This window comes from Megascapheus bottae, chromosome 19 (assembly GCF_031878675.1).
Source record: "Megascapheus bottae isolate mThoBot1 chromosome 19, mThoBot2.hap1, whole genome shotgun sequence".
Lineage (NCBI taxonomy): Eukaryota > Metazoa > Chordata > Mammalia > Rodentia > Geomyidae > Megascapheus > Megascapheus bottae.
Window position 1 is genome coordinate 3037864 of NC_143527.1, and position 60948 is coordinate 3098811.

Consider the following 60948-nt stretch of genomic DNA (forward strand, 5'->3'; position numbering starts at 1 on the left):
GTTTTCCTCTCTCTCACGGTTGATTTGCTCAGTGTCTTCCACTATATACTTATTCACCTCTCGCAGCAATTCCTCATGCTGTCCTTTAATATGTAGAAATAAATTCTGTTCAGAATCAAAGGGCTCTGTACACTTGACACATTTAAAGGTGGCCCCTCCCTCTGGAAGCTCTTCTACACTGGCCTGCTCATTTCTCATATGACCAGCACTAGCCAAATGCTGATGAAGGTTACTTTCTGTATAGAATGATTTTCCACACAGTAAACAATGAAAATGTTTCTCTTTCGTAGGATGCTTCATGGCTATGTGAACATTCAGTCCACTCAGTCCATCTGCTAGGAAGCCACAATCGTCACAGCGGATTCGTGTGGACTCGCCATAGGAACTGCCTTCAACTTTCTTCTTTTTCAGGCCTGGAGCACAGTCTTTCAAGGACAACTCAGTAACTCTCACTCCCATGGCCATCAAAGACTCTTCTGGTTGGTCTACCAGTTCAGCATCTTCGGGGTTCTTTATTCTAATTATGGAGGAGTCAAATCGGCCAAAACTGTACATGGCCTGGCCTTTATCATCAATACTGATTATAGTTTCATAAACATCACTACTCACAACTGTGCTTTCAGATGCTGGGCCATCCTCTTCCAAAATAATTTCAGTTCCAGGTGAATCCATAAGAATTTCCTTATTTGGCAGGATGGGATTCTCCTGGAGCTCTTTCAAATCCTCTGGGTTTCGTGCACATTCAGTGGTGCTCTGACCACCACTCTCCAGGTTTGTCTGCTCTCTGTGTATCTCCATCATCATAGAGGAAGTACTCTCAGTTGGATGCTTTCCACCCAGGACTCCAGGACACAGGTGTTGGCCTTCACTATCCCCTGCAGCACCTTCACTGCTCTCACGACGCACACATGGCTTATCAATGCTATCCAAAACACCCTGGTTTATCTTTGCAGCCTCACAGTTTAGAGCAGAGCTCCCTGAGTTTTCATTCTGAAGCCTCTTTGGGGACCCATAACTAGAGGAAATACTAACAGACACCATTTCCTCTGGTTTCATAACTTGATCCTTGGCAGAGGGCTGTTGGAACGTCTCACTAAAGGAATGGGCTTCACCAAAACTGGATTCTTCCTCAATTTCTACTGTGTCAGAAGCACATAGAACTTTAGACACATCTAAATTTGTATTGTCTTCCAAAACAGAATCGGAAGCGTGTCTGGGCTTGAGAGTATTAGATGATTGGTCAGGGGTTATCTGAAACTCCCTGGGACTGTGTGGATGCTCTTCTTCAGATGCAACCCTGCGTTTGGCCATGTCTGCAGAACCTGCTTCTCCACTAGAAGAGCTGAGGTAGGACTGCCTTTTCATTTTATGCTTCTCCGTCGCTGCATGTCTAGTCATCTCTCGACGAGTCACAGCATAGTAATCACAGGCCATGCAATAGAACTCAAACTCTTTTGTATGTTTCCGTTTCACATGCAACTCTAGAGAAGCAGGTGAGTGTGCACTGAACTCACAGTGCAGACATTTATTTTCACTTGTACCTGCAGCATCTTTCTGGGCACATGTATCTCCTTGCTGAAGAAGGACCTCTGGCTCTAGAGATACCTGTTCCTTTTTACCAGAGACAGCACTGTGAACTTCGCTACCTACAGCCTGAAGCACATTCTCAACTTCTACTTCAGTTGGATTTACATGAGCTACCACTGGCTTTTCTAAAACGGCGATATCTGACTCAGTTGATTTGTTAGCTTGTTCATCAGACATAGTCACAGCTGAGGGAGTATTCTTAATACAGGCTTCAATATTACTACCTTCAGGGACAACAATGATATCTGAACTTTGTTTGCCATTTGCTTCTATTTCTACACGTCCTTTATGTTTCTTGGTAGCACAGTGACGCTCCATGTCTCCCTTAGTTACAGTATAATACTTACAAACTTTACATAGATAACTATATTGGTGACTGTGTTTGCGTCTAATGTGAACAGTCAAATTTGTAATACTTGAGGCCAAAAGTCCACAGTGTGAACACGTTCGTGATACATTGCCTTTGGGTCTTCCTCTCCTTGGAGCAGTGGGCAAAGCCAATGCATCATCACTGGTGAAGACACCAGGCTGAGATGGCTCCTTGGGCATTAGTATGCTCTTCTCAAGACAGGACTGCTCCTGGAACTGCGCACTTATGTGGCTTTCAATCTTTCCATTTCCAGAAATGTTAAAATCTTCTTTCTTGTCATTTGTGCCTATACACACCCTTTCAATACACTCTTCAAAGCTTAAGCCAATGTTATTTTTCTTAGCATTTTCAAGATGCTTGCTTCTTTTAATGTGTTTCTCCATTCCTTCTTTGCTCAATGAATAAAGATTACATGCTTTACAAAGGAAATGATAGTCTTGGCCATGCCGAAGCTTTATGTGTCTTGTGAGAACAGTGGAAGATCTTGTCTTATAAAAACACTTCTTACATTGAAACTGAGGCTTACTTGAATGCCTTAGTTCACTTCCATGGCTCACCCTGGATTTCATTGGCTCTTCCTGGGCTGTTCTCGCAGGTGCATTCATAGACCCTTTTAGGTTTTCTGATTCTGAAGTACGTACAGGTAAGGTCTGTAAAACACACTCATTGGTCAACAATGGAGAAGTCTTCACTTGAACCAATAAACTGACATGCTTTGCAGTTGCCTTGTGTTCTTCCACGTCTTTCTCAGAGAAGAACAGATTACAAGCAGTACAAAGAAAATCCATATCATGCTTTTCCTTCATGTGGTCTCTAAGGTTTAGTTCACTGGAGGAAATGAAGGAACAACACTGACAAGTGAGGACAGAAGCAGTTTGCTGATGCAGGGTTTCATGTGAATGCTCCTCCAAGTCTCCCCGTGATATACTGGGTAAGTCACAAGCTTGATGAGAGTGTTCTACCTCTTCTGCATGGCACATTTTCACATGGATTTCCAAATCGCTCACATTTGCAGCTGCCTGGCCACAAAGAGTACAAGTACATGACTTCTGGTGGTCAGAAGCTGGTTTCTCTGCTGGGGAGTTCAGAGGCACAGAACGCAGCAGGAAGGAACCTGCCTTATCCTGTGTTGATTCCAGAAGGTCTGAGGAAGTCATACACAAACTCTGGACACTGTTGTTCATTTCTGCATGCTTCAGCACTGGTTCTGCATCATTTGTTTTGATCTGTGTTCTAAAGTGTTTCGTATATACTCTCTGTGCTTCATTTGTGCCTCTTTTACTAATTCCTAAAAGATTAAACCTTTTCTTTGCCTGGCCCTTCAAGGCAAAAGTACCACTTCTTCGGCGAAATCCACTACCCAACGTTAGAATACTCCGCTCAGGTCTTGGCCTTGAGGTGGTACCTGTACCATGTGCTGTCCTCATGGTACCTAGAGTAGATTCTGATTTGCCCACAGGACCCTCTAGAGTTACTAAACCTCCTAGCTTTTTGCTCTCATTTTCAGAATGTTGAGCTATACTGAGGGATATAACATTTTCAACTACCTTTGCTTTTTCTGATGATGTATTTCTGGGTGGCTCCATTTCAACAAGGACCTCAGTGTTACTACCACTGTGTTGAGAAACATTCTCTCCACAAGCTGTAAATTCATTCCCACTATATTGTAATCCTTTTGAAGCCACATTCTTTGCTATTGTTTTAGAAGCCCTTGGTCTTGTTTGAGTATTCTTTGTTATCATGCCACAAGTTCTCTTAGGAAAAGGTTGTTTGGTTAAGATCTGCACAAATCCTCCACGAGCAGCAAGATTCTGACGTCGAAGATGTGTTTTGCTGAGATAGTGTGCATTTAACAAGTTTTCTTCCCCACATTGAAAGCCACAAAGATCGCAAGAGAAGACATTCTGAGCTGCATGCACATTCCGCATGTGTGCCTGGCACGCTGGGCTGCTCTCTGCTTTGTGGCCACAGTTGCAGGAGGCATGCTCCTTAGCCTGCTGCATGTGGCATTCAGCATGCTTCTCCAAATCAGAGCAAGATGGAAACAAATGGCCACATTCACTGCACTTAAACACTGTGTCTATGTTTCTAAAAGTACAACTGACACTTGTGTCCTCTGGAGGGAAAGAAGTGTCTCTTTTTGGGTCAAGAGAAACCATTTCGTGACCAGACCTTCTTGCCATGTCTCTTTTCAGAGAGAGGGCATCCATGGTGCTCATACCACAAGAGGAGGTAGAGGCAGGGGGAAGAGTTGTGCCTCCCTCCGGCCAGTCCTTTGGGAAGGGCTCCTTCCCCACCTCTTCCGATGGGATGTCCGCTTCTGTGGCTGAGCTCGCAGGAGTGCTGAATCCACTGGTGCCCTGCCCACTGGAGTCCAGGCAGTCTGTCTCCTCCACCCTCATCCGTTTAGAAGCATGTTCATTTCTTCCTTCCTGCACAATGGTACCTCCAACATCCAGTGAGTCAGAAAAACCTCGTTTGCTTGTGATATTCTCAGAGGAAATGGCTGTCACATTGGATACAAGTCCACGACTGCTTCCACAGGACAAAAGGCTTCTCAACTCCTCTGCCTCCTTGTTTCCACATATATCCTCATCATCTGCAGGTTTAATCTCAGAATCCATCATGGATAAAGTTCAGGTGATGCTTCTTGTGTCAAAAATGGCTTAATTGGCTCTCATGTCTGTAAAATAAATAGTATGGTATTAAGTCTTTGCACATGGAATAAAATCATTATTAGTCTAAAACTAGTTGAAAACTGTGTCATAAAATTAGTCCACAAACTGGGTGTGGTAGCTCACACCTATAATCCTAGCTATTCAGGAGACTGAGAACTGAGGATCACATTACAAAGCCAGCCTGGGCACTAAAGACACTGAGACTCTTATCTCCAACTAACCACTGGAAAACCAGAAGTGGCACTGTGGCTCCAGGGGTAGGGCTGTAGCCTTGAGCTGAACAGCTCAGGGACAGTGCCCAGGCCCAGAGTCCAAGCCCCACAACCAATCAAAAGGGAAAAAAAAAAAACTACAGTCAACAAAATCTTTATATTTGAAAGAATCTGATCACACACACCAAGTTCTTTTCAAAAAGTATACAATAAAATTTGTGTCAACACCCATTGTGTTATCCCATTGTTGACTATACTACGGTATATTTTAGAGTAAAAGCAATAGTCAACCATTTCTACTTTTATTTTTTTAAATCATGTCTCAAAAGACTCCAGATTAGCCGGGACCTAGTGGTAGGATGCTTGCCTAGCATGCACGAATACCTGGGTTCGATTCCTCAGTACCACATACATAGAAAAGCCAGAAGTGATGCTGTGGTACAAATGGTAGAGTGATGGCCATGAGGAAAGACCAAAGACAGTGCTTGGGCCCTGAGATCAAGCCCCAGGAGTAGAAAAAAAAAGTCTCCAGACTAGTACATTTCAGTTGATCGCTTTTTTGTTTAAAGCAGCAAAAAGTCCTCTTTCAAATTACATTTCTGTGAATTCCCACTCTACACAACAAATGAAAATAAAACGCATATACTACAAATATGAAAACCAAAAGAAGAAGACCTCAAATGGTCAGGATATAGAGAAACAAAACCCTCATACACTGCCACTGAGATGCACACTAGTGGAACCAATGTGGAAATACTGGCCAGTTCATCAAACAGTTGAACACACAGAACACAGGACCCAGGACATCCACTTCAAGGAATGCATGCTCACACAACAACTGGCACACAAATGTTTATAGTAGTATTATTCACAATAGCCCAATGGTGAAAATAACCCAAATGTCCATCTCCAGATGAATTATTACATAAAATGTACTATATGCATATAATAGAATATTATTCAGCCACAAAAAGTATACTAACAGTATACTTCTTAAATATTTTGCAAGTAAAAGACCACATATAAAACCATTTTATGTGAAATGTCTAGAATAAAGACATCTACAGTGACAGAAAAATCAGTGGTTCCTTAGGTGATAGCTAAAGAGTGCAGGGGTTTATTTTTTTGTCCCTAATCTTAGAGCTTGAACTCAGGGCCTGGACACTGTCCTTGAGCTTTGTTTGCTCAAAGCTAGTACTTTACCACCTTAGCCATAGTTCCACTTCCATCTTTTTGGTGGTTAATTGCCCAGAGTGTCTTCCAACCATGATCCTCAGGTTACAGCCTCTTGTGTAGCTAAGCTTACAAGATGAAGCACTCGTAACTGGCTTTTCCTACCAGGGTTTCTTTTTTGAAGTGATAAAAGTGTTTTCAAAATTACTTCCATACCTGGGAATGCTCCTCCAAAGCCCGTACTCCTGGGATTTGCATTAAACACCCACCCTCACCCTTGGGAGTTGAACTAGGCTTCAGATAGCTCACACAGTTCTCTTTTTGCCTAGTAAAATTAATCAATCTTCCTTTTCTTTCCAAACACAGCTTTCATTATTTGTGACTTGGCACTACGTCCAGTGAACCAGATTTCTAGTATCAAACTGACTGCTTGGAGAAGGTGCGTAAGCCACAAAACAGAAAGGAGGATCTGAGCTGAAGGGCACATGAAGAAGGCGATACAGAAGAAAGAAGCCCAGAAATCTGAAGAGGATACTCTCCTTCCTGCCAACTCCAGAGCTCTGCACCTTCCCAGAAAGATATCATCTGGCCTCCAAAGCCAGTCCCATGCATTCCCCAATCTCCAACGCCAGTAACCACAGTTTCAAACCCTCCCCAACAGATCTAGAAATTCATATGAATAAAATCATGCAGCAAGCTTTATGTGAGGGAGGGTCTGCCTTCATTTTGTCCAGCATGATGTTGTGCTACATGGAGCAGCAGTATGCTCCCTTTCACTTCTAATTGCATTATCTCACAACTCTGTGCATGGAAAGCTGGGCCATTTCCTTTTGTTTGGATTATAATAAAAATGCTATGACCATTCTCGCGCACTTCTCTTATGGAAGCACACAGCAACAGTACCACGGGGTGCTTAGTCTGGCTCTATTTTCTGGACGACCAGCAGCACTGCTGACCCCTGAGTGGGCCTTGTTAGTGAGCTGTCTGCTCCCTTCTTAACTCAGTTGTTCAATCTTCTTACTGAGTTGCAAGAACTATTTATGGATTCTCGACATAAATCCTCTGTCAGATATATGTTCTACAAATATCTTTTCTCTTTTTATTTTATCAATGGTATTGTTGATAAACAAGTGTTAAATTTTGATGAAATCAATGCTCTTCTGTAATGAGCTTATGTGCTTAGTTATCTTCTCTCTCCTTATGCTATAATGTAAACCGTGGTTTAGTTTATCTACCCATACATTTCCCAATAGTCTAGAATAATTCTAAGCACTTATAACGCATTAAGATGAATGAATGTGGGGCCGGGAGTTTGGCCTAGTGAGTGCTTGCCTAGCATGCACGAAGACCCAGGTTCGATTCCTCGGTACTACATACCTAGAAAAAAGCCAGAAGTGGTGCTGAGGCTCAAGTGGTAGAGCTCTAGCCTTGAGAAAGTCCAAGGACAGTGCTCAGGCCCTGAGCTCAAGCCCAGGACTGGCAAAAAAAAAAAAAAAAGATGAATGAATGTTTCTTTGTGAAAGAAGAAATGAAAACCATCTGATCCACATGTCATGCAGACCAAGAAAGGAGCACAGAGAGGCTGTGCGTTAGTGGGGAATACACTGAATGGCGGGCATACAGGGAGTCATGGTCTTCTGGTAACTTTATCGGATGTTTGTATATGTACATGTGTGATGTATAGAGAAGTTTTGTTTAGAAGCATGTTAACACAGCCTGAACAGCACGAACTCCCTGACTTTCGACCCAGGGCAACTACAGTTTCTGCAAATATGCTGTAGAACATAGACCACCTTCGCTAAGAGTATGTGCACTTGTGAAAAACCACACACACACACACACACACACTAATTTAACACAAGCATTCTGTTGAAGGAACCTGACATATATTTTCAGAGACAAAAGAAAAACAATTGCATCAATGAAGGTAGCAAAATAATAAGACTCTTTATTATCTTCTATATAATGACTCCAAAATTTCTAAAACAAAAGGAAAAATGTTTTGATATTTATTTCCCAGTTGATTTTTAAATTAATGAAATAATTCAGCATTTTCTTACATCAAGAAAAAAAAAAACACTAAGCATTCTACAAACAGGTATGGAATTTTCACCATATGAAAGAAAATAACTATACAATGATATAAATGCATTTATCTGCTGGAATAATATTCTCTCAGGAACTACCTGACATATACTCCAGGGAGCTCCATTACAAAAGGCATGTGTGATACAAACAAAGACAGACAGCTGTATAAAGGAGCAGAAATCGAACATCAAAGTAGAGCAATCAGACCAGTTGTTTTACTGAATGAAACGTACTCTTCTTTTGCTGAGGGAGTTGGGAGAAAGGAGGCAGGATGAAGCAAAGCTTTCAAGAACAGTAAGAAATGTGTAGGACAATGGGAAGCTAGGTAGATGAGAACACACAGCTCTCCACTGCACTGTAACTGAAAAGCAGCAACTGTTCAATCTAGCCTAGATCACAGAAAGAAGGAAAAGGGAGATTTTTTTCAGTATAGAAGGGAATAGTTAAGACATTGCATCATCTTAGAATGCTTTTCGAGATACGTCACATAGGAGATAAGAAGTCTAGAGACAGAAAGAGCACACGATGATTTAAGTTCCACGGTCTGGAACTAAAACAAAGTCAGTGAAGAGGACACATAATGTGTACCTTAAAGTGATCTTTAAGGGAGAGAGTAAAAAGAAACACAGTTTATGCTCATGTAAATTTGTAAAATAATATTTAAAGTGTTATAAGAACAAGTATCATATTACCAATAAAGATTGAGCCAAGGAAGTCTTTCTTAAAAAAAACACTCAAATAAAACAGCTTAAGAACTCCTTTTTTTCAAAGCAGATTTCTTTCATTCACTCAACAAACACTGAAAGTTTAGCAAGTACCAGGAAGCACCCATGATTTTCTCAGTAACAAAGCAAAGGATGCTGGGACTCACTGCCAAGTTTCAGAGTAAAGTATAATCTCTTTTCTTTATATTAAAAAAAAAAAATCCTGGCACTTGTGATGGAATGGAAAAAAGAAAATAAGTCCTAGATTTCTTCCCAGGCAGGATTTCAAGATTAAAAAGACCTAATAGGGCACATGGTATCCTTAATATGTGGCTATTAGATACAAACAGCACAAGAGTGAGGACTCAAAAGTTGTATACCCAATGCTATGGACATGGTATTGGAAATATAAACACAACTACATAGTCATAGAAACTTATGACTGTATAGAAATAAGGTTTTATTACATAGATTATTATGTATCTATGACATACAAACCCTCAGCTTAATTTTAATTATGTTCTAAAATCTAAGTGCCAGTGATTGTATATAGAGATTCCCTTCTTCAATACCTGTTTGTTAAACATGTCATTTGAAATATAATGTAAAAATCAATGTTAAAAAACAAAAAAAAAGACCTAATAGGTATGTGGAGTATAGCAGTGGCATATTTTACTACACTCAACCCTTCCCCCCCCCCCCAAGAGCTGAGGACCAAACTCAGGGTCTTGCACTTGCCAAGCAAGGGCTCTTCCACTGAGCTAAATCCCCAACCCTCAACCCTTCTTTAATCATGAGGCTCCCTCTACAAACTCATCAGCTGTCACTCAGTATGTCCACTTACTATATCCCAATGATTCCCAAATGTATGATACAACTGTGTTATTCTTATCCAAATCTTCAAGAAGTAGCTGCTTGACCAAAAATAATCATTTTTCTTGCTATTATTATCTATGGCTATTATCATCTCCATTATTACCTATAAATTATTAATTCACCAAGAAATAGTCATTAAAAAAGTGTCTGCTATTACTTCAGTAATTCTCTGGGCAAGGCTTTTAAGAAAGGTCTCAAGAAAAAAATTCAAACACATACTTTTTGAGGACAATAAAACAAATCAATAGCAGCCTCTGATGACACCTGGTGGCCGCTTCTCACAGGAAGTTTCAGTGTTTCAGAAAAAGCCTTCCATGAAGTAGCAGAGAAAGTTAACAATCATTCATACATGTCTAATACTAGCCACACTGCAGGCAGCACTCATAAAATTTTCCCTTATTTTCACCTTTGTTCCACGTCTCATTCATTACAATCTCCACATTGGACTTCTTTGCCCTCTCTAAGAGACCCACTCTCACATCTCACTGGCCTAACAAGGTCACACAAGAACCCCTCTTCCCTGAGCGCTGGATACTCACACCTACCACCATAGCTACTCAGGAGGCTGAGATCTGAGGATTAGGATTCAAAGCCAGCCCAGACAAGAAGTCCATAAGACTCATCTCCAATTAACTGCCAGAAAAGCAGAAGTGGCTCAAGTAATAGAGCGCTAGCCTTGAGCTGAAACTCAGGGACAATGCCCAGGCCCAGAGTTCAAGCCCCACAACTGATGACAAAAATAAAAAAGAACCCCTCTTCTCCCTCCACCATATCTGGACATAACACACAAGAATGCTTCAAGTTTATTGCTTTCTCCCTTTGAGGAGTTCAAAAATAGATGAACCCAGCTGTGTGTGATGGCACAAGTCTATAATTTGATAGTCAGGAGGTAGGGTCAACCTGCACAAATGTAACAATACCCTGGCTCAACCAAAATACAAAAGGGGGGAGGGGCCGGGGGTAAAGACTTGGCTAAAGTTGTAGAATGTTTGTCTAGCATATGTGAAGCTGCAGATCCAATTCCTAGCCACACACGCGCACATGTACACGCATGTACACACACGTACACACACACACACAAAGATGGACTTCGGGTGGGTGTGGTGGCTCACACCTGTAATCCTATCTACTCAGGAGGCTGAGATCTGAGGATCAAGGTTCAAAGCCAACCTGGGCACAAAAAGATCTGAGACTGTATCTCCAATGAACCTCCAAGAAAACAGGAAGTGGGGCTTGGCTCCAGGGTAGGGTGGTAGCCTTGAACTGAAAAGCTCAGGGACAACACCCAGGCCCAGGGGTAGGGTGGTCACCTTGAGCAGAAGAGCTCAGAGGCAGCACCCAGGCTGAGTTTAAGACCCACAAAAAAAAAAAAAAAAAAAAAAAAGGATGAACTTCAGAAGTTAAGATAATGGGATGATCTGACTGTTTTGAGTCTCCTGTCAATTGTCATGGCAACAGCTGAATGAAAGAATAGAGGCGGAACAGTCCACTCCCTCTCTTCATCCCACTCTTTCCCAATTAGACTTCCAACTGAAACTATTACTTCTGAAGTTGAGGAAGGTCTTTACATGAAGCGTATTAGAACTAATAACCTCTGCACAACACAACTGGAATGCACTAAAGATGTGGTACTGCCCCATCTCCTGCTATTGACCCTATCAAAAGTGACCTCGTCTACCAGAGGCCACAGAATAGTCTCATCCTACATGGAAAAGAATGGGAATGTTTACAACTGCAGACGGAATAGCCAACTCCAACAGAGTACAGTTAAAATCATATCAATTACATTACACTAAGAGATTTTCCACAAGTGGATATGAAGCAGAGAATGGTTATTCAAAATAGAGCTCGTTGGTGATACAGGTCCAGTAAGCCTCCTCACTGCCCTGAAAACAAGCAACAACACATTTTCCCATCTGTTCAGTTTATGAGGCTATTGATGCAATTACCCAGAAAAAAATAACCACAAATTCTTTTTTTTTTCCTGAAGGTTTGAACACAGGGAGGGCATGGGCTCTATCATTTAGCCTTTTTGTTCAATACAAGCACTCTACCATTTGAGCCACAGCTCCACTCTGGCTTTTTGTTAGTTAGCTAGAGATAATATTGTCATCTAATAGTCTCATGAACTTCCCTGCCTGGGCTGGCTCCGAACCTTGATCTTCAGCTCTCAGGCTCCTGAGCAACTAGGATTATAGGAAAGTCCACTGGCACCTGTCAAATGTCTAAAAATCCTCTGTTCACTGTTCAATTTGTGAAGTGTTGACTGAACTTAGTGACCTGCCTTGAAAAACAGAGAAAATTAATAGAATGAGTGTTCCCCTTGGACACTATTAAAAAATATATTTCCTGTCTAAAAAATCTATTTTAACATACATATATGTGCATTATGCAACTTACATATAATATTCTAAAGATATATATAATATTCTAGAGATATTAATGTTATGTTTATAAACACCAGGTAATTAAAGAACCTTGTAATAAGACACTGAGTAAATTTTAAACTTACATTTGTGTAGCATAAAAGCATTACTTTACTGTTTCTTAAAATTAAGGAAAAAAATCTGCTGGATTTAGATAAAGCATTGTGTTGTATGGATTTCTAAGATCTACTGAGCAAAAGGTTTGACTCTTACTCAGTTAACAACCCTAAGAGAAATTAAGCCACCTACTATTTTGGCATGTCCAAATCTAGCTGACACTACGAAACTTCTCCAGCCAGAGTCCTAAAGAGGATGAGTAAGTAACAACTGTGTACTCTCAAGCCTGAGGATCCCAGTAGAGGGTCACTTAAGTCACATTCAAACGATTCAAGAGAATACTGTTCTAGTTTCAGAGGATCTCTGATGTTATGGTTCAAATATCCATATCAGGGCTGGGAGTTTGGCCTAGTGGTTAAAGTGCTTGCCTACCATGCATGAAGACCCGGGTTCGATTCCTTGGTACCACATACATAGAAAAAAGCCAGAAGTGGTGATGAGGCTCAAGTGGTAGAGCTCTAGCCTTGAGAAAGTCCAAGGACATTGCTCAGGCCCTGAGCTCAAGCCCAGGACTGGCAAAAAAAAAAAAAAAGAAAGAAAAAAGAGAGAGAATGAAAAAGAAATAGAGAGAGAGAGGTTTAAAAAAAAAAAAACCAAATATCCATATCAATTTTGCCTAGAAGTCCAAAACTTAAATATTTACTTAATTCTTAAATGAGAATTAAGTCACTAAAATGCCATTTTGACAAGGATAAAATGTCAGTGACAAAAGAGAATAAATGGACCACCACCAGTCTCATTATCAAAGACACCTGTCTTCTAATAGTATTTATGAAGATATACTAAATTCATATATAACAATCACATGGCAAAGGCAAATTGTAAAACAAGCTCAGGCACCATTCCTGGCAAATTCTTTTGTTAAAATCTTCCTACAGCATTTTAAACACATCAAACTGATACTGTATTAATTTTATGACAACTTTATACCACCCATCCTTGAAAACTGTGTCTTTCAGGGAAAGATCTTACACAAAATGTTTAAATTCAATATCTCCTTTCAAAAAGTATTTTTTAATCAAGGCTTTCGTAGTATTTTTTAAATAAGAAAAATCTTACTGAAACAGGAATAAAGAGATAAGAAAAAGGAATGACAATCCTATGAGTAAAGTAAAAAAAAATTGAAGAAAAAATTCATTGTCATTAAAAGCAGACACTACTGCTTGTGTCTTATACTATTTGAAAAAGGTTGTTTTATTATCTATATAACTAATCACAATGAAACCATCTCTTACAACTAAAGGCATTATAATGAATTTTCTTTACAGCTACAGAGAAATGGGATTTGCTGTTTTACATCAAATAGAATAGGCTGTATAAATTCTTCTGCCTATTTATTGTAAAATATAATTTCATCTATAAAATCAGTCATGAAATATTAAAACTGAAACAACAGAATTTATATCCTTTACTTAATTTAGTTTAAACGGTCTATTCACTAAAAAGGGGGGGGAAGGTTACATGTAATAGAGCTCCTCCTTTCTCAGTAAGTGTTTCCATTAGACACTGTATTTTCAAGAATTTATAATGTACCCATAAAAAAAGCATTCCATGGTAAAAGTTAGTCTATGTTCCTTAAATTTTCCTGTCTTCTCTTTCAAACGGCATGGAAATGAGACCTGCAACTTGAATTCTGTACAAAGTCAAAGTAATTGGGAGTTGAAAAATTCAAGAAATTATTTAGATTGAAATTTTGAAACAAGAGTGAAAATAGAGTATTAATGTCAGAAAAAGAGACCTTCACTTTTAATTTGACTACACCAGAAGAAACTGTAGAACATGAGAATTCATACAACATTTCTAGGCTTCAGCTCCCTTGTTTGCAGAACAAAAATAAGACTTTAGATTTCAGTAAGAAAGACCCTCACTGACTTTAAGAAAGTTTTGAACATTCAAAAACAGTATTCTTAGTAATGGACAAGAAAAAGATTGAAAAATGGTTATTTTCAAAAATGTAAATCTGGGGAAAATTTAACCAGAAAAAAAAAGGAAAAAAAAAAAAACTAAAGACACATTACATACTGCTCTTAGATCTATCAGGTCCATGAGAAGAGATGGAATACAATAGCTAATCAAAGAACTGCAGGGGAAAAAAGACTAAAAGTACTAATTTTGGAAGAAATCTGGAAAACACTGTAATTCCGAACGTCAATAAGCTAACAGACCATATAAAACTATCAAGCTTCAAGACATTTAGAATATAAATTATTAGGTATCAAAGATCTGAGTGTTAAGAAAGTATATTTAGAAAGGAAAAAAAAACTTTAGCATCAAATTTTTTTAATGAGAATAGTTCTGCTTAAGTCCATTTATATAATAAGGTTAATAGAGCCCCCCCCCACAACCTTGGCAGTGAAATTAGAGGTAATTTTTTTGTACTCTTTCTGGCACTTTTCTATACTTTCCAAAATATATTACTCTGAAATAGCAGGTAACTTGAGTGTAAAATGCTTTTTTTTTTGGGGGGGGGGGTAGAAACAGAGGGAAGAACAGGGAAGTTTCTATATACTGTTAAGGAAATGGGAAGTGATGGTTATTACAAGGCAAAAAAGAGGAGACTTTGAGTAGAAATGCACTTTAGACTTTGGCACACGGAAGAAATAGGTCAGAGGTGATCTGTGATTCCCAGTTGGAAATGTCAGAGGTCTAATTCTGGTCCAATGCCAAGGAAACTAACTGTGGTTCTGTGGGCCTCACATGAAATATGCAAAAATGGGGTTTGGAGGTTGAGAGGAGAACCCATTACAGGTATCATATCCAGAAGCCAGGCCACTTCTTTCAAACCATTCTCCACCAAAAGAAACCTAGGCTCCTGGAGAAAAGGCTGATTCCAAAATTTGTTAGGAAAAACAGATTCAAGATGAGCCTAGAGCACCTTATGTCAAGGAGTAAGCAAATGGAAAGAAAGAAAGAAAGAAAGAAAGAAAGAAAGAAAGAAAGAAAGAAAGAAAGAAAGAAAGAAAGAAAGAAAGAAAGAAAGAAAGAAAGAAAGAAAGTGGAAGGAAGGAAGGAAGGAAGGAAGGAAGGAAGGAAGGAAGGAAGGAAGGAAGGAAGGGGAGAAAGAAGCTCAAGGGGTAGGGTGGTAGCATGGCTCAGTTGGTAGAGTGACAACCAATGAGTGAAAGCATCAGGTTCCAAATTCTCATTCAGATCTTGGACAAAAAAAATAAGAAATGATATGGCGTCAGGCCTGCGGTGGCTCACTCCTGTAATCCTAGCTACTCAGGAGGCTGAGATCTGAGGATCATGGTTCAAAGCCAGCCTAGGCACAAAAGGACCTGAGACTCTTATCTTCAATTAACCTCTAGAAAATAGGAAGTGGGGCTTGGCTCAAGGGTAGGGCAGTAGCCTCGAGCTGAAGAGCTCAGGGACAGTGCCCAGGCCTATTTCAAGCCCCATGACCCACAAAAAAAAAAAAAAAAAAAAAAAAAAGAAATGTTATGGTGACATCACCTTTGTAATAACAATGAACAATTTTAAAAAAGCTAAACAGAAAAACCTTTCTTAAAAAAAAGGAAATATGAGCTGGGCACAGTGGCTCACGACTGTAATCCTAGCTACTCAGGAGGCTGAGATCTGGAGGTCTTGGTTCAAAGCCAGCCTGGGCATGAAAGTCCATTAGACTCTTATCTCCAATCAACCACTAGAAAACTGGAAGCGGTGCTGTGGCTCAAGTGGTAGACCAGTAGCCTTGAGCTAAAGATAGCACCCAGGTCCACAGTTCAAGCCCTATAGCTGACCAAATTAAGAAAGAAAAAAAAAGGGGGGGAGGGGAATATGGCCTGCTTAAGGAGCTCCCTCCAGTTTCATCTCAGGCAGTGCAAGTATCCAAATAATCCACACCACTGAATTTTGGAAAGCAGAAGTGAGTAAATCCATTCCAACGATTGAAAACTAGCTAGACAAATGTGCAAGGATGCATAAATGGAAGCATGAAGTACAGATGGACCCACAGACTGACACACTGATACTGGAGGTAGGGAAAGAGAAGAGGTTGAAAGGAGAAGGAAGATCAAAGGATGACTGTTCACAGTAAGATGCAACTGATGAACATGAGATATATTAACAAAATGTGCATGTACATTAACAAAAATCACGTCGAGCAAAAAAAATCATCCATGAATACTCAATCTGTGGGGTATATCTAAAATGCAGAGGAATATTTACATGATGTTAAAGCAGCTCCATACAAAGTACATATTAGTTGTGCTATGGAAAAGCTGGCACTAACTGGCCTGGAGGTTGAGTCAACATCCTGAATGGTGCAGATGGTCATGGTGTTTTCCCAGAAGTGACACTCAGACAACACCACATGACCAACACAACAGCAGAAAACACAAGAACACTACCTAACTAAAAGGAAAAAAACAACACAACATGAAACATGTCTAAAAAAAAAAAAAACCCAATGGTAAGAGGAATACACTATTCAAAAACGTCATTGTCATTGGGCACCAATGGCTCAACTTATAATCCTACTTACTCAGAAGTATTAACTGGATACTCTGATGCCCAATTAATCACCAAAACGCAGACGGCGGAGCTGTGGCTCCAAGTGGAATATCACTAGCCTTGGTCAAAAAAAGAACAGGGATGGTGTCCAGGCCAAGAGGTTCAAGTCCCAGCACCAATTAAAAAAAAAAAAAAAAAAAAAGTAGCCAGCACAGTGGCCCACGCCTGTATTCCTAGCTACTCATGAGGCTCAGATCTAAGATCTCAGTGCAAAGACAGCCAGCACTGGCACTTGGCAATGGCGCTAAAGTCCGTGAGATTAATTCCAATGAACCACTAGAAAACTGGAAGTGGTGCTGTGGCTCAAGGGGTAGGGTGGTAACCTTGAGTGGAAGAGCTCAGGAACAGCGCCCAGGGGTAGGGGCTCAAGGGATAGGGTGGTAGCCTTAAGCTGAAGAACTCAGGGACCAAAAAGAAAACATTGAGTTAAAAAAAAAAAAAAAAGTGGGACAACATGACAACAGCTGAATCAGCATGTTTTATTTTCATGTTTTACAGTATTTGTGAAACTCCTTCCTAAAGAAAAAGACTAGGAAGTAGGCTGATTTTGTATATGTGGTTTACAAAGACCTCTGTAACATTTCTACTACTTATCTAGACTCACAGGAATACAAAGCTTAAAAAAAAAATTAACAAAAGGGGCTGAGAATATGGCTTAGTGGGAGAGTGCTTGCCTAGCATACATGAGGCCCTAGGTACCATTAAAAAAAAATAAAATAAAAAATTCTTAGACCTGACAAAAGGGCGCTGGAGGCTAACTCCTGTAATCCTAGCTACACACCTCCAGGCACTCAGGTTCAGAATGTTCCCTAAGGCAGTGATTCTCAGTGACAGCAGTGACACAGCTGTCATCCAGTAGGTCTAAAGCCCAAAACTCTGCATTCTGAACAAGTTCCCTCAATATGAAGAGTCTTCCTAGATGCTAGCAAACAATATCAAAATGTTATGCTGAGATGAAGACTAAGAGAGTTCAGATGTAGTGACTTGTAATCCCAGTGTTCATGTAGTTGAAGAATGAGTTCAAGGCCAACCTGGCGACCTAGCAAGATCATGTCTTTATTTTGTCAAAAACGAAATAAAAATTAATGATCGGGTGAGTACATGTATCTCATCTTCACTAGTACGTCCTAAGTTATGGTAACATTTAGCACTCCCACCCCCCACCAGTGAGGCAGATGGTAGGAACTCTTCTACCTCTGAGTCACTGGAACACAAGTTAAGCAGTGTTAGAACACAGCTGGGGATTATCAAAGTACTATTACTGGTAAACCTTTCTTCTAAACACTCTTTAGAAGGCGTACTGTTAAATACTGTTAAAACACTGTGATTGATAAGCTTTTGTGGAGTGCACACTTTGGAAAGTCCTTTTTTCCCATTTAAATATGCAAAGATGTTAGGGGCTGGGGAGACTGACAGGGATAGACCCTTCTCCAGGGCTCTGGCTGCCTTGAGCAAATGACTGCCAATCACGCAGCCAAACGGCCCTTGTGCCCTGTACAAAAGCACAACTGCAGTTCAGGAAGGCACTTCCTAGGAAACTCATACAGGACCCTCAGCTCAGAAGACCAAATGACACGCCCAAGTGGAGAAGGGAGGCAGGAGAGTGGATGAAAGGAGCACAAGGGCCCCATACAAGACTCATGACTGCAAAACACAGTCCCTCATTTGGGTTAAATCGGTACACTGATATGGCTGCAAACATAGGGAGCCTGTGGTAATGAACGCTTTCGTTTATTGCTCTGTACTCTGAACAGCAGGGCGACCCTCTCCTTTGTGCCTGCTCTAACATCAGGATACTAACAAAGACCTCTGCTGAGTAGATGATAACATAAAGAAAAGGAAGAGTGGCAGCACCATTTGGAGAAAAGTGCATCCTGGTAAAGCCAACAATACCCAAACTGACCAGGGCAATGGGGTTAATAAGCAGCTGCTGGCAACATGCTCTGTCACCAGGCACCAGAGAACGTAAGAAAATAACTGATGGAGCCAGGTGCTGATGGCTCATAGCTTCTCAGGAGGATGAGACACGGGGGTCATGGTCTGAAGCCAGCCCTGGTCAGAAAGTCCCCATAAGACTTAACTCCAATGTACCACCAGAAAACCAGAAGTGGTGCAGTGTGTCAAAGTGGAGGATATCTAGCTTTGAGAAAAACAGCTCATGGTCTGTAGGAGGCTGAGATCTGAGGATCAAGGTTCAAAGCCAGCTGGGGCACAAAGGACCTAGACTCTTCAATTAACCTCTAGAAAACAGGAAATGGGGCTTGGCTCAAGGGTAGGGCAATAGCCTGGAGCCCAAGAGCACAGAGACAGCACCCAGGCCCAGGGGTAGGAAAGTAGCCTAGAGATGAAAAGCTCAAGGACAGCTCCCAGGCCTAGGGGTAGAGCAGTAGCCTTGAGCTAAAGAGCTCAAGGACAGTGCCCAGGCTGAGTTCAAGCCCCATGACCCCCCCCCCCCCCAAAAAAAAGAAGAGCTCAGGGACAGCACCTAGGCCCTGGATTCAAGCCCCATGACTGACACACCCACCCCACCCCTGAAAAATAAAGTAACTGACAGCACCTGGTTGGGACCAGCTGGCAGAGAACCCACCCTTTCCTCACATAGCAGCTGGAACACCTGGAGCCCTGACCCCTGTCAGAGGCCTTGGTCCAAACCCACAGGTCTGAACTCCCAGAATCTAGGGCAGCCAGAACCCTGTCATTCATCCCATCACCTACAAATACAAACATGGGCCTAGAATAACTCAAGTAGCTTCTTCCAACCCATAATACCATCCACACAAGGAGACAACGCTAGCTAGCTAGGGTGTGGCACGAGGTGTAGATAAGCATTCCAACTGCTTTCTGTTCTCCCAACAACATTGACAGGTACTTTCTGTCACTGTCAAAATGAAATACATTGTTTTGATACTTATTTAACGTGTATCTTCCTAATGAGTAAAAAAAAAAAAGAAAAGAAAAGAAAAAGAAAAAGAATTTTTACGCTCACATTTCTTTTTCTGAAGTCATTTTTCTGATTTTCTATTCTATTTCTGCTTGCTCATAGTTCTGAATACAACTATTTTGGTATATAACCTATTCATGATTTTTTTTCTTGTTTTGGGGGTTTAGTGGGGTTTTGCTTCCCCCCCACACACATTTTTGCTGGTACCTGAGTTTGAACTCTGGCCTCTAAGCTTACTAGACAGAGGCATTCTAGCACTTGAGCCAAGATTTTTCTTATTTTCCAGATAAGGCCTTAGACATTTTTACCTGGGGCCAGTCTCAAACCTCATCAACCTACCTACCTCCAACTTTGTTTGCTTCTGGAATAAAAGGCCACACCCAACCTGACTGAGCCAGCTCAGAATTATACTTCCCCCCAAACGCCAATTAGAAAGTCACTGGCTAATACCTGACCCCAGTGACCCACTTGATCAGTTTAAGAACCATTTCTTACCTGTGCTGGAGGTGTGCAACTATTATCCCCTAATGCCTTCTAAAGCATCATAATTTTTCCTTCAATATTCAAGCCTTTACTTGGCCTATAAATTTTTTCAGGTGCCATAAATTATTTATTTATTTTTTTGTGCCAGTTCTGGGCTTGAGCTCAGGGCCCAAGCCCTGTGCTTGGACTTTCTCAAGACTAGAGCTCTACCACTTCCGGGTTTTTTTTCTATGTATGTGGTACCGAGGAATCGAAACCGAGTCTTCATACATGATGGGCAAGCACTCTACCTCTAGGCCAAACTCCCGGCCCCATAAAATTTTTTTTTTAAAAAACACGTATTCCCACCCATACGAACTTTATTTGGTAAAAAGCACATATGACCAACTGTGATTTTAGGACACAGAGTGGCTGAGTGAAATCCTAACTAGATTACTCGCTATTGCTGCATTAGGGTTATTCTGCTTTTTCACTAAGGCAAATAAAAACCAAATTTTTCAGCACAAAAATCTACAACATTAATTGCAAATTCATCTATGATTCCCCCACCACACTCAAGAAAGACTCTTTGACATGTCCCTTCAAATCTCAAGACTTAGCTGGGCACCACTAGCTCGAGGAGACTTAAGACGTGTAAATTATAAAAGCAGTTAATAAGATGCAGATTATTCATCTGGTCGGTAAGTACTGATTGTCTCATGTGTGCCAGTCACCAAACAAGTTACTGGTTAACAAAAAGAGATGTTCCCTGCTTCAAAGGGATGCAGTAACTGTTCACCCAACCTCCTCTGTTTGGGATAAAGGCATGTGCATTTTGCTGGGTACAGGCAGTTCACACCTGCCATCCTAGCTCCTTGGAAAGCAGAAGATGGAGACTGTAGTTCAATCCTCCAGATCTCAGTCTCCAGAGTGGTTAGCATTACATGTACGAACCACCAGAATTGACTGGTAATTTGGTTCTTCTTGTCTCTTGTGGTTTGCTTCTCATGTAGTGTGATAAACCCGGTAGTTAATAAATCCAGGAACAATAAATTAAGCTGTGTAGTCCCAATTGGTCCCTAGGCATTGTAGGCAGTTGTTGAGGCAAAGTGTTTAGAAATACAAAGTAGCCAGGGGAGGTGGCTCATGCCTGTAACCCTAACTACTCAGGAGGCTGAGATCTGAGGATGGTGGTTCAAAGCTAGCCCAGGCACTAAAAAGAAGCAAAAGACTCTTATCTTTAATTACTAGTAAATGGGAAGTGGGGCTGTGGCTCCAGGGGTAGGGCAGTAGCCTTGAGCTAAAGAGCTCAGTGACAGCGCCTAGGCCCAGAGTTCAAGCCCCATGACCCATCTCCCCACCCCCCCCCCCCAAAAAAAGAAATACTAGCTAGCCACAGGGTGCTGGTGGCTCACGCCTATAATCCTAACTATTCAAGAGGCTGAAATCTGAGGATTGCAGTTGAAAGTCAGCCCAGGTAGAGAAGCCCCCAAGAGACTTTTCTCCAACTTACCACTCAAAACAAAATAAAAACAAAAATAAATGGAAGTAGCAGTTGTGGCTCAAGTGGTACAGTGTTAGCCTTGAGCACAAAGTGGCTCAGGGACAGCTCCCAGGCCCTGAGCTCAAGCCCCACAACCAACAAATAAAATAAAATAAAATAAAAATACCTTCAACTTGGGGGTGGGGAGGAGGGAAATGGGGACCAAGACATGAGAAAGGGTATCAATGTATGTGAAGTAATGCACCTTCTATCTGGAGAATATAATGTAACCCTTCTATTAATTACAATAAAAAATATATGAAAAAAATACCTTCCATTGAGAATCTTCCTTCCCACTGTGACTACTAGTGGAATGAAATAACTCAGGAAGCATTGCTTACTTAATTGCTTTGTGTCAATCTTAGCAGAACTGGACATTGATTCAGTATCTGTGGAGACTGCGCCACAGTGCCATTCATGGTTCTTGGTTTTGAAAGAAATGGATTCTGGCTGCCTTAAGCAGAAAAAGAACTCACTGCAAGACCACACACACACACACACACACACACACACACACACACACGTTAGGTTTTGCTGTTATAGCAACATTGTCATTGGCAAAACTGTCACTTTTGCTTCTAAACTGCTGAAATCTCACTGGAAAATATTTTACTGCCCTTGTGTCTTTATGACATTTTCCCTAGGGTGCTGGGCACACAATATTGCACAATCACCCTAGATTCCAGGAAGCAGAGACAGAATAACTGTTCTTTATCACAAGAATCCATGCAATGAAGGATTCCTTCCAAATAAGGTATCCCTAAAAGTAAACCCTGGACGTGGGGATAGCGGGGAGCAAAGTCAGGACAGGACGATGCCCAAAGAACGCACCACAACTATTTGGACCAATACATAAGAGAGGGTAGGGAGTAGAGTTTCAGGTAGGAGCTTGTCAAGAGGCAGGAAGTAACATGGAACATTTCAAGAGTTAAAGCTACTTAAGGCAGAGGCATGAAAGACAGGGCTGGAGAAGACTTGGAGAATGCAGCTAGCATGGTAGCATGTACAGACTTTTTTCTTCAAAAAACTGTCTCCACAGAATACTGTACCAATATCAAATGTTGCAGCCAAGCCACACTTACTCTCTCCCCATTTCCCACCTTCCAGTTCATCATTTGCCTAGACTGCAAAGACTGGCACAAGACAGCCAAGCAAGCAAGGATGGGAAGGATGACTCTTCGGTGGAAGAGTCTCAACGAATGCCTACAATGCCCAGAGACCAATGTGGACTGACTACACAGCTTTAATTTATTATTCCTGCATTTATTAATGAGGATCCTTGTCACTGCTTGAGAAATCAATCGTTAATGACAATAAGAACTAAATCACCAGCCTATGCTGTTAAGGTTAGAGTTCTTGTCTAATGAGACAAACCTAGAATGAACGCTGGTGGTCCAAGCTACTTAGGAGGCTGAAACCTGGGAGACTGAGGTTTGAAGCCAGACAAGTAAAAAAGCCTGGGAGACTACATCTCCAATTAACTAGCAAAAACCCAGGCTCCAGTGGTAGAGCACCAGCCTTGGGCAAGAAAACCAAGCAGGAAGCCCACTGCTGGCACATACACACAAAAAATTTAATGCTGGGAAAATAACCCTTGGACCAAGTGAATACCCACGATTCTTTACCATACTACCTGTCTTCCAAGAAAACTTAACACACCCTCACCCTTGGCAATTAGGCGTTCATTTCCTCTTATGTTCCATCTGTCTAACAGGTAGAAATGTTTACTAGTGCCTCAAAAGTATTTGTATATGAATCTCAAAATGGTTACCCTCGAAACTACAAATACACTACTATTCCAGTCCCTTGAATGGAGTCTGGCATAAAGCAGACCAACGTATTTCAAATGGAACCACTTTGCATTGCTTTGAAAGGTGCCAATGCAACTCTGGCTTATCTTGCTCCGTGTCTATAAACGTGAAAAGTATTTGTCGGTCATGGTCACATCTGGTGTATGTGTCCTGCAAGACAGGTACTACGGAGCTGTCGCTGGTGCCGGAGTTGGTAATATTGTAGCGGCCCTCGGAAGTAACAGACACTTGACACTTGCGTCTCAACACTACTTAACCGGAGCTCCGCTTCATAAAAAGGAAGTCATCACTACCATCTGGGAATCGCGGTCTCTCGGGAAGCGTGCATCCATTCCAAACATCACGAGCTCTGCTAATAATGCCGAACCGAGTCGCCAGTGCCCTGGCCCACGGTTCCAAACGCGCAACAGGTGCGTACTGGAATTCCTCCGGGCCCTGATCGAGTTCCAATTCAGGTCAGCCTCCGACTGGAGCGCCTAGAAAACGAGACACCCTGCAGTCCACGGCTGCCGGCCCGGCCGAGACACCCTGGGCTGGAACCCAGGGAAGTGAAGGGGCGGCTCAACCCGGCGCCACCCACAGGGGTCGGCAGCTGGAGGCGGGCCGGGCTCCAGGCTGGCCCCGGGGGCGGCGGGACCCCCGGGCCGCGCTCCGGCGAGCAGTCGCCGCCCGGCGCGCTCCGGTCAGCGGGGCCGGGGCCCTCGGAGCCCCGCAGCGGGGCTCCGGGTCGCCTAACGGAAGGGGTCCGGGCGAGGGCGACCCCGCGTGGACCGGGGGTCCGGGACGCCCCGGAGGGGGCTGCGGGCCGAGCGGCGGCCGGAGTGGCCGCCCCCGCGACGCGGGCGACGCCGAGGAGCAGCCCCGCCGGGCGGGCGCGGGGCGCGGGGGTCGGGCCTGGGGTGACAGGCGGGGAGCCGAGGCTCGCGGGGCGCGCGGCCCGGGGCCCCGCGGCGGCACCGGCCTGCCGGGCGAGCCGGAGGCGGGCGGGCGGGCCGCGGCGGGGACGCGGCCGCGAGTGCGGGCGGGGTCGGGAGTCCCGGCGGGCGCCGGGCGGCGGCGGCGGAGGCGGCGGCGGGCGGGAACGGCGCGCCGGGAGGGGCGGAGGCGGGAGGGGGAGAGCGGCGGGCCCGGCCGCGCGCGGGGCGCCCAGCCGCCGGGCCGCGGGGCCCTCAGGCCACCGCCCCCGGGCCCGGCGCTGACGCCGGACGGTCCCCGCCTCCCGGCCCCCCGCCCCGCCCGAGGACAGCTCACCTGCTCGCCGACGGGCTCGCTCCCTGCGCCCCTCCGACTGACTCCTCCGGCTCACCGTCTTCCCTGTGGGAGGAGGGGGCGGGACTTCCTGTCCCCCCCGCTCAGTGACTTCCGGTGTCCCCAAGGCTACCCTGGCGGCCGAGGCCCCAGACGCCACACCCCGAACACGACATCCCGTAACGTCCACCGTGAGAGCCAAACCGAACTTCCTCCTTCTGGCCTGAGTGGCCGGCGGCTCCGCGAGTCGACCTGAGTTGAACCCGTCGGTTCTTTCCGGAAGTCTCGGAGGTGCATCCGGAAGTCCCGCCCTCCGCTCGAGGGGGCGGACGGGAAGCCGGAGGAGTCTGTCCGGAGGCGACGTCCGCCGGCCCTTCCGGCGTGGCGCTCGCCGGGACCGGGGGAGAGGGAGTCGCTGGGCCTCCGGGCTCGCCGGGTCCCCCGGGCTGCACGGCCCTCTCAGCCTCGTCCTGACATCGCTCCGCTCCCGGACACCCAAGAAGCGGGGACGGGGCAGCGTGCGCGGCGCCGAGGCGGGGATGAAGGAGCCCTGCGGAGCTTCCGGCCGGGCGTGGGGGTCGAGCCGCCCCGGGCTCCTCGCGTCCCCTGAGAGGGAGCGCTCGAGAAGGGGGCCTCGGCCCCGCGTCCCCGGCCACCCCGGTGCGCAGACGCGCGCGCTGCGCCGCCGGGCAGCCGCGGGGCCTCCGCCGGGGACGGACGGCCTGGCAGCCCGCGGGGCCTCCGCCGGGGACGGACGGCCTGGCAGCCGCGGGGCCTCCGCCGGGGTCGCACGGCCTGGCGGCCCGGGGCGGCTCAGCTCTCTGTTTAGAAAGCTGGGTTTAAGTAACTAGGTTAAAATATCCTAAAGACTCGCTCTCCAAACCAAATCATCTCAGGTTTGCAAATAATTACTTGTGTTTAATAGTTTACGGAGGGTTTCTGTTTCGTTTTGCTTTTTGGGCATTTATCTGGTTGAATTCGCCACTAATCCACAGGAGTTTCACGCATCCACCTAGGGATAATTAGCCATCATTCTGTTGCATAATATTCAATTAAAAGTTGTTGAAAGTCAGGTGCGAATGGCTCACCCCATAATCCTAGCTAATGAGAAGACAGAGGTCTAATGATTATGGTTGAAAGCCAGCCCGGGCAGTAAAATATGAAATTTGGAGCTGTGGCTCAGGGGGTAGAGCACCAGCCTTGAGGGGGAAAAAAGAAACAACAGCTCAGGGACATTGCCTAGTTCTCCTGCATTCAAGATCCAGAACCCAAGGAAAACAATGTCCTCAGACAGCCTTTCAGTGTTATTTCATTAAACAGTATTCATTAAGTGTCTTGTAAAAGATAAGTAAAACTAGAGTCTGTCTTAAAGAGTTGACTAAATTGATTAATTGATTCGAAGAAGTCCTAAACTCAAGTAGTGCAGCCGGGCAGTCCTAGCAGCTCAGGAGACTGAGATTTGAGGACTGCAGGAAACTCTTACCTCCAATAAACTAACTCAGAACAGGTGAAGTGGCACTGCTGTGGCTCAAGTGGTAGAGTGCTTGGCTTGAGCAAAATAGCTCAGGGATAGTGCCCAAGCTCTTGACTTCAAGCTCCACAGTGACAATAAAAAGTTACCGATCTGCTGTTGATGAAAGGTGTTTGCAAATACGATGTTGTAGTTGCATGTTTCTCAGTCTTGCATCTAGTGAGCAATCAAAAGGCATTCACATCTGCTTCTGTTTATGTTTCCTTAATGTCATTTGTTACCTTTCTCTGCTTAATTTTTTTTTTCAGCAATTTCTGGTGTGATTATAAAACCTGCGTTTCACACCCCAGGACCAACTCCTGGGCATCCACATATCAGCTTTGCCCACTCATTCCTCCTTGCCAAGAAAGACATGGTAAACAGCAGAGAAAATATGTGATTATGTGGCACGGGGAGCCATGATTTGTCTACTGACAACTTCAGAATATGAAAGCAAGCCTAGGTTTCAAAAGACTGGTACAGAGGAGAAGTAAGCAGAATTATTAGACTGTGCAATCACAAGACTGGGTTAGAAATGCCCTGGATGTGTCCCAGTGCTTAGAAGTGGCACAGCTAGTGTGACAGTCCTTCCTCTCAGATCTGGTCACATGGAGAGTGGTTAAACCTTTAGCTCCTGTTCTCCAAGATTTCAGAAAAGTTATTATTGCTGTCATCACTTGAGGGGATGTATCTGGCTCCTGTGAACTAATTTACTCTTGCTCTAGTGTACTGAGCATCAGCATTATAGGTATTGTCATCATTTGAAGAAGACCTGTCAGGCTCTACGTGCCTTATGGATAGTTTCAGTCCCGTATTATGAAGGTGTTATATTCTCCACCCTGGCCTTCCATGTAACTACAGCTCTGAACAGAAGGCTTAGAATACAAAATGGAGCCAAGAATGACAAGCCTCCTGCTTTTAGTTCATTGATAGGCCCAACGAAGTGGTAAGTACTTTCCAGCAAAATCAGTTTTCAAGCACTTGTTACAAGTAGGCATGATATTCGTAACATGAATAATAGTATGATTTTCTCAGTTTTTAAAATCTGTCATTCACCCACCAAGTTTGGAAATTTTAGGATCATTAGTTCTCCAAGTATTTTTCTTCTCATTGTCTCAGTGTCTTATAGTCCCCAATGAAAGGTAACTTAAAATTTTATGTGAAATTCACAGAAGCTCTATTTTATCCTCCCCTACCCCAAATGCTTCTCTCTGACCTTCAGATTTGGTAAGTTCTGTTGATCTGCCATTGTGTTCCCTGTTTCTTCTATCACCTCCCACCTATTAACACCATCCAGTGATTTCTATACATCAGGTGTCATAGTGTAAATTCTCAAGTTTTAATTTGGACTTTTCTCATAAGTTCTGTTCCTCTAAGAAGAGTTTCTATCAGTGTTTATTGCAGGCATATTTTCCATTGTATCTCTAAAGTAGTTGTAATAGCCACTTACATGCCAATGTCTGAATCTGCTGATGACAGTACCTGAATCATCTGTGGGTAAATTGATTTTTTTCATTTTATTATGATTCACATTTTTAGTATATTTTTATTAAAGAATTTATTAACATTGATTTTTACAACATATTTCAAATGATGTATTTAACAAACAAGTACTCAAGAAGGGAATCTGTATATACAATTACTGGCACTTAGATTATAGAACATAATTAGAATTAGGCTGAGGATTTGTATGTCATAGATACATATTAATCTATGTAATAAAACGTCTATAGAGTTATAAATTTTTATGTCTATGCAGTTGTGTTTATATTTCCAATACCATGTCCATAATATTGGGTACGCAAATATTGAGTCCTCACTCTTGTACTGTTTGGATCTAATAGCTGCATATTAAGGATACCGTGCACCTTTTGTTCCTTTGGTCTTGACTTGTCTCACTTAATATGATTTGCTCTAGATTCATTCATTTCCCTGCAAATGCCATTATTTTATCTTGTCTTTTGGCTATGTAGAATTCCATTGCATATATATACCACATTTTTTGTATCCATTCATCTGCAGTAGGGCATCTGGATTGTTTCCATCGCCTGGCTATTGTGAATAGTGTAGAGATAAACATAGCTGAGCAGGTGTCCTTATCATTATGATTCACATTTTTACTTCTTAAATTTCCAGTAATCTTGGACTATATCCTAGACAGTTGGAAATACACAGTACAAATCCAGAATGCCAGTATGTTTCACTGAGGAGCAGCTGCTCCTAAGTGTTGCACACTTGTTTCAAAGAGCAGTTATTTTGCCAGTGTCTGTACTCCTTATTTTAGTGAGCTACTAATCCCACTTACTTCCTCTGGGCCCCAAGGAATGAGTAGACACTTCCCCTCTGGCTCTGTCCAGAAGCTCCTATCCCTACCTGTAGCTGCTAATGCATTCCACAACTGCCTTCTGGTTCTGCAAGTGGGGTGGCAAATAGACTTTAAGAAACTTCCCTTATTTTATTGTAATTGTTTAAAACTTGGAAGTATGGTCAATTTTGGTGAGTAATTTTGATGACTAATTTAATAGTGTCATTTAAAGCCCTAATTTCCTTCAAATTAACATTTTTGTCATTACATTCACTTATAATAACAGAGAAAATGTTCTATGAACAGTTAAACACCCACACTAGAATTTTAAATCTTAGCTCTTTCAGAATGCTATTTTGGCAAATATCAATGTGGGAGGTTAGATGACTTAAAATTTCATACTTCCTACTATAGTGAAAGGCATAATTTCTCTGACATGTTTTTTCATTTGGGATAAGGAATTACACTAGAATAATGATTTTAAATAAAATTTCTCTACATAATGGCATTTTTTTCTCTTCAATTCTACCAAAACTAAAATAGCTCAAAAGCATTTATTTACTTATCATCACTGTTAAGAAATTATAGTCATTACACCTACTGGAATAGAGGATGCCTCATTTTTTACTTTCGATTGCCTGTATTCCTGCCTTTGTACTTCAGTGGATTAGGCCTGTAGACCGTTAAACAAAACACAGAACATACCCAGCCCCGCCTCTGGCTCCAAGACCTCACTTTGAGAAGAAGGCCATCCTGGGCCTGGAGAAGTAGAGGATCACCTTTTCAATGCCCTGCTCCCCTGCAGAATGTGCACATCACAAAGGTGTTCAGCAAATACAATGAGGCTGGACCACAGTGGTGGAACCAGAAGGGATCTCAGAGCCTGGGGAACCTCTTGGGGGGGGGGGGAGGTGACCAGGGAGAGCAGTTCAGGAAATGACCTCAGTGGATGAGGAAGTGACCCAGAGGCTGGGATTCTTTGGTGACTCTGTCAGGTGACCAACAGGTGATTACTGGCTCCTGACAGGTGAAGAGGAAGGGGAGAAAAGCTGCTCCCCGGGCAGAGCAAACGCCAGAAAGTGTCACTGACCAGCACACATTGTCCAGCACACATGCAAAATGCTTATGAATACAACATAAAACCGAAAAGCATCCCCGCCCTCTTCCACAAGGACGTCAAGGCCCAGCTGGTGTTCCCAGCCCCTGACTTTATCATACTGCATCTACTAGGCCGGTCACGTGGTCCTCACCTGACACACCCAGGCACCCCGCTGCTTGCATTTGATTTTAAAAATGTAAACAAACACATCTCTCTTCTAAGTTTTGTTTTTTGCTTCTTATAACTGGCTCATTGGTTTGACCAGTAACAGATTTCCCTCTCAATGTAATAGACAGGTGATCCTTTCTGTCTCCCACATCACTGGTGGACTGAGGTCATGGAAGCCGCATGGCTGGGAGGTGGGTGAAATTTGGGGTGTCCTAAGCTGTGGAGAGAAGGGCAGGGGAGACCATTTTTGACACTGAGGGGCAACAAATCATGAATTCTGGACTCTTGATATAGCAGGATCGGAATCTTCTATGTCCAACACCCTCCAATACAATTCTTTATAAGTACTTGAATAATTAAAACACTGGGGGGCTCTGAGGTTTTGTATACATATAACTGTTTAATGCCTTCATAAAACTGATACTAAGTTGCCCTGGAATGCTTACAACGTAGTTTATAATAAAGTTTTGCTAATAGACAAATACAAACACTTTACAACATATACTTGACATCATTCAATAGAATCTAAAAATCTGTCCTAAGTCTGTGAGCATAAACTATAATAACAGCACAGAATATCAGAAGCCTGGCAACGTCCAGCGAATGGGTTTGATGCTCTTCAACATCAGAGCAGGCATAGTGGCCCAAGTCTCCAGTCTCCACGGCAAACAGTAAATGGAATCCTTGATTCAGTTCTATAAATTGACTTCCATCAATTAAACCTGATCTCTGTGACTAGTTGAGGATAACACGGTCATTGACCCCATCCCCCAGTCATTTATTCACCTGAAACATCAAGTCTGAAAACTAACAAGTTTGAAGAACCAGTGGAGAGATGAAAACAAATTTGAGTGCAAATATGTTAAGCTTTGTTTTTATTTGAAATCAGGAGAGCCATTTTTTTTTTTTTTTTGCCAGTCTTGGGCTTGAGCTCAGGCCCTGAGCACTGTCCTTGGACTTTCTCAAGGTTAGAGGTCTACCACTTGAGCTTCAGCACCACTTCCGGCTTTTTTCTATGTATGTGGTACTGAGGAATCGAACCCGGGTCTTTGTGCATGCTAGGCAAGCACTCTACCACTAGGCCAAACTCCCAGCCCAGGAGAGCCATTTTTAATCTTTAAATTCTTCTCCCTTAATGTGATTTAAATAATGCATTTATAAAGATTGAGCAGATTTATTTACATATACCCTACTGTAGAAAGATTATATTATTTTATGTGTTTATACCATCAAGCTCAATCAAGCCAAATAAGATGGCTGACAATGATTAATCAATGCAACATTAGCTGAGGACTTTAAATTTAGAATGTTTTACTGAAGTCAGGGCTGATTAGTTTTCTGTCTAAAACTGATGCTATTAAAAACTCTGAGTAACTTAGATGTAGTCAATTGAGTACAATTCCCATGGGGTGAGAGAAATTCTATCCGACTAGATTCTGCTATAGTGGGTTTAAGTTTGCAGAGAACAAACAGACAGACAGACATTACTGATGTCTATCTGTAAAGGATGTCTCTCAGGAGTGGGAGGAGCAGGAGGGAAAGACAGGGAAGTTTGGAATTTCGTTAAAAACTCATTTTGGGTCAGGAGTGTGGCCTAGTGGTAGAGTGCTTGCCTAGCATGCATGAAGCCCTGGGTTCAATTCCTTGGTACCACATACATAGAAAAAGCTGGAAGTGGTGCTGTGGCTCAAATGGTAGAACACGAGCCTTGAAAAAAACACTGCCCAGATCCTGAGTTCAAGACCCAGGACTGGCAAAACAACAACTCATTTTGAACAAGAAATTTCAGAAGCATGAAGATGTGATTATTGTTCATTTCAGCTCCCAAGGAACAGGAGTAAATAATTGAAGAATAAGAGGTTAATACAGTACCATACTTTACTAACTCTACACATGAACCCACAGAGAAGTCATCATAGTGGTAGAGGAAAAGATTTTTATTAATAAGAGGAAGCTAGCACTTCAGGACCCAGAAAGCAAACTAGATGGATTATTTCAGTGGCATTATAAGGTAAGCACCTAACTGAAGAACTGCCCCGTGTTTCAAGATTATGCTGACTGAACACAGTCCTGGGTGACTAGACAGGACTCAAGACAATCCAGGCACAGTTAGCTGTGACTTCAGGAGAGTGAGAACTGGAGTGTTCAACTGCTAGACGTAGACAGGTAGGGAGTCTCGAACAGGAATGTGGAGATGTTCCATTCCAACACTTCCTACCCCAGACTGCATTACAGAGTGGTCCTATGTTCTTACGGACCCCACTTCCCATATCAAGAAAGACAGGATTATATGCTTTCCCATGCCCAGGCAGCCTCTGGGGAGGAGCCAAACCATTTGGAGAGAACTAATAATTCCATCTTATTGGACAAAACTCCAAGCTCCAACAACTGGAGCTTGGCAGGGACTGGCTAGCCCTTGTCCTAACTGCCCTCCTGACCTCTAAGGTCTAATTCCAATTTACTGAGTCACTCTACCATCTTCTTGCTCAGCATATTTTTCACTTGGGATAGTATCCTGAAGTGAGATGTCGTAGCCCCAAACAGTATTATCTGTTACACCCCAACCACAAATAGTAAAATAGAAAATAGTAACAGCCTTTAAAATATTTTATTATTGGCCCAAATGTCCTAAGACAATTCCTTCCTTCCTTTCTTCCCTCCTTCCTTTCTTCCTACCTTCTTTCCTCTCTCCCACTCTCCTCCCCCCTCTCTTCTCTCTCCCTCCACCCCTGGTTTTGAATGGGGTACTTTACTGTATCAGTAAAGCTGTACAGGCTATTACACTTCCATCTCTGGGGGTGAGAGGGATCTCTCCACAGGTCAAGGAGGATTTCTGTCATTGGACGCATGCAGTCTTGCCACCTCCAGGAAAAAGGCAGCAAACAACTTGGATCCCTCTATGTAGTTCCACCTAATGGAAAGAAAAATGCAGAGAAACTTACAACTTCCATTCAAATGAAGGAAGAATGGTATTCAACCATTTAGACAGGAAGATTTTATATTATGAAGTTAATTTTAAGGTGGGTAGGACACTCCTGAGATACAGGGATGAAAAGTACTTATTAAATCTATTGTGAAGTGTTATTATTAGAGGATGGGTATTGGTCCCAGACACAGATATTTAAAAAAAAAGTCCATTTTCCTTATTTCATATTGTTACAGTATTTCACCTTGTTATCTGATATATTGTATATATGTTCATTTGGTTATTTGAAATAGGATAGGGAAGGGGGGAAGCAAGATGAGGGGCGGAGGTGGGGGGAGGGAAATGGGGACCAAGACATGAGAAAGGGTATCAATGTATGTGAAGTAATGCACCTTCTATCTGGTGAATATAATGTAACCCTTCTATTAATTACAATAAAATATATTTTTAAAGTCCATTTTCCTTAGTTTCTCACCATGGACATGGCAGGGATTTCTTTTGTGGGGGGGGGGGGGGGTCATGGGACGCTGTCCCTGAGCTCTTCAACTCAAGACTACTGCATGGCAGGGACTTCTAAGATGCATTCTGTTTCTCACTAGTCTGGGAAGCTTAGGACTGTTGTATCATCTGCCCACAGTGTATGTATGTACAAATTCATGTATTGACGCTCTAATGCCAGATGTAACTGTATTTAGAAGTAGGCCTTTGTTAAGACCACAAGGGAAGAACAGCGAGCCTCACCCTCCCAGGGCTGGTGCCCTGGGAGAAGAAGAAGCTTGCTCACTTCCTGCCAGGCCCTGGGCTCTCCTGCTCCTCCCCTTTCCCTCCCCAGCTCCTCAGGTCTCTGGTTCTATTAGAAAAGGACATCCATTGCAGTGGTCTGAGAGCTAGGAAGAAAGCCCTCAAGAGGCACTCAGCAGCTGGCACCTTCGCCTGGGACTTCCCAGCCTCCAGAACAGTGCCGAGACAAATCTTCGTTGTTTCAGCCATGGGGTCTGTCACGTAACAGCTGACCTGTTGATCTTCTCGTTCTGAGCGTGCTCGCCATCGTCAACAGCACCCAGAGGGAGCATCATCACACTCTTCTTCACCAGGTCCTGGAATGTTCTGGCAATGGGGATGGTTGATCCATCCTGGATCATATCAGGTTCTATTCCAAACACTAGAGCACAAGAAAAGAGGGCACCAGAAAAGCAACAAGTAATGACAAAAGGAGCCCCATAAGATGTGTCCCTGCCAGGCAGGAAGAAAGAGCAGGCAGCCTCTCTGGTCTTACGGCAAGAGGGATATGCTTGCAAAATGGAGACCACCTACAACACCTTTCAGATGACAGCAAAATGGAGACCACCTACAACACCTTTCGGATGACCCCAAAGGCGAGGTGGGATACACGGGCATGTGTTTACAGAGACCTACAGTACTGTGTTGGAGACGAGGCCTGAAGTCACAGTGTTGGGATTGGAAGCCCAGATCTCCTGGAAGAACTCACTCTCCACCCAAGCCCAGGCCCACTGCTCAGCGAACTGTAGGCCCTGGTCAGGTCTTAGAAGCCTATGGAATTGAAATCAGCTCTCCTAGCAGGGTGCTGGTGGTGCATGTCTGTAATCCTAGCTACTCAGAAAGCTGACATCTGAGGATTGTGGTCTGGGCGGGAAAGTCCCTGAGACTCTTATCTCTAGTTAACTAGCAAAAAAATAAAAGCCAGAAGTGGAGCTGTAGCTCAAGTAGCCAAGTGCCAGCTTTGAGTAAAAATGCCAGTGAGATATTGAGGCTCCAAGTTCAACCCCCAGAACCAACCCAAAATGTATCCAGATGTGGCTGTTGTTGCAGCAGGTGGACTGGACCTAAGCTTCTCAAAGGCTTTGCCATCTGACATATCAAGTGCATTTCCAGGAAGTCCTTCCACAGGTCTCTCACATACCCTCACTAGGAGCTGACTCTCTCTCTGGGGTGGTGTGGTGTTTGACTCTGCCAAATAGTCTGTGGACTTGGAGAAAACTCTGTCATACATCTGTAGAAATTAAGGACTCGGGATGGGAATGTGGCCTAGTGGTAGAGTACTTGCCTACCATGCATGAAGCCCTGGGTTCCATTTCTAGGTACCACATACAAAGAAAAAACCCAAAGTGGTACTGTGGCTCAAGTGATTAGAAAAGCTCAAGGACAGTGTCTGGGCCCTGAGTTCAAGCTCCAGGACCGGAAAAAAAAAAAAGAAAGTAAAAAGAAAGGAAGAAGGAAGGGAGGGAGGAAGGGAAGGAGAGAAAGAAAAAAAGAAAGGAAGAAAGGAAGAAAGAAAGAAGGAAAGAAGGAAAGAAAAGAAGAAAGAAAAGAAAGAGAAAAAAGGTGGTGGGGAAAAAAAAGGCATGTAAAGACCCAAACACTGTGAGGATGGTCTATGGCTGACAGAGGAGATGGCATTTATCCAAATAACAAGCACATTTATGCGCACGCTTGCATACACACACACACACACACACACACACACACACAGTGTGGGCCATGACCACTCTTTCTCTTCTCTGGCTGCCAATGTCTTCTTGCTTGTTTCTGTAGATTTCCATTTCTTCATTTCTTCTTTTCTACTCCCAAAGACCTCCATTGCTTTTATAGAAGATAAGTTGTGGGTTTTAACATCTGGCCCAACATTTTCCAGGAAGTTTTTAATTTGTTGTTGTTTTGCTGGTCCTGGGGCTTAACTCAGGGCCTGGCCCTGTCCTTGAGCTTTTCTGCTCAACGCTTGTACTCTACTACTTGAACCACAGGTCCATTTCCAGCCTTTCCTGAGTTGTTGTTTTAAATGGGAGATGAGATTTTCATAGACTTTCCCGCCTTGGCTGTCTTGGACCTGCGATCCTCAGATCTCAGCTTCCTGAGTAGCTAGGATTAAAGGCGTGAGCCGCTGGTACCTGGCTAGGTTCTTTTCCTCAAGCTACCACTCTATCACTTGAGCCACTTTTACTTGCTTTTTTGTTTGTTTGTTTTGTCAGTCATAGGACTTGAACTCTGGGCCTAGGTGCTGTCCCTGAGCTCTTCAGCTCAAGGCGACCGCCCTACGCCTTAAGCCACAGTGCGGTTTTCTGGTGATTAATTGGAGATAAGAGTCTCAGGAACTTTTTAGTGCCTGGGCTGGCTTAGAACCAAAATCCTCAAACCTCAGCCTCCTGCATGGCTAGGATTACAGGCTCACACCCAGCTCACTTCTGCTTTTTCTGAGTGTATGGTACTGGGAATCAAACCCAGGTCCTCATACAGACTAGGCAAGCATTCTACCACTCAGCCACATTCCCAGCACTTGGTAAATTATTATTATTTTTTTTGGCCAATTCTGGGCTTTGAACTCAGGGCCTGAGCACTGCTGTTGGGCCTTCCCAAGGCTAGAACTCTACCACTGGAGCAACAGCCCCACTTTCGGCTTTTTTTGTGCTTGTGATACTGAGTCTTCATGCATGGTAGGCAAGCATTCTACGACTAGGCCAAACTCCTGGCAGCAAATTACTTTTCTTTTTTTTTTTTTTTAATCTCTGCAAGCCCCAGTTTCTTCAGTAAAATAGGAAAAACGGGGCAACTACATAAGACAGTGCGCATACAGTGCCTGGACATAGTGTGGACTCAGTACTGCACCCCAGATAGGGAGGTGACATTTGAGTTTCAGGAGCGTCTGCTGATCCACTGTTTCACAAGCTTTACCACCCCCATGGCAAACTGGTGATTCCAAACTGAGCGCTTACCTGTTCTGATGGCTCTTTTTGCTGCAAGATACTGATTGTCGCTAGTGTTTGCAATCCATGGCTGAAGCCCTATCACCAAAGAGACAGTCATCTGATTGGAACTGTTTCTTTTGGAGAACACAGCTTCAAGATGTTGCTTTACCTACAAGTTGACATTTTGGATAGTAAGAAAGCATTTCAAGTTTCTCATACAGTAAGTATGGTCTTTCATCAAGAAATCAATTGAGCAGAACTAAAGTGCTTTCCTGGAAATTATGAAGGCCTAGGTTCAATCTCTAGTACAGCCCAAAAGGAAAATAGGGAGGGGGAGGGGAGAGGTGGGGAAGGAAGCAAGGGAGGGAGGGAGGGAGGAAAGAAGGAAGGGAGGGAGGAAGGGAGGGAGAGAAAGAAGAAGAAAGAGAGAAAAGAAAGAAGGAAAGAAGGAAGGGAGGGAGGGATATGAGGAAAGAGAAAGAGAGTGGGGAGTGACAAAAAGAAGAAAGAAGGAAGGAGGGAGAGAGATAGACAGAGAAAGGAAGGAAGGGAGGAAGGGAGGGAGGGAGGGAAGGAGGGAAGGGACAGTTGATGAGGGCTCGGTTGGGTTGAGATAATGACTTAGGTTATACAGCCTCTGCCAAAGCAATCATGATGCCCTGAACTCAAACCCAGAATCTCTACAGTAATGAAGGGTGTGATTGCTCCTTAGGTCAGCCAGGGGAGTCCCGAGAGTGTGCAAGATCTCAGAGGCTTCGGCAATCTTTTTTTCTTTTTTGGTCAGTCCTGGGGTTTGAACTCAGGTCCTAAGCACTGTCTCGGAGCTGCTTTTGCTCAAGACTAGCACTCTACCCCTTGAGCCACAGTACTACTCCTGGCTTTTTCTGTGTACATGGTACTAAGGAATGGAACTCAGGGCTTCATGCAGGTTAGGCAAGCATGCTACCACTAAGCCACATTCCCAGCACAATCCCTATTCTTATCACAGAAACGTTAGCTAAATTTGAATTCAGATTCTGCTGTTTTGAGTAATGTTTGCTGAAAATTATGAGGCATACTTCAAGCACAACTTCTCAATTGGAATGTCCCTGAATTTTGACTAATTGGCACCCTGGTGAGCGTGCTAGAAGCATCAGGCATCTGGGGAATTGCTGGAAAGTAGGAGCCATTCCAAGAAACCCTGGAAGGAGGCAGTGTGTTCCTCTCTTCCCTTCCTCCAAGTCTGCTGGGAAAGTCTTCCAGGGAAAACCCCAGCCATCCTCAGAGACTTTTCTTCCCTTCCTGTGTTCACATCTGTCTACGTGTTGGGAATGAGTTGTGAGGCCTGCCCTGGTGGATGGTGTGCTGTGAGGAAGGGAAAATGAGTCCCTGGCAAGGAAGGGGGCTGTGGGAAGGAGTGGGCCGGATCCAGGGAGTCTTTTTAGACCATCATGCGTGCTAACAAGGAAGGAGAATGGAGTGGAGAGGGGCACAGGAGCTGGATGCATTATTTGTTCAGCCCATTTATTCCACAGCCTCTTTTCTGTTAAACTAACTCGAGACAAATCGATGATGGGTTGATAACTTAAACATATAACTCCTTCCAAATAACATTTTCATTAAAATGGCTGCTTTCAAAGTATTGGCCTCAGACATCACAGTAAAAAAAAAAAAAAACTAATGATTGGACTTGAGATTTTTCTGACTGCATCCAGGGATAAGCAGTTAGATACTCCATCTAAATGACAATCTAATCTTGCCTTTTTAGCTACCATCTATTTTTTTTTAAATTCCCACCGCTGAAATTCCAAGTGGACACATTTATGTGACCACTACAATTGCATAGAATGGTGGAAGACGTTCTCCCTGAGCAAGACTGGCCGCGGGTCTCCGCCATGCCACCTCTGCATACTGGACAGGATGATGCTGCATGGGCAACAACAGATGGCTCCCTGCAGGGGGCAGGGGAGGGATGCCGAATCTTGTCACCTGCTTCTCCACCACAGACAGGTTCATGTGAGGCACGAGGCGGATGGAAAACTTCCCTGTGACGCAGCCAGGGATGACTGTCTTTGCTCCGGGCTCATCAAAGGCGCCCTCAATCCCGTGGATAGAGAGAGATGGGTACCTCCAGAGGTGCATCAGGATTTCCTCCTAAGTTAAGATAAAATCCATCCCCAGAACGTCAGAGTGAAATTCACGTGAACTGCCACACCCCTCTGTATAATATTAGAGCCCGCCTGTGTGGACTACACAGCTTGAATCACCAACCTGATGCATCTGAGGCCTGCCAGTGACAGATGAGTCACCTCCTCCCTGAGAAAGCCAGGTGAGTGCCTTCACCTGCCCCACTGCCTTCCAGAGCACCCCCCGCCCCCCTGTCTGCTGGGCCCTGGGGTTTGCAGTGAAGGGAAATCAGATACTGAATTCGATTATCAACTTTTACCCACCATCATTGCAATGATAACTTGTGAACCAGATTTTATTGTTCAGAAGACCTCGAAGGACTCTTGAAGCCTTGAATGAGTTGTCTTCCCACCTGTGGCCTTACTTTGAGGGGTCGAGTACCCCCACCACTGCCACTTACTTCCCTTCTGTGTGACTTTGCCCTCTCTGGGCAGCTCCCCTGGGATTCAGCCAGAGCTGCCAAGCAGGCCTTTTATTTTTTTCTTTAGCAAAAGGAGGAGCAAGGCTGTCTAAACTTGGAATGGGCTCTGGATCTCCTTAGTAAAGGAAGAAACGCAGTCACATGCAGATTATCCCAGAAACGCTGATTGTACTCAGAAGATGAACAAGTTGAGGTCTTAGGTCTCAAGCAGTCCCAGACTCTTTACGAAGCACAGCTCTTTGGCTGAAGGCTGGTGCGGGCTTCATGTGAATAAACTACTTCAGACCACACACCAGTGGCTGCCATCAGTAATCCTAGCTGTGGGAGGCTGAGAGCAGCGTGATGGCATCTGAGGCCAGCCCAGGCCTACATGCGAAACCCCTTCTCAACCAAGAGCTGGGCATGGTAGCACATCCCTGTCATCCCAGTTATGAACAGGAAGCCCAAAACGGGTGAATCGCAGGCAGAAGAACCTACCCCCAAAATGATCAGGGCAAACAACGACTGGAGGTATAGCTTGGAAATAAAGCACCTGCCTAGCAAGCACAGATTCTCAGATTCTCAGCGCCATCTGCTATTAAGTAAACACTGGGAAAACTTGAGTTATTATCATCATTCCTCTTCAGATAATCCACCATCGTCTGGCCATACCTTGGTATCAAACAGAAATTTCTCAACCTGGCTACTATTCCGATATTCTTCTAGGTCCAGATCAATGGCTTTGTACTTTTCTATTTCCTCTTCTGTAATCGGAGCAACTTGGTCATAAATTCCAGGGATCAAGATATGACCTGATGAATCCACCAGGCTACCTGCAAGATGCACATGGAAAACAAAGCCAAGTAAAAATGACAAATGAGCTGATGCTGGCATCCTGCATGGCAGCAGACCTGGTGACAGCCTCTGCTCTCCATCTCCAGAACCACTGGTAACAACTCCACCTCAAAAGAGATACTCAGAAGGAGCTAGGTTACCAGGTGGACCCAGACAAAGTTGGGTTGTAATGGTCAGCTGGTCTGGTGGAGGAGCTGACTAAACACATGGGTCTACAATAGATCCAGTGAACTTAACTCCCCTGTGTCAAGCGTACGTTTTCGACTGGAACTCCTGTGCCACGAGCAAGGCTCATATCTCCCCAACTATCATATCCTGAGTTGAAAGGTTAAGTGTGACAAGGTAGAGAAGATTATGCGTGTATGGAAATATTAAAACTTTTAAAGGGGTAGGGAGGAATAAGAAAGGGAAATAACAGAGGTAAATTTAATCAAAATACAGTATATGTGTATGGAAATATCATGATTAAACCCTGTTGAATAAGTAGGTAAATACTAGTGGCTCACTCCTGTAATCCTACCTTAGGAGGCTGAGAGCTGAGGATCACAGTTCAAAGCCAGGCCAGGCTTTTCTGCCTGTGTGAGAATTTTATCTCCAAATAACCACCAAAAATCTAGAAGTGGAGCTGTGGCTCAAATGGTAGAGGGCTAGCCCTGAACAACAACAACAAAAAGCTCATAGAATCCAGGCGCAGTGACTCACGCCTGTCATCCTAGCTACACGGGAGGCTGAGATCTAAGGATCAAGGTTCAAAGCCAGCCCGGGCACCAAAGCCCATGAAACTCTTATCTCCAATTAACCACCAAGAACTGGAAGTGGTGCTATGGCTTAAGGGGTAGGGTGGTAGTCTGGAGCTGAATTGCTCAGGGACAGGGCCCAGATGCAGAATTCAAAAAAAAAAAGTAAAGCATAAAAAAGAGGAGGGGGACTGGGAGTCCTAGTGGTAGAGTGCTCACCTAGCATGCACAAAGACCCAGGTTCAATTCCTCAGTACCACACACATAGAAAAAAGCCAGAAGTGGTGCTGTGGCTCAAGTGGAAGAGCTCTAGCCTTGAGAAAGTCCAAGGACAGTGCTTGGGTGCCCTGAGTTTAAAGCCCAGGACTGGAAATAAAAAGAGGGGTGAGCATAGCCTAATGGTAGAGTGCTCACTTAGCATGCATGAAGCCCTGGCTGGGATTCCTCAACACCACGTACTCAGAAAAAGCACTGTGGCTCAAGCGGCAGAGCGCTAGCCTTGAGCAAAACATGTCCAAGGACATTGCCCAGACCCTGAGTTCAAGCCCCAAGACTGGCAAAAAAAAAAAAAGCAGGGAAGAAGGATCTGAATAATTATTACCGAGGAGAGCCACCAGATCAGCCATAGGCTCATTAAGGATCCCACCAAAGGTTCCGGAGTGAAAATCCTGATCTCTGCATTTCACCTGTAAGAAGGTGAGAGAAGACATGACTCCCTCCTGGTCTTCTGGCACCCGTGGAAGCATCTGGCCCATAAAAACGTAGTTTCACAGTTGCCTGGGTGTGAAGAGACCAATTTGACTAATCAGCCTCCATTCCATTAAGTGACCCAGCAGCTTAAACTGTAATTATTTACACCTCTCCCCTACCCATCAGCGTTCTAATTGTGTATTCTACCACAGGTCGTCCGTCTGAATGGAGAGGAGAAGGAAATTCTGTGTCAGTCCCAAACTAAATATCACAGGTAGTCATAGCAACTCCCGAGGGAAGAGGGAAGGTAGGGCACCAATTTTGAGGTGGGAAACTAAGGCCGAGAGACTGGGCGCCTGCAGGCCAGGGTCCTGCCCTGTCCCCTGGGCCCTGCATTAGGCCTGGGTTCCCTGAGGCCCTGAGGACCAGGCAGTCCTTTAGGGGGGACAGTTTCCACCTCCAGATTGCATTGCCATCCCTCCTCCACCTTCGGTGTTTGCCCCACAAAGCCCCAGTTCACTGGACTGGATCACACCTACATGCCAAAACCTCCACGATGCCCGGGCTTCCCGGAATGGACTCCTCCCTCCTTCTTCCTCCCTCCATCCCCAGCCCAAATGGCCCGCACCTCCACAGTGAAGTAGCTGTTCCCTCGGGTGCCGTAGGTGAGCGCAGGCCTCCGGCGGCTGAGCCACAGATTGTCTGAGATCACAACGTAGTCTACCCTGGAGAAGAAGCGGTCCTTCTCTCTCCTGACAAGCTCCTCCAGGCCAACAGAACCGGCCTCTTCCATCCCTTCCAGGAGGAACTGGAAATTCACAGGGAGGTCCTGGGGTGGTGACAGAACAGGAAGATTGTCCAGTGTGCATGGCCCACGTTCTGTTTGCAGGTAACATGAAGTCACTCTCTCCACCCAGTGTGTGCAAGCCCCACAGCTCCATCTCCAGCAGCGGAGTTTCCATAGAAGCCCAAGGAGAACTCAAGATGCAGCTGGGTGAATGGACGGCTTGGTCCACCCATGAATGCTGTGCCCCAACACCATCTAGCTTCCTGTGCTGGAGGCTTCCTCCTCCATCCTCCCTCCTCCTCCTCCTTCTCCATCCTCCCTCCTCCCTCCACCACCCTCCTCCTCCTCTCCTCTTCCTCCTCCTCCATCCTCTCTCCTCTGTCCTCCCTCCACCACCCTCCTCTTCCTCTCCTCCTCCTTCTCCTCCTCCTCTTCCCCAAAATGGCTTTCCTGAGAACAACTATGAATTGCTCTTCTGCCCTAAGAATTCTGAAGAAGGTAAACGAGAGTTCTTTCCTTGGAACGACTGTTAAGCCATAGGCTCATTTTTATTTCCAGTGTCTTTTACTTTTCCGCTATGATTCCAATCTGCCTTTTAATTTATTCAAAGCCTTTGATCTGGCAGCAAAATGGAACTGAGTTTTCCTCCTGTTAACATGAGTCACAGAAAGAGCCCCTTTAAAATGTTTACAGTGTGCCACTTTTCCCATTGGGTTCTTGAACTTAGTTTCTGACCGCCTTGGGAAGAGCAGGTGGCAGGAAGGCCAGGTGCTCTGAGGATAATCCATGGAGCACCGTCTGGGTCACCGGGCCTGGGCTGGCCCGGTGAGCCAGGGTCACAAATTAGAAAACAAGCACCCGGGGTGTCCATTTGGATAAGGGCCATCACACTTGTGAACATCTTAGGCGGTGAAGCTGCAGTGTAGAAGGCTTCACCTTCCTTCACAGTTAATGAGTATGCAATCTCTGAGATGCAGTGGAGCTGGTAAGCACTTACTGGCAAGCCACCGTTAATAAAACACAGCAAGGCAATGGCTAGGACGAGCGGAGGGCGAGGACAGCAGCCACTGGTCTGGTCTCCACCCTGCCCCTCAGCACCCTGCTGGGGCTGGGGAATGAGCACTGCCCCCCTGCACAGCTCATTCCTCACAATGAGTGTTAACAAGAGCTCTGTCCTCAGTAAGATGACCCAGTGAGGTGTTTGCGTTTAAGAACTCGGTGGAGAGCAAGGCAGAGAGGAAAGAGGGAGCAAAGAGCAAACCCTCATGGATGGCCTGGCATCACTGGAAGACATTTGCAGAGCTCTCCCTCCCCGCCTCCCCATCCCTTTCTCAGTCCCCTTCCTTCTTCTCTCCCTCTTTCTCTTTCCTTCCCTCTTCCCCTCCCTCCCTCCATTCCTCCTTCCTTCTCCTTTCTCTTTCTTCCCGTCCTCCTTTTTTCCTCTCTCCTTCCTTTCTCTCTTCATCTTCCTTCTTTTTTTAGACAGGGTCTCACTATGTAGCATAAGCTGGCCTAGAACTTAAAACCCTCCTGCCTGTTTCCCAAACGCTGGGATTACAGGCGTGCATCACCATGCCAAATTTGCAGAATTCTCTTCACTTTACCTTCCTAAGCAGCTTGTGAGGTAGAAATTCTCGCTCACTGAGGAACAAAATGAGGCTCAGAGGCATTGAGATGTGTCCAGGGAAGTGAGCCTTGCTTGTTTTTGTTTTTTACCATATAACTTGTAGATTTTGGCCTCTACATAGGAGTGTTGTTGTTGTTTTGACTTTTGTGGGGTTTGAACTCTGGGCCTGAGCACGGTCCTTAAGCTCTTCAGCTCAAGGCTAGCACTCTACCACTTGGAACCAAGGTGCCACTTCTAGTTTTCTGGTGATTACTTAGAGATAAGAGTCTCTTGGACTTTTGTGCCCAGGCTAGATTTGAACCACGATCCTCAGCTCTTAGACTCCTAAGTAGCTAGGATTATAGGTGTGAGTCACCAGGGCACCCAGCTAGGAGTGTTCTTATAAATATTGTTTATGTGGATAAGAAAAGGGGGGAAAGGAGGGTAGGAGGGAGGGAATAACACATTCAAGGTCAGTACTTCTTGAGTTAAGGAAGGGCTGTGGATAAGAAAATAACTCTGGGTGGCTTAGCAGTAGAGTGTTTTCCTAGCATGCACAAAGACCTGGGTTCAATTCCTCCATACCACATACATAGAAAAAATTCAGAAACGGTGATGTGGCTCAAGTGGTAGAGCTCTACCTTGAGGAAGTCCAAGGACAGTGCTCAGGCCCTGAGTTCAAGACCAGGACTGGCGAGAGAGAGGAGAAAGATAGAGGAGAGAGAGAGAGGAGAAAGGAGAGAGAGAGAGAGAGAAGAGAGACAGAGAGAAGAGAGAGAGCGAGAGAGAGAGAGAGAGAGAGAGAGAGAGAGAGAGGGAGGGAGACCCCTTCATCTGAAGAAAGGGTTGAATCTGCTCTGATAAACGTCTGGGAAGCACCACTGGAAGTCTAAGTCAGGGGCCAGGAGCTGTGTCCATCCAGGGTTCTTTGGGCCGGGCCTTCTCCGGAGCCCCCAGTCAGTACCGGCAAAGCGGTAACATTTTAAAGCATACATTCACAAACCCTGTGCCCTCAAGAGCTAATACATTGTGGGGCCAAGTTTAGAGCCAGCTGTCCAGTTTCCTGCAGGTCCCCCCACCCACTGAAGCAGCACTGACCCCCCTCTCCCCCCCCCACCTCACTGCTGCCAGTCCTGTTCCACCTGCACCAGTAATGAATCATCAAGCCGAGTGTGAGCAGAAGAAAAACTGAGGCAAGGTGCCCCGTGCAACGTTCTGGATCTCCAGGCCCTCTCCGCAGGTGCCAGAGGCCCTGTGGGAACTGGGGAGTGACCGTGGCAGAGTCCTGTCACCCCGGCCGCTGCTCCATTGTGAGGGCTTCTCTCCTGAACAGCACTGCCTCCTCTCCCCCAAGTGTCCCTGCACACAGGGATGCCAGCTGCGGAAGGGAGGGAGGGGGAAGAAGGCTGGGAGTGAGGAGGCAGGTCCTCACACGCGTGGGACGCGGGCGTGGGCAGTAAACACTGTGCCCAAACCCGGCCACACGAAATAATGTCTTGACCTTCCCAAACTTACTCCTCCTACGGATAAAATGAATGTGACAGAGTTTCTGCATCTTCCAAGGACAGCTGGGAAAAATAGGGGACAGAGCATAGCTTACTAGGGACCCAGGAAATGGCATACACACACTCACTGATTCATCCTCCTCCCCCCGCCCCCCTCCAGCAGGCCACCTACTTGATCCAGGGCTCGGAAGGCACTCACGGCATTAATCCAAGCTAGGACAGGGCCCTTGTTGTCTGTGGTTCCTCGTCCATAGAGTTTGCCTGCAAAGAAATAGGAAATGGGAGAAGAAATTTTCAAACAGCACAGAGACCTCTGCCAAACTGAGTGAGCTAAAACAAATGTTCTTTGACGAGTAATAATTTTCTTTAGCATTTTTATTTAGCTGACATTATGAGTTATATATGTATGTATATATATAGCCAGTGCTGGGGCTTGAACTCAGGGCCTGGGCACTGTCCCTGGGCTGCTTTTTGCTCAAGACTAGCATCCTACCATTTGAGCCACAGAACCACTTCCAGCTTTTTCTGTGTATGTGGTACTAACTAAGGAATTGAACCCAGGGCTTCATGTATGCTAGGCAAGCACTCTATCACTAAGCCACAGTCCCAGCTCCACAAGTAATAATTTTAACAATAGTTTCCAATATCCCAGGCACAAATCTTGCTCTGAAATTGCAGAATGTGACTGCTTATATGCAAATCATGATATGCAAAACATGATAATATGAAATTCACAGCTTGCTTTGGCTGCTTTATCTTTGTTCACTGAGGGGGCCTGAGGATTTGTTCCTGAGAAGCCTGGAACATGGCTTCTCCTGAGATTTTACAATCTGCAGAATAGTAGAATAGATTACAATTTGCAGAATAGATTTCCACTAATCTTTCCTCTTATTTATAAAATAGAAACCATATTTGAATTTCCAAATGGGGATTTGAACTCAGAGTCTTACCCTTGCTAAGCAGGCTCTCTACCACTTGAGCTACACACCCCCAGCTCTGTATTTTTCAAAAAGAACTCATATGACCTCACAACTGTTTTCTTACTGTTCAACAGCCCCATCCAGAGGCACAGAAAAAGTCCTGGTTTATTCCACAAAAGGAAGGAAGTCAGGCACATGGGGCCTGTTAGAAGTCATGAGAACAACGTTTCTATTCATTGTCTTTGCTGTTGTTCCAGTAGCAGGGCCTGGGTGCTGGCTGACACTTCACTATCTCAGCCACAATTCCACTTCCAGCCTTTTCGTGGCTAATTGGACATAAGAATCTCACAGATTTTTCTGTCTGGCCTGGCTTCAAACTGTGATCCTCAGATCTCAGCCTCTTCAGGAACTGGGATTGCAGCAGTGAGCTGCCAGCATCCACGTGTTAAAGGCCTAGGAACAGAGGTGCATCTTTGACTCTGACTCTGCGAGCCAGCCCTGTCCACAGAATCAGCGGTCACTGACCGTCCACCTCTACCAGTGTGAAGGGGTCGGTGAGCCACCCATCGCCCCGCAGTGCAGGCTGCACGTCCAGGTGTCCGTAGAGGCAGACAGTGGGTTTCTTCGGATCATTCCCCAGTTCAGCCAGAATGATGGGTGGCAGTGGGAGACTCTGGCCATCTGGCAGCTACAGAAAGAGAGAGGCTCACACTGTTCTTCCAGAAAATTCTGAACATGACATTGTCTGCCTACCTTGGACAGGACTTCTTTGTTTTTCTGTTGTTGTTTTGCCAATCCTGGGCCTTGAACTCTGGGCCTGGACACTGACCCTGAGCTTCTTTTGCTCAAGGTTAACACTTGAGCCACAGTGACACTTCCAGCTTTTTCTGTGATTAATTGGAGATAAGAGTCTCAAGGACTTTCCTGCTCAGGCTGGCTTGCAACTGAGATCCTCAGGTGTCAGCCTCCTGAGAGGCTAGGATTACAGGCACAAGCCACCAGTACTGGACTTAGGTCTTCTTTTTTTACATTACTTTCTCCACCTCTAAAATGGGTACTCTCAGATTGTTAGTAAAAATATAAAACATACCAGGCACCAGTGGCTCTTGACAGTAATCCTAGCTACTCAGGAGGCTGAGATATGAGGATCACAGTCCAAAGCCAGCCCAGACAGAAAAGTCTGAGAAACTCTCATCGCTAATAAATCAGAAAAATCCAGAAATGGTGCTGAGGCTCAAGTGATTGAGCACTAGCCTTGAGCAGAAGCAGCTCAGGGACAAGCTCAGGCCCTGAGTCTAAGCCCCAGGATTAGAAAAAAAAATTACACGTGTTTCAATGTAGAAGTGAGATCTCAAGGTGAGTAGACCGAATCATGGAAACACTGGTGTCGGGGTCCTTCACCCCCAGTCCCTCTTGAGGAGGGATGGAAAAAACACACCCCAACCAGTCCAAGCCACGAGAGCAGAGGGCCCACTGTCCTCCCGCACTCAGCCTTGCTTCTCCGGAGCACGAACGCCACGCAGCCTCATCAAGGCAGGAATCTCTCTCTAAAACTCCCCTCCTTATATTGGGTGCAGGAGCCCATCAGCACAACAGGTGGGCAGGATAAAGAGTCCACTTGTTTACTACCCCTACTGCAGGTCTCAGCAGAAAGCTATTAGAATGGCGTTACTCGGCCCCCAACACACTGGATTATTCTGGACTTCTCATGGCTAAAGCAAGGGCCGCTGGTTTCTTAGAAATAGGGTTGGAGTTTGTGATGGATTGGCAGCGGATAAGGAGCCAGACTTCAAGGGAAAGAACCTGAGCCTTTGAGAAAGCCAGCCTGTGGAGGCAAGGGAGGGAGCCTCGGGGGGACCCAGGACAAGAGCCTTTCCCTAGGGCCCTCCCCACCTGTCTTTGCCCACTGCACAGTCCACGCAGACTGTGGGTGGGCAGTGCCTTCTCCTTGGACCTGGACGGAGGTGCCACGTCCCCAGCAGGGAGGAGGAGAGGGCTGAGCTTACTGCAGCCAGTGTCTGCGGGCTCCCCGAGGGAGGGGACCCCACCCGCACCTGCTGGGAGCCCAGGTCCACGACGTCCACACTGGCGCCCAGACGCCGCAGCTTGTCAGCACCCGTGGCCATCATGCGGACCAGCTCGTGTCTGAAGCGGGGCCCAGGCTGCCCGGAGATGCTCTCGATGGCCACCCACTCGGCCAGCGCCTGTCGGGGAAGCACGAGAGGGTTAGCACGGCCACGTGTGTGTGTGTGCTGGCGGGGACAGCGCAGGAGGGACGCAGCAAGGCCCCAAGCTTGCTGGAGGATGGAGGCCCGCAGGCTGCGTCAGTGACACCCGTGAGGCCCATGCAGAGAGGGGCTCACACCGGCAATCCGGGCTGCCTGCTAGCCTGAGAGCTAAGGATAGGGGTTCAAAACCAGCATGGGCTGAAAAGTCTATGAGACTCTTATCACCGAGCGACCCCCAAAAAGCCAGAGGTGGAAGTGTGGTTCGAGTGGTAGAGAGTCAGCCGTGGGGTGGGGGCTGTGGTCAGGGCTGTGTGTGCAGCCAGGGCACCCGTGCTGGAATGGCCTTCCTTCTCCTCTCCTAGTCTTGGGTTTTCATCTGTAGAGGAGTTTGGAGCCCCAGGTTGGACTGAGCCTCAAGAACTGAGGTCATGCCATGCCGGGAGGGACTGCTGGGTGCTGGGAGGGACTGCTGGGTGCTGGGAGGGTTCTAGGAGGGGCTGCTGGGTGCTGAGAGGGACTGCTGGGTGCTGGGAGGGACTGCTGGGTGCTGAGAGGGACTGCTGGGTGCTGGGAGGGACTGCTGGGTGCTGGGAGGAGCTGCTGGGTGCTGGGAGGGTTCTGGGAGGGGCTGCTGGGTGCTGGGAGGGTTCTGGGGGGAACTGCTAGGTGCTGGAAGGGACTGCTGGGTGCTGGGAGGGTTCTGGGAGGGACTGCTGGGTGCTGGGAGGGGCTGCTGGGTGCTGGGAGGGACTGCTGGGTGCTGGGAGGGACTGCTGGGTGCTGGGAGGGGCTGTTGGGTGCTGGGAGGGTGCTGGCAAGGGACTGCTGGGTGCTGGGAGGGTTCTGGGAGGGATGCTGGGTGCTGGGAGGGACTGCTGGGTGCTGGGAGGGACTGCTTGCAGAAGTAATGTTTCTACAAAAAGGGCCTGGAGTTTGGCTTAGTGGTTAAAGTGCTCGCCTAGCATGCACGAAGACCCGGGTTCGATTCCACGGTACTGAGGCTCAAGTGGTAGAGTTCTAGCCTTGAGAGAGTCCAAGGACAGTGTTCAGGCCCTGAGCGCAAGCCCAGGAATGGCAAAAAAAAAAAAGGATGATCTTGACTCCGTTCCCACTCTTCCACACTGGGTGGACATGAGCTGCCTGAGGAGGTGGGAAAGGGGAGGCGTAGGCTCCAAGGTCAGGAGATGTCATTTCTCCACCTTGCCTGGAAATTCCACTTTGTCAGGCCAACATTCTAGTGGGGGGGGCATAGAGGTCCAAGTCTGCTCTGTGCTCTTAGCAGGAAGCGTGACACTCCTCAACGATCCAACCTGCCAAGGGCTGGCAGCCCAGAGTCCAGGGACGCTGAGGGAGACGGGCTCTGGCAGGGAGCAGCCCCGGGGTGGGAGGGCTGGGACCCCAGACAGAGACAGGACAGAGACAGCGACATGGTGACATTCAGTAAGGGCGTGTGTCTGCCTTCTCACCTCCACCTGCTCCCTGACCCAGGCCTCCCTCCCCCTCCTTCCTTCCGTCTCCCTCTTCTCCCCTCTCCCATGTGTCCACGCCACACACCACAAGCCACGGAGTTGGGAGCCAAGCAGAGTCAGGAATCTGGAGGCAATGGCATGGGCCTGAGCCTGGCCGAGGAGCCAGGAGGCAGTTGTCACATGGGCGCCCAGTGAGCTGAAGGGACGCCAGCTCTGCAGAGGGGCACAGAGTGGATGTGGCTGAAGCACATGTTCAAGGTTGGGCAGGGAAAGAGGGGCCCCTTCCTTAGAGCTTCTAAGGAAGCTCAGGTTCAGTGTCTGCCGGGCACTGAAAATGGAATCCAGTCACCATCACAGTCCCCACCGCCATCAGACAAGGGCTTCCGCCATGCCTGCAGAGCCCCTCCGCACACGGGTGTGAGCCCTACCTGCACAAACTCATCCTGGTGGACGTCGATGTACTGGAAGAGTCTGTCCAGGGGTCCGGGGGGCGGCGGGGACCAGGAGAACATGGCTCCCTCCAGCAGCAGCAGCAGTGCCAGGAAAGATGAGGCCTGTCAAGGTGGATGGGGACGACGCAGAAAGTGACTCCAGCTCTGACCTTTATGTGCTTGAAAAAAGGCTGTTACAAAACCCAGCCGCTTCCAGCCAGCTAGACAGAAGTTACCAGAGATAAGAGAGCTGGAAATGCAAGTTTTTAGCACACCTGCCCCCAAGCTCTTATTTCCAAAGCCAAAGACAGAAGCCAAGTGAATGGCAAGTCTCAGGCCCTAATGTCCCGCTGTCCAGTCCCCCGTGAAAGAGCCAGTGCTCTGAAGAGGTGCCGGGCAAAACAAAGGTACACACAGGGGGTGGGAAACTTCCACGCTTGGTTAACCACTCACAAGTGCCAAAGTTCCATGCGGGATTGCAGGGTTCTCTTTCCTGCACCCACGACTGAAAACCTTACAGGGTAAGAAAGGAAACGAAATGTATGCAGGCACATGCCTGTAACCCCCGCACTTGGGAGGTTCAGGCAAGAGGGTCAAGAGTTTGAGACCACTTTGAGCTCCATAAGCAGACCCTGTCTCAAAAAAAGAAAAAGAAAAAAGGTTAAAGGATAAGAAACTATCCTATTACATGTATTACGGATAAATGACATCTTTTTCTTAGGTTCTTTTTTTTTTTTTTGCCAGTCCTGGGCTTGAGCTCAGGGCCTGAGCACTGTTCTTGGACTTTCTCAAGGCTAGAGCTCTACCACTTGAGCCTCAGCACCACTTCCAGCTTTTTTCTATGTATGTGGTACCGAGGAATTGAACCCGGGTCTTCATGCATGCTAGGCAAGCGCTCTACCACTAGGCCAAACTCCTGGCCCTTCTTAGGTTCTTTCAGGAGAGTTAATCAGATCACATGCTTGCAATTTGGGGGGCATGGGAGAAATTTTCATGCCTTTGCACATCTCCAAACTTCTCCCGCTCTTGTTTTAACTCTCACAGCACCCCTGCATCGGGCGTTACTGATGGGCAGCATCCTACGTGCAACATTTCATTGTTCTTCAGTATTTTCATCCTTCTTTTTGTGGGGGAGAGACTCGGGTGTGGGACTTGAACTCACTTTGAGACTAGCACTCTACCACTTTGAGCCGCAATGCCGCTTCCAGTTTTCTTGTGGTTAACATTGGAGATAAGTCTTAAGGACTTTTGTGCCCAGGCTGGCTTTGAACCATGATCCTCAGATCTCAGCCTACAGAGTAGCTAGGATTACAGGTATGAGCCACCAGCACCTGGCTAGAAACAGATTTTTTTTTTGCTAGTCCCGTTGCTTGAACTCAGGGCCTGGGCACTGTCCTTGGACACATTTTGTTCAAGGCGAGCGTACTGCCACTTGAGCCACGGCACCACTTCCAGATTTTTCTGAGTATGTGATACTGAGGAGTGGAACCCAGGGCGTCATGCATGCTAGGCAAGCACTCGACCACTAGGCTGCTCTCCTGGCCTTGGATACAGATTTTTGAACATTGGTCGGTGATGCATAGAAGACAGTGTCTCGAGCCCAGCAGCCCAGGGCTCTCCAGAAGGCCTCCCCAGAGCAGTCTGGTGTATTCCCTTTTCCCACATTAATATTTTGTAAAATTAATCTCTCTTGCCTAAAGGAGAAAAAGAAGCGAAGTGTGTTTTTAGCTGCCTGCAAGAAAACATGAGATGTGTCAGTGTGCCAACTAGCCAGCTCTGAACACTGTGGTATTCTGCACTCAGATACTCACAGCTCTGTGGGGTGTGTGTGTGTGTGTGTGTGTGTGTGTGTGTGTGTGTGTGTGTGTGTATGTGTGTGTGTGTATCTGGTGAGAGTTTCTTGGATATGATGTCAACAAAAGAAAAGAATAAATAAACTGAAATTCACAAAAAAAATAAAACATGACCCAAGTGGGAGAACATTTGCCTACCAAATGGAAGGCCCTAAGTTCAATCTCCAGTTCCACCAAAACCAAAACCAAACCAAACAAACGACATAAAGAAACTGAGACCAAGCCCTAGCACTGGAGAGGTTGAGGTAGGGAGATTGTGAATTCACAAAGATTCAAGTTGGAAGATCATGAGTTCAAAGACAGCCGAAGCTATAACAATGCATGTCTCAAAAGCGAACGAACAGAACCTGGTGGCTCAATCCTGCAATCCTAGCCACCCAGAAGGCTAAGATCTGAGAGCCAGTTCAGAGTCAGTCTGGACAGACAAATCTGAGAGACTCCTGCCTCCAATTAACCAGAAAAATGCTGCAAATGGAGGTGTGGCTCAAGTGGTAGAGAACTACACTTGAGCAGAAATGCGAAGCAAGGGGGTGAGGCTCTCAGTGTAGGCCCCAGTACCAGCACAAAAATTAAAAATGAACAAACAAACCAAGACCAAAACAAAAAAGTAAAAATGAGTAGAAGGACCAAGTTACAGAGAGAAAAAAGTCTGCAAACATATCTGTTAAAGAACTTGTATTTATAAGGCACAATTTCAATTTAGTAATTAAAAAGGGGGAGAGTCCAGTTTTAAATAGGTAAAGACATTCAGCAGCGTTGCTTCCAGGAGGGATTAAAAAGGTGACCAGGTATGGGAATGTGGCTTGGTGGCAGAAAGGAGCCTGTAGTGGAAGAGTGCTTGCCTAGCATGCATGACGCCCTGGGTTCTATTCTTCAATACCACATACGCAGAAAAAGCCGAGTGGCACAGCTCAGGATGCTAGGCGCGGTGGCTCACTCCTGTAATCCTAGCTACTCAGGAGGCTGAGATCTGAGGATCAAGGTTCAAAGCCAGCCCAGGCACAAAAGGACCTGAGACTCTTATCTCCAATGAACCTCTAGAAAATAGGAAGTGGGGCTTGGCTCAAGGGTAGGGTGGTAGCCTTGAGTTGAAGAGCTCAGGGACAGAGGCCAGGACGAGTTCAAGCCCATGCCCCCCCCCCCCAAAAAAAAAGTAGCTCAGGGACAGAGCTCAGGCCCTGAGTTCAAGCCGGAGGAAGAGGAGGAGGAGGAGGAGATGATAACAAGGACAACGAAGAGGAGGAGGAAGAAAAAGAGGAGGAGGAGAAAGAGGAAAAGGGAGGAGGAAGAACTTTGGCCAGCAGGTGGCGTTAATCACCCATCCAGGCCTACGCCGCCCTCCGTTCTGGATGAAGCTGGATGCATTCATTCTACCAGGGAAGAGAAGGGAAGAAGTCTGCAGACCTCTAGTGGCCAGAAGATGAGCTCAGCCCTCAAAGAAAGCACCTTGTAGACTCTGACACAGCAAAAAATCTGCGCAACTAATCAATCCACATTAACTTGTGAACAGTCTTTAAATTTTCACTCTTATTCCATTAAAAAGTGAAGTGGTACTTCTCTTGAACAAGTCAAAGGAAAAACTTGTGGGGGTCGGGGGAGGAAGAGAAAAGAAAGAACACAGCATTTAGATCCTCAGATAGAAAGACCAAGGTATCAGGTTCTCAGGAGAGCCAGTCCTGACCTCAGCGCCTGGTAAGGAGAGGAGAGCTCGCAGCTCTACTCTGCAGTCTTGAAGTTGAGCACAGATCTGCCTTCACATCCTTGGTGAAAGCTCAGGCTCCATCTGCTGGCTCTCCTCTCCATACTTTTCTGTGTTTTCTTAGGTGACAGCTGGGTTTGTAGTAGTCACCCTAGGAAAATCTAGGGACTCAAAGGGTCATTCCTGGCTGTTACCTTTGCAGAAAGAAGTAGCAGGAGCTGGGAACGGGAAGGTGACCTAGGGGTTACAGTTGAGGACTAACAGGAAGAGAGCTTCCCTCGACCTTGGGAATTCATTATTGCTGCTGCTTGCTCCCAGATGCAAGGCAAGGGTTTCCAGTGCTGTCTTATCTGTTAGTACATCAAGTTTTCATTGTTGTTGTTGCTGTTGTTGTTTGTGGGTCCTAGGGCTTGAACTCAGGGCCTGGGCATGGTCCCTTAGCTTTTGTGTTCAAGACTGGTGCTGTACCACTTGAGCCACAGCTCCACTTTTGACTTTTAGGTGGTTGACTGGGGATAAGCCATGGCCTTGGATGAGATCTCAGGTAAGTCTCATGGACTTAGCTACCAGGGATGGCTTTGAACCTCAGTCCTCAGATCCCAGTCTCCAGAGGAGCTAGGGGATCACAGGTGCCACAGGTGCCACAGGTGCCACAGTGCCCAGATAATACTTGAACTTTTTTTTTTTTTTTGCCAGTCCTGGGCTTGAGCTCAGGACCTGAGCACTGTCCTTGTATTTTTCTCAAGGCTAGAGCTCTACCACTTGAGCCTCAGCACCACTTCCGGTTTTTTCTACGTATGTGGTACTGAGGAATCAAGCCCGGTCTTGGTGCATGCTAGGCAAGCACTCTACCACTAGGCCAAACTCCCGGCCGCTGATACTTGAATTTTTAAGACAACTTTTCCCAGAGCATTCCCAGAGCACCCCCAGCTGGTTCCATCCTCTTGAAGTAGCACTAGTAAGAAACTTGGCAGTGGCACCCCAGCTTCGTTAGCTTTTCTACACTTCTTCCTTCTCCTGATGCTGATAGACAATGGCTTAAGCTGAAAGCACACACCTCCGAGAACATGAGAGGGTCCGCGCTGCCGACCCCACTGAGTGACCTGTGCCCTCAGGGTTCTAGATCAGAGCCACGCATAGAAGTTAGGCTCTAGCCAGGCATGGTGGCTCACACCTGTAATCGTAGCTACTCAGGAGGCTGAGATCTGAGGATCAAGGTTCAAAGCCAGGCTGGGCACAAAAGGACCTGAGACTCTCCTCTCCAATTAACCTCTAGAAAATGGGAAGTGGGGCTTGGCTCAAGGGTAGGGTGGTAGCCTTGAGCTGAAGAGCTCAGGGACAGGGCCCAGGCCAAGTTCAAGTCCCACGACCCACAAAAAAAACAAAAGAAAGAAAAAGAAGTTAGGCTCTTAGGCTCTTGCTTCACTCTTGGGGTAGTACCCGAGCCTTGATGAGTTGACAAAGCAGGAACAACATACTAACTCAGGGCAAAATGAGGAAGAGGGCGTGGACCAGGGGGGGAGGGAGGCATGGGGACATAGGGGCCAGCAAGACTGCGAAATCTTCATGTGCCTGCAAAATTCAAACCATTAACCAAGGATGTAGGCAAAGTTGCTTCCTGGCAAAGGGACTTTCCCCCACCCAGTTGCCGAAAAGTGGCCCTGCTTGTGTGGCAGTTACCAGAATGTGTGCTGGGAGCAGAGGCTGGGGCTTTCTGAATAGAGAGCAGGAAGTCCCAGTATTAGAAATAATACAGAAGTGGTAGGAGCAGAACGTCATGATTTCTGTACAACTAGAAAGGAACTGTCCACCCAGTCAGAAGTCGTGTGCCTACTGATGCTTGGCCCCCCATTTCCTGCCAGCACCCCTATAAAAAACCCAGGGTCTCCACTCCCGCAGGATCTGAATTTCTTTCTGAGTCAACGCAATAAACTTTTCCTCCACTCTTAAAAAAAGTGGTCTTGATATTGTCAGTCTGCCTTGTCTGTTGCTGTAACAAAGCAACCGATTAACAGTGACAAGGCAGCCAATCCACAGAATCCTTAGAACCTCAAAGCTCCATCCCACCTAACTGTTTGTGCTTCCTCTGTGCCCATCTTCCTCCTCTGCTTAAGCTAAAACACCAGCTGGGAAGATTTGCTGAAATGCTCATCTCGACATGGACTGCATCATTTCCTTTCTCTAAGCTTCACCATTTCTGCCTCTGTTGGTGAGAGATTGAGGTTGGGGGGCAGCCTGGACCTGCAGAGCCCTGGACCTGCCTAGGGCCTGAAGCATGGGCTTCATGCGTGACTCCACGAAGTGTCACTGCAACTCATGGTGCATCTTTGTTAGGGTAGGGCCTCTGCCCTGCTTCCTGGATACATTCTTCATAATATTTTTTAGCTCCCTAGTTTTCCTTTTGTGCTCAGACTAGAATTTACCATACTCGTTGAGACTGTTTAGGTTTAGGTTTCTCACTGGCTGGCTTCCATATTTCTGTTCTTGATTCCTATGAACCTATTTACCTTGCATGACCTTTCATTCTTTTTTTTTTTTTTTTTTGCAAGGGCGGGGGATCCTGGGGCTTGAACTCAGCCTGGACGCTGTCCCTGAGCTCTTCAGCTCGAGGCTACCGCCCTACCTTTGAGCCACAGCCCCACTTCCTGTTTTTCTAGAGGTTAATTGGAGATAAGAGTCTCAGGTCCTTTTGTGCCCAGGGCTGGCTTTGAACCTTGATCCTCAGACCTGAGCCTCTTGAGTAGCTAGGATTACAGGCGTGAGCCACTGGGCCTGGCTCCTTTTATTCTTTCATGTAGGGGTTAGTCTTCCATTTACTGCCTTGTGTCCGTTTGAAAGGCCTTCTGATGTTTGTGTTTCAGTGGCACTAAACCCACCGCCCACTTCGTTTTCTGAGCTGTTTTCCTTGATGTTTGGCCTCATGTTTTGGGGTCTCATGTATGTTGGGTTGGAGAAAGACAGAGTTTTCTGTAATCCCAGCCCTTCGTTCTCAATTCCTGTGACCCTCTTTCCCTTCTGAAGTACTGGAGAGGATTTCTCCGAAGATTCTGATCCACAGAAGGGGGCAAACTGCCCGAAAGTTTGCTGAGAACTTGCTGACAAGGCAGCTCCAACTGTCATGGAGGAAGACACCAACGATCAAAGCCTGCACTTTTGTCCCAAGCCATTGTGTGCTCCAGGCTCATTCCTTTCTTCTAGAACTCATCTGCTTCCTAGAAAAGCTCTGAATCTCCTTCCTCCAACCTTCACCACTTCTGTCTCTGTCAGTGACGAAAGCAATTGCGGCCACCGGACTTCTCCAGGAGAAGCTGTTTAAGTTCCAGCCATCTGGCTCTTTTGAGCTTTGCATTTGGCTGACGTCTACATCAGCCATTTGCTTACGCTTCCCATTTTGTGACCAGCCTTTTGCTCCTGGGGTACTGTCCCTTTTCTGTCCCTACAGGATCACTTCAGAACTTGATCTTTCACTCCCAGCTTGATGAGCAAGGCTTTTATTTTCCTTCTTTGTAGTTATTTGTGACCAGAAATGCCCTGGTTTCCTCCACGTACAGCTTCAGGTTCCAGGCTCAAGTCTAGGGGACGCCGAGTGGCCAGAGCAACCTGATGGGGGGGGGAGGGGGATGGCACATGTCCCTGAGCTGTATGGGGCACTGGCTCTTTTGCGTCTTGCTGCCTGGCTTCTATGTGGGACCTTCACTGCAAGCTTGTCTTATCAGCCCCCTCCTAGTCACTGAGTAGGGATTTGGGTGCATTAGGGACTTTGCACCCCTTCCATTAACCCTTTAGGGTACATGCAGACACTCTGAGCAAGCGGAGTTCTAAGAGTGGATTTGAACTGAAGGAGAGATTTCCCTGCAACAATTGCACTTCCTGGAAGCCAGTCCCATGCCCGCTCCCCGTGTCCTCGCCACACACAGTCCCCACAGGAAATGCAAGTGCCCCTGGCTGCCTGACACAGACTTACCCAAGTAGGGAGAGAGCAGGATTCGGCTGCATACAAGAAAGGTCACCGAGAATAAATGTACTTGGAGAAATCCTCAGCCTTCAGGCCAGGGTGGGGAGGCGCTCACAACTGTGGCCCTGACAAGTGGAGCTCAGGCCCGCCATGCCCAGCCAGCAAGGCTAGGGCCACCACCGGTGCGGATTCCCTGGACCTCTGAGGCCCCAGGGAGTGCGGGAAGAAGCCCAGGACACAGGGCTGCCTGTGGGTGGTGCTCACCTGTCCTCCCACCTGCAGTGTTGGGGTGCTCCAAAGTCTTTTAAAGCTTAGCTTCTACGGGGTGGGAGTTTGGCCTAGTGGTACAGTGCTTGCCTAGCGTGCATGAAGACCCGGGTTCAATTCCTCGGTACCACATACATAGAAAGAGCCGGAAGTGGTGCTGAGGCTCAAGTGGTAGAGCTCTAGCCTTGAGAAAGTCCAAAGACAGGGCTCAGGGCCTGAGCTCAAGGCCAGGACTGGAAAAAAAAAAAAAGAAAGAAAGCTTCGCTTACATTAGACAGGGAGGGATTTCACTGTTACCTCCCCTGACTATGTGTGTCTTCTCTCTTCACACTGCACCTGCCCATTTCCTTGGGTCTTCAGGGACTCATTCCTGTGTGGTCCATAGGTGACGGCCCCTGACAGGAAGGGCTGTGGACTGCTGGAAGCTGAGAGCATTTCCTGTCCCAGTCAGACGCATGCCCTGAGTGCAGCCTCTGTTGCTCCCAGTGCCCCACTCAAGGCGGGGGTGGGGGGATTGTAACGTCTTGAAAGAGCATTTGAGCTGTGGACACTGGGGCATTGTGTTTTGGGGGCAGAAGTCCCTCACCTAATTGTTGCACAAAGGCAACTTCTCTCTGTACAGGGCTCTGCACAGGGCTGGGATGGGGAGGAGATCGTAGGGTCCAAGCCCTCCTGCTCTCTCCAGCACTCTCACCTCATCCCACAGAGGGCTAAGCAGATACCAGCTTCTCCAGCTTCCCACACAGAAATCAGCACCCCTCCCATCTCTGCCATCTCACAGGAGCCTGGCTTTCAGGCCCAGCAAAGCCTGAGCTTCTGAAAGCACCCAGTTCACTAGATGTAGCTGTTCTCAAGGGACTGCATGTGGGCCACAGACCCATGCCTGGGTCCACTGGCTGAGCCCAGGGCCCGAGGAGGCAGAGCCATGGGCAGCTGCCATGGGCTCCCTGTGGCAGGATGGCCAGGCTAGCTTTTCTGACTCTCCAGTCCCAGCACATGCAACATGTGACATGCTAGAAAAGCCTTGTCCTGCAGGGCAGCGGCCATCTCTGCCTTTGCTGCACCCCTCTGCAGTGAGGTGGAAGTCTATGAATGAGAAAAACTAAACGTCAATGGAAAGGGCCAGCTAAGGGCGTCCTTCACCAAACCCCCTGCTGGATGGGGAGGCTCTGGGAGAGGATGCAATCCTGCCTTCTGGGAAGACAGTGTTGGCTGCTGAAGTGAAGTCCTAGCCATTGTCTTTCCCACTGCTAACTGAATGGGCTGCTTGTGAGAAAAAGTCAATTCTTGTGCAAGTCAACAGCAGAGCTGCTTAGTTAGAAACAAACTGAGCCCTCGACATTAAGAGTTGAGCTTAGATTTTAAATACTGGAGCCAAAGATACCCTCCCAGATAAAGCCAAGAAGAGCCCCAGAGGGCTTTGCCATTTGGACTTGAAAATGTTCTCCAAGAGTCATGTGAGAATCCTTCGAGTAGGAGGCGGAGTGGAGAGCACTTATTAAAAATGACGAGTCCTTGGCTTACAAAGTTCATGGAAAGATGCTCATCCCACTGCTTAAACATTGAGAAATGCACAAAGGAGAGCACAAGCCGTCACCTCCGCACCGTTAGCATGCTTACAGAGCAGCAGCAGGACTGGCAACGCTGTGGAGAGCTGGAACCCACACACGGAGCAGTGTGGAGGTTCTGTGAGGCCAGGATGAAGGTCAGTCAGGCCGTTCCTCCAATGATTGGTCTAATAACCCCTCTGCCATGTATATACATTCAAGAGACATGAAAACTCATCCACGTACGAGCTGGCGCCTGACTTTCCTAGCAGCATACTGACAGTACATAATAGATGGAGACACCCCCAAAGTCAACCTGCTAAATAAACTGGATACACTAAATGCGGCCACACAATGGGTTACTCCTGGCCACAAAAAAAAAAAAAAAAAAAAAAGGATTGTTCCCCTGACTCATGCCACACCGCAGGTACAAACATTACATTAAGTAAAGCAGAGGACAGGGTTTATGAAATAATGGACTATAAACACCTTCAAAGCAGTGCTATGTAGTTATTTTTGAGACCCTGCAACCCCTCAGAATACTAACAAAGGCGCTGGCCGGTGCCACGTGCCTCAGTCCAGCCAGCAAAACCTAAGATCTGGAAGCAGAGATGCAGCCCGTGTGCCCGGTCCCCGCCCGCGGATGTGGCGGCGCCCTGCTCTGGTGGGCTGAGCCTCTACGCCCTGCTTACCATTCTCCCAAGTTTGGGATCCATTGGTCTGGAGTCCTGAAGGCTTCAGCACCCCTCCACCTCAGGGCCCTGGGAAGAGGAAGCCCCAGCAGCACCCGGAGCGGGTCTCATTAAATCTTTCTGTGCCCTGACACACCCCGACCCACCCCAGCCCCCGGAAGGAAGACGAGGCGGATGGAGTGCATCTATTCATGTCTGGAAAACAAAAATGCTTTGTTCCACATGTGGACAAAGAAAGGAACAATGAGCCCCATAGCGTAGACACAGGATGAGGCTGTGGTCTGAAGGTCATCTGGTATGACTGGACACAGTGGCTCCCAGGTGATCTTTGATAGCAGCCTAGAGGCCCCCGGCCTCCATCCTAGGGGTCCCACCCCAGCAGGGTCACTGTGAGCACACGCGCCAGAACGCTGCAGGCTGTGTTCCTTTCTTGGGGCCTCCATTAACAAGGTATTTTGAGCTAGGCAGCTTACCCAGCAGACATGCGTGATGCCCCGGGCCAGAGGCCTCTTGAGTCCTACGGTGAGGAGGGAGCGGGTGGACTGGTGAGGTTGTGGGGGAGAAGCTGCTCCAGGCTGCCTGAGCCTGCGGTGCCTGCTAGTCCTTGGCGCTTTGCCTCCTGGCAGCCACAGCCTGGTATCGCTGAGTGTGCAAAGAGGGGTCTAGAGGCTGAGGTGGACGAGG

The 60948-nt window shown here is 46.4% G+C and overlaps 2 protein-coding genes across 3 annotated transcripts in view; both read right to left on the minus strand.

The window, feature by feature from the left end:
* Znf407 (zinc finger protein 407) overlaps positions 1–25005 on the minus strand; it is a 361765-nt gene extending 336760 nt beyond the window's left edge. For both annotated transcript variants that reach the window (XM_090352958.1, XM_090352957.1), the window contains exons 1-2: positions 24752–25005; positions 1–4640 (exon numbers count right to left, since the gene is read on the minus strand). The exon at positions 1–4640 is cut by the window's left edge and continues 85 nt beyond it. In XM_090352958.1, coding sequence (XP_090209084.1) covers positions 1–4584 — 4584 coding nt within the window. In that variant the 5' untranslated portion in view covers positions 4585–4640; positions 24752–25005. The remainder of the gene's footprint in view (positions 4641–24751) is intronic.
* Positions 25006–31736: 6731 nt separating this feature from the next.
* On the minus strand, positions 31737–60338 carry Cndp1 (carnosine dipeptidase 1). Its single transcript, XM_090352959.1, has 12 exons — positions 60265–60338; positions 50249–50374; positions 48178–48327; positions 46649–46811; positions 45376–45464; positions 41934–42134; positions 41217–41301; positions 39696–39856; positions 38426–38590; positions 36485–36626; positions 33771–33918; positions 31737–32741 (listed from the first exon to the last, which is right to left on the minus strand). The coding sequence occupies exons 1-12, from the start codon at positions 60286–60288 to the stop codon at positions 32651–32653; spliced, it is 1545 nt and encodes a 514-aa protein (XP_090209085.1). The 5' UTR covers positions 60289–60338; the 3' UTR covers positions 31737–32650.
* Positions 60339–60948: the final 610 nt, after the last annotated feature.

Excerpts from the sequence above, each read along its gene's own strand:
- Cndp1 (XM_090352959.1), bottom strand. The coding sequence starts at position 60,288 with ATGGATCCCAAACTTGGGAGAATG. Across the intron at positions 50,375-60,264 it reads ATCCCAAACTTGGGAGAATG|GCCTCATCTTTCCTGGCACT; the intron begins GTAAGCAGGGCG and ends CCACCTTGACAG. Across the intron at positions 46,812-48,177 it reads TGGACCTGGGCTCCCAGCAG|CTGCCAGATGGCCAGAGTCT; the intron begins GTGCGGGTGGGG and ends CTCTTTCTGTAG.